General features: G+C 34.5%; 5 protein-coding genes across 5 annotated transcripts; 4 read left to right on the plus strand and 1 right to left on the minus strand.

The window, feature by feature from the left end:
- Positions 1–562: 562 nt before the first annotated feature.
- LOC143220361 (cadherin-99C-like) lies at positions 563–17,973 on the plus strand (the record flags this gene model as incomplete). The annotated part of the gene is given in 14 exon segments (XM_076446019.1): positions 563–880; positions 4,333–4,477; positions 4,632–4,915; positions 6,168–6,341; positions 7,241–7,450; positions 8,987–9,118; positions 9,903–10,019; positions 10,157–10,555; positions 11,175–11,550; positions 11,553–11,802; positions 13,852–14,082; positions 15,497–15,726; positions 17,476–17,726; positions 17,728–17,973. Coding segments are annotated over 14 exon segments (3,363 nt in total), but the record flags the coding sequence as incomplete, so codon positions are not given.
- Positions 17,974–23,165: 5,192 nt separating this feature from the next.
- LOC143220363 (tetraspanin-11-like) lies at positions 23,166–35,507 on the plus strand. Its single transcript, XM_076446022.1, has 8 exons — positions 23,166–23,213; positions 26,849–27,061; positions 27,139–27,324; positions 29,332–29,454; positions 30,811–30,864; positions 30,937–31,029; positions 34,118–34,201; positions 35,445–35,507. The coding sequence occupies exons 1-8, from the start codon at positions 23,166–23,168 to the stop codon at positions 35,505–35,507; spliced, it is 864 nt and encodes a 287-aa protein (XP_076302137.1).
- Positions 35,508–37,567: 2,060 nt separating this feature from the next.
- Positions 37,568–41,073, minus strand: LOC143220364 (carbonic anhydrase 1-like). Its single transcript, XM_076446023.1, has 5 exons — positions 41,016–41,073; positions 39,984–40,253; positions 39,005–39,261; positions 37,738–37,962; positions 37,568–37,669 (listed from the first exon to the last, which is right to left on the minus strand). The coding sequence occupies exons 1-5, from the start codon at positions 41,071–41,073 to the stop codon at positions 37,568–37,570; spliced, it is 912 nt and encodes a 303-aa protein (XP_076302138.1).
- A 397-nt stretch (positions 41,074–41,470) lies between these two features.
- Positions 41,471–43,617, plus strand: LOC143220365 (carbonic anhydrase 7-like). The gene is given in 5 exon segments (XM_076446024.1): positions 41,471–41,483; positions 41,563–41,700; positions 42,530–42,886; positions 43,377–43,403; positions 43,406–43,617. Coding segments are annotated over 5 exon segments (747 nt in total).
- A 752-nt stretch (positions 43,618–44,369) lies between these two features.
- LOC143220362 (carbonic anhydrase 2-like) lies at positions 44,370–56,083 on the plus strand. Its single transcript, XM_076446021.1, is given in 7 exon segments — positions 44,370–44,394; positions 44,461–44,631; positions 53,882–54,088; positions 54,091–54,209; positions 54,274–54,376; positions 55,754–55,890; positions 55,964–56,083. Coding segments are annotated over 7 exon segments (882 nt in total).
- The last annotated feature ends 1,238 nt before the right edge of the window (positions 56,084–57,321 follow it).

Consider the following 57,321-nt stretch of genomic DNA (forward strand, 5'->3'; position numbering starts at 1 on the left):
TCGAATATTAATAGATATAAACCTATTTTTGAAATTAAATTGATAAATATCCAGCTGCTAAAATAAATATATTTTTCTTAGTTTTCTTACTAACGTGTTAAACTCCTTTCATATATCAAAATTCCTATAGTTAAGTTGCTATAGAAAGTTACAGTGGTATACCAAATAATAAGATAAAAATAACTTCTTAGCGAAATGTAACAAACAAAAATTCTAAAGATTTACGTACTTGATTACTCGTAGTAATAATTTATAATAATACTTAATACATTAAATAAAAAATATATATACTCTAACTTTCCACTTTCACTTTATATTTATCGGTAAACGTATTTAAGCATCTGCTATAACAAAACTATCAAGTACTCGAAATTCAATCGCGAAAGACTGGTTTCTCCTCGTATGCACCTCTTATCGATCTCTATCATTCTCAATCATACCCTCGGGTATGATTTTTCTATCTCCCAACGCGAAGAAGAAAGAAATCAAAAAGTGAAATAAAAATCTCACGATTCTGCAATTTTCCGCGGGAAAAAATAAATGCAATCTGCCTTGATTCCAGGTGGAGGCAACGGACAACGACGAAGGAGAGAATGCCGAAATAACGTACAGCATTTATCACGTGTCGAATAACGGGCTGCATAAATTCAAGATCGACCCGAAGACCGGTGTAATCGAATCGGTGAGGAAGCTGAATGCCGGCGAGCAATTCAGCATCACCATCCAGGCAACCGACAAGGGTGGAAAATATTCGCATACGATCGTCGAGGTGAACGTGATTCCAGGGCCCAATACAAGGAGCCCGGTCTTCCAGCAACCGGTGTACGAGGTGCAAGTCAGCGAGGGAGCCTCGATTAATTCCACGGTTGCGACGATTACTGTAAGTGTTCGTAATTACCCTTAACGATCATCTTCGTTCCACGCTAACCCGTAAACGTTGTCAAAGGAGTGAGAGGCCGCTGAAAGCGAAGGGTAACTTTGACGGTGTAGCGAGGATTTTATTAACAAAAATGCTAAATAGGTTCGCTTATATGATTAGCAAGAAAGGCTAGGGTTATTTTCTTTCAAACACGTCGGTAAGTGGTAAAAGTCCGCGATTTTTCATTACGCTTAATCTCAAATTGAAATGGCTAAATAGCGCCTACTTGAAGTCGTTTTTCTCCTTGCTATGGCAGAATAAATTGGCTGCACGGGATTCTTGCCAGTCGACGTATACTTTGAAACTGTTCGTCTCACAGTGCTTTGGTCCGAGTGGAAACTAAATGTTCCATCGATGAAATAATATTGCGCTTTCGAGTTGAATATTCAGCGGACGACTCTGTTAAATGTCGTGTCAAGTCATCGGTTAAATTAATTTCTTTCTTCCTCTGAGTTTAGCATCGCGATGGTATTGATCGTTAGATACGGACTTGGTAGCTTTTAGATCTGGTCTTCTTTAAATATTCGAGAGTACTTTCGACGTGTTTCTGTGGCGTTAGAATCGTATTCGGAAGAAGCTTACATTTGTTTCTTTGTATTATTAATTATGTGTAATACTTAGGTATGTAATTTAATTTTTCTTAGTCCCATAGATTAATCAGTAATCGAAGAATTTACAATTTCTTTTATTTAGACGATTAATTATTTGCAAAATAGCAATATTTATTTCATACATTTACTGCAGATTTATATATTCCTATTCATCGACAAATAAATTATCATGCAATTTTAATAGTAGATATATTAAAATAGCATAATTCAATTTTACTGTTTGAACATAATTTTAATACACAAGATCATATATAATGTAACAGACTTTAATTACGTATTTAATTGATATATTTGAATGTTCTAATAATTTTGAAACGTATGGTACTTTTCGAAACACTATGTAAAATACAGTGTTATTATGATGGACTGCATTCGTTATTTTATAGTAAAGATTAATAAATCAACGCGATAAGTTTTCACAGGTTATATAAAAAAGTATGTCCAGAGTACGAATTAGTAGCAATTAGTACGAATTTCTAACGATAACATTACACGTTCCAGTAGATAGGATACATATTGAAAATTAAATGCATATCTATAATACATTAAAGGAACACTGTAGCTATTTTCGTTCCCTCTTTTACTTCAAAGTACACTACATCATCATTAATTTAACGTCGCATGTAGGCAGTCAGTACGCGTAATATGCTAGCTATATGACAGCATATGGTAAATACGTAGTCCGTAAGCTACAACAGTTTCTTCGAGGTGCTTTGTTGAAGTTGATTAATCGTAGTGAAGGGAATGTAAAAGTTGTCGGTGCAATTTTTCGAGGTAACGTAATGAGAGCGATGTCAGTGATCCACATTTCTTTTTTATATCGTCTAACAATTCGTTTAAAATTTCGTCATTCAGAAACGAAAATTTTAGCAAATTTTCAAATTATATTTTAGATAAGAATGCCGATTAAACGTATTATTTATGCGTAAAGAGTTTCTTTCTTTGGAACGTGTTTTTCCCCTAACTTAAGATATTTCCAAATAAGGCCATTGGTTTACGCGTAACTGGTTTACACGTAAATATCCATCTACGTGTACACTTGAAATCAAGTTTTCTTAAGAGCGTGCAGGGTTCGAGAGTTCGAAAGTTTCGGGTACGAGTATTATCCAGAGACTTAAAGATAGTTGCATACTGCATTAAATAGTAAATCAGTTTATTTAATATTGCTTGCGATAAGTTCCCTCAGTTTCTTCTATGACCTGAATTTCAAAAGTTTGCGATATTTTTAATTTTCTATCTCTTCAAAACACATTTTGCATTATTTGATTCGTAAAATCACTTTTCCTAACTTCAAAAATATCTTTAATAGCAAAAAAAAAAAAGAAATTATATATATAACACATAGCTGTAATTGTTTAAAATTTGTTACATATATTGAATTAATATGATATTTCTGAATTCGTCAGCCATGAGATTTATTTAAGAAAGATTTGAAAGATTATTTGGAATTTGTGCAAGAAGTATGCAAAGAAATTTCTGTTCCATTTTCACAACGTCACCTATTTGCTATGAAAATATATGTGTGCATAAATATTCATCTAATCTGTATGGTGATATTGTTCATTTCTAACTGGCATACTTTCTATTTAATATTCAAGTCTATTTCGTCCGAAATAAATACAAATCTACCATTGGCTCGATCAATATCGAATCTCACCTTATATCTTTATTTTAACTTGCTATATTTTCAGTGTATCCGATAAGTTATGCATTTATGCAAGAAATATGCACTCATGCGAATCAAATGCATTATGGAGTATATATAAAATAAAAAATTGTATTTTTAGAATTCTCCGATGACAAACCATATGAGAAGTTTAGATCTTGTTTGGGTTATTGGTCATGTTCATGTGCTATAAAAATATGCATTCGTATAAACATTCGATGCTTGATAAAAATCATAATTTTTAACTTGCAGGCTTGTCATAGCTTACTATTTAATATTCAAATCTGTTCTACCAAACATAAGTAAACAGTTGCCTCTGATCTATCCGATGTCAGTTCAATTTGATATTCCTATCTTTGTCTATATATATTATATAATATATTTATTATTATATATTATTATATTTAATATTATTATTATTGTTATTATTATTATTATATATAATATATATAATTATTATATATATTTAATTTGCCTGTGGCCAATACAACATCGACCCCAATTTGATATAATTATCTTTGTTTATACATATTTAATATATAATTTAATATTCATTAAAGAATAAATACACATTTGCCATTGACTTAATTAGTATAAACTCTAATTTGATATTTTTATCTTTGTTTACATATATTTAATAATTTAATACATAGTATATTTATGTCATTTAAATATATAACACGTGTTTAATATATTTAATATACTTAATAATTGAATACATAATATATCTATATTATTCTATTTTATAATATATATGTAACTATTTTATATATATTTAATTTGCATCTGACTTATACAATATCAACTCCAATTTGATAGTCTTATCTTTGTTTACATCTATCTAATAATTGAATGTATAATATATTTATTTTATTTAATTATACAATACGTGTTTAATATATTTAATACTCTTAATAATTCAATATATAATATATGTATACTACTCAATTGTACAATATATATAATTATCATATATATTCAATATATAATTAAATATTCATGGAAGATAAATTTGCCATTGGCGTAACCAATATCAGCTCCACCTTGATACCCCTGTCACTAATCGCACCGGGACTCTCTCTATAGTAATTACCTTCTTCGTCTGATAAACTTGTCAACTTAATTCTGTTCAACAGGCAGTTGATCCGGAAAACGATCCAGTGTCGTACTCGATCGTCTCAGGGAACGATCTACGTCAGTTCGCGATCGGTGACAAATCAGGCGTGATCACCGTTATAAGGAAGTTGGACCGGGAGGATCTGACTCGTTATCAGCTGGTGAGTTGATGCTCGCGAATGGTTTAAGTACCGCCACGAGCTACTTGCTGCAAGCGAACGAGATCCTCGTTTTGTCTCAGCTCTGGTGCATGCTATTTCACGGTCTTATCCGACCTCGTAGTCTTATCTGACCACGATCGTTCGTTCTGTCACGATAGCTGATAAAGGCCGAGACTCCGGCGGCCTGTTCAACACGGCAACGGTGAACATCAAAGTGACGGACATCAACGACAAGAATCCTGAATTCGTGGACCTGCCTTACGAGTTCTCCGTGAAGGAAGGAGAGGCGCGAAAATTGATTGGCCGGGTGCACGCCGAGGATGCTGATGAAGGGATCAACGCCGAGATAACCTATTTCGCGCCAGACGATATACCCTTCACGGTAGACCCTGAAACTGGAGACGTGTTGACGAAGATCGTTTTGGACTACGAGCAGAACGACGTAAGTATTTAACCCTCCCGTTATGAAAGCTGACTGTCATTACTCAACGTCCAATGCTCTTATACCGAAGCTAGCAGTCTAGCCTTCGCTATCTAGAGAAGGTAACTGTAATTGGTCCTGGAGATAGCAAGGTGAAACGAGTGCATAAGCGTGTCTTCTTCTATCGCGTGACTTTCTTATAAATGTTTGTTTATTTTCACTGATTTATCTCGTTGGATTAAGTGTAATCACTGTATGTGTGTTCTGTAGGCGACTATAGCTAGATTACAGTTATGTAGCTTTGGGGACTGATGGTGATTACAGTGGAGTAACTTGGAATTTTCCGAATTTGATTATGCATGTATTTATTTGTAGTTTATAGTATATTGATGTGAAATAATTTACAAATATAAGTCATATATTTTTATTTTGACTTTCACTCGATATCTTATATATATAAATATAAATTAATTATAAATTATACATAAATTAAGTACATATAAATTATATTTTGAAACCATTTTATATAACTTATATATATTTATAATGCATATATAAAGTATAATATATAAAATATGAAAAATATAAATCATATATATTTATTTTGACTTCCACTCGATATCTCATATATATATTAGATCAATGTATATCTGATACATATATCAATATATCAATCAGTACATATCGATTGAAAGTCAAAATAAATATATATGATATATATTTTCAAATTATTCTAGATCAATATACTATAAACTACAAATAAATTCATGCAGAATCAAATTTATAAAACCCCAAGGTACATGACTATAATTAAATTGATATCTAGTGTTAACACATATGCTTCTGATATATTATTTACCACGCCAATTTTTAATAAATATACGTATATTGTACATTTGTATATAAAGTATAATATATGTTATAGTTTTTAATAAATGCGCGTGATTTTCATTATGTATACAGAAATATTTCTCGTTTGCTCGAATTAATAACGATATACATACAATATATTAGCTAATAATAGGAGATATATACCTTCAATTATTCCTCGAAACATATTCATTATCGAACCAATGAACATTATAGGTTCAAATATCGAGATCAGTATGCACAAAATGTCACGTGATACTTAAAAGTATAATAATAATACGAATTTCTACCAACTAATATTTACGCAGAGTTAATTTCGTAAAATCTGCCGAGATTGAAATTTTAGTAGGAAATAAAAAAAAAAAGTGAATTGCCTGTAAATTGCAATCATCTCGTTTTCCAGGAATATAAATTTGTGGTAACCGCGCGAGATGGTGCTCCAGATTATCGTTTAGCCACAGCTACAGTGACAGTGAAAGTCATAGACGTTGAGGATGAGGTTCCTGTTTTCCATCAAAGTAGCTACGAGGCTCGAGTTAAAGAGAACATGCCAGATTACACGGTACTCCAAGTAACGGTATGTTGAATTTATGTAATATACTTTAATGTAATGTTATACAATATAATGTAATAGGTTGTGCCTAGTTACCCAACGATCGATACAAAATAGTTTCCAATTTGAATGCTACGTAGACCGGAACTGTTCAGAATGCGTAAAATAATCGAACACTTGGACTTTAAGTTGGGTAAAGCAGAATTTTTCAAAGCGAATTTAATACTCGATTAACCAAGTGATATTTTAAATCAGCCGAATAGCTTGGGGGAATTTGTTTCGTTTAAATAATTCTTTAGATAATAATTTTATGTTTCAGCTATTTGAATTTTTTAAAATTATTTAATGAACTTTGAGTTGTTTATAATGCTGATTTAATAATAGTAATTTATGTTTGACGAATACGTATTCCTTCTTAGAGCAACTAATATATTAAAAGAATAACTATTCCTTTTTAGAATAAATATATTAAAAATAACTGAAATAGCAAAATAATACGAAAATAAATCACGAGTATAATGAATCTCGCAATTTGATATAAATTGCAAGCAATTCATAATTTCTCAAATATCCCTGCAAGGTAATTTGAATCACTGTTATTGAATTTAAGTTTAATTAAATTCTGGATGTCGGTGAAGCCGTATAAAACTTCCGGAAGTATCAAATTTTTGCAAACTCTATGAACTAGAAATATCAGGAATACGTCGAATATTCGAGTTTCACGCGGTTTGGATGATTAAATTGAAATATTTCAATCAAATTAATCTCGATTTATTTTCTTCGAACTTTGTTAGCAATTTGAACGCAGCCAAATTATGTTTGCGTCTGCGTCGATGGTTCTCACGCTATTGTACTGGAAGAAACGAAAATTCTAAACGAACGGCCGTTCTTCTCGAGCCTAAAGCAAATTCTGTTAATTCCAGGCTGATGATCCGGATACAAAGAAGCAGATCACATACATGATCAAACAAGGGGATACCGAACTCTTCGCTATAGACCCGAAGACTGGAATTATAAAAACCATTCGTGGTTTGGATTATGAGAGAGAGAACCAGCACATTCTGATAATTGGCACTGTCGAAAACACCAGTGATTTGCCTGGTTCTACTACAAAGGTCGTGGTCAACGTTCAGGTATCGATCGCAAAATTTCTTCAATTAATTTTTAATTTATTATAATTTTCTAATTTAATTTTTCCAATCTCTTCTCTTGATAAGAACAAAACTAATTGGCATTTTCGTACCATTTTTATTACTGAATGATACTATTGAGCCAAAATATTCAAGTACATAGTTTCCCTTGGATTTTATGTAAAAATTAATAATTTATGACGCATGGAAGAACGACTTTATTTGTATGTCTTAATTCGAATAATTTAAAAATATTCTCCATGTCTGATGAAACAAATTATAAATGGACAGAAGTTAACTGAAACGGGGGACCAAATAAAAGCAATTTATCTCTGCCAAATAAAATATTACATCACGTTGCTTTACTGCATGTGAAAGTTTTAATTACATATATATATGTGAGTATGTTCAAAGAGACATTACGCATTTTGAGACTTTAATTGAGTCGAGACGCGAGTGGATAAAACGTATGAAACATGATCAATGTGAGAAAATATTTTAAACTAGTTCGTTATTTATATTTGATTTTGGCAGAATGTTTATAGATAATTTTATTCAGTGAAAAAAATATCACTGGTATTTCAAGATTGATAATTATAAAGTATTGTTTCGTTTAAAAAAATAATTGTAAAACATTTAATATACTCGTCTCTTTGAATAAACTATGCCTGTATTCTATGTGTAATATCATCCGTTTATACTGCGAGAGAAAATGAGAAATGAATTAATACTTTGCACATAAAAGCAAAGGTAATATAATATACATATATGTACATATTGTATAGAGAGGAGAAAGAGATTTATACAACATGTCTTTTCGCTTCAGTTTCTTGCACGAAACTTCTTAATACTTTTCAAGCACAGATTTCTTAAACCGGGAAACTTTTATCTCGCCATTCCACTTCAGTCATTCAGTTGTTCGAATTTCAGCAGTCACTTTGTCGGATATATTTGTAACTCTAAACTCTAAATTCTATATTATATCTTATCGAGTCGTAGCTTCGTCTTAATATTGCAGATTAATTAAAAATATTAATCCGAAAAGTTCGCGTTTATTCGTTTATTTATCATTTATTTATAATTTCGTGAAATTATTTTGATAATATTTTGCACGTAGATAATATTTTTATATTAACTATTAAAAGTAGATATTTCCAAACATCTTTTGTCCTAAATAATAGTTGTCAGATAATGTATTTTATTTTTATAATACATTATTTTCTTTTTTACTTTACATTACTTTATCTTTTTTTTTTTTGCATTATTTTAGTTTACATCATACATTTTATTTACATTATTTATGTATTTTGTAAATTAACTGGTATCGAGGAAAGAAGTATCTATGTATTTTCTAATTTTACATTACACGTTTTATTTATGTTATTTATTTATATTATTGTAAATAAATTGATATCGAGGAAATAGGAGTATCATTCGGTTAATCGATTAATAGAATTAACGAGATCGATCAGGAATATTAATTAGGAATAGTATTTTAGGAAGAATAATACTCAAAATTCCATTTTCCTTGTCCATCAGGACGTTAATGACATTCCACCAGTGTTTACGTCAGTTCCGCGTCCGATCACGTTAGACGACGACGTTCCCATTGGCACAACGGTCATCAATCTTATAGCAACGGATTCCGATGGTACTGCTCCCGGAAATCAAGTACGTATTCACGATTAGTTAATCCGCGAACAACGATCTACGGATGATGACTCGATCATTCCTTGTCCATATGAATATTTTTCCATTATGCTTCTTCGGTTATGTTTGCGTCATCATTCCGTTAGACCATGTATAAAATTTAATTTTTATTCCGTTATACTTTTTAGGCCATATTCACATTATTATTTTCTTGAACCATATATAAAATTTTACTTTTGGTTTTTCACTGTGTCCTTTAAACTACGTCTGCATTATTATTCTATTGCACTATAAATACAAATTTTTTAATATTATTTATTATATTACACTAAAATAATTTTGTAAAGTATTTACAGGTAGCTTTTCATTATAATATTACTATAAAAATGGAAATTTCATTTAATAATTATATTTATTTACCTACACCATTGAATTTTTTCATTCTTGAATGCTTTAACATTAAAAAGGAAGGAACATCACGAAGATTATTAGATTGCATAGTAAACTATATCGCTTAATGGAATAATATAAAAATTGTGAAAAAATTGCGAAAACTGCGCGAAATTCGTGGCTTTATAGCGCTTTCAAAATTTCCATGGATATTAAAAATCACACAATGAAACGCCAATATGTTTCCTCGTTCGAACGATAGAGCACGTTAATCGCTAAACGCATATTCCTTTGTTCCATCGAGAATTCAAATCGCTAACTAGATATAATCCGTGCCGAAATGTCAAAATAACCAAAGCAGGATCGTATTTAGATAAATAATTCCTACAAAATTCCTTTATCAATCGATTTCTAGGTGAGATACGAAATAATCGGTCGGGGAATATCAAACAAATACTTCGTGATCGATCCAGACACTGGCGTGCTTCGAATACGGGACGATCTGCGAAAGGAAACGGACACTGAGTATCAGGTACGCTGGAAACGTTTATTCATTCTCGTCGCATCCCGGCGTTTTTGATTTCCATCGGATTATTAATCGCGCGATGAAAATCTGGCGTAACGGTAAAGGTGCGTACGTCGGTGGAGACAAAGTTATTAATATTTCAGGTGGATGTACGCGCGTACGATATGGGAGAGCCGCAATTGTCGTCTGTCACGACGGTACCGGTTTACGTTCATCACGTGGCCACGGTGCCGCCGGAAATCGGTTTGGGTTTCGCGGAAAATTCCTACAACGTCGAGGTACCCGAAGATGCGGGCGACAATACGCTGATCAAGATAATCACGGTCATTAATAGCCACGCACACGACACCACGCCATTGAAATGCGAGATTTATAGCGGTAACGAGAACGAATTGTTCGAGGCGAATGTTACGGAGGAACGGAATTGCGCGCTTAGGCTGAAGAAAGGGGCTTTGGATTACGAAACGACGGAATCCTATCAAGTGAAGATCAAGTTGGAATCTTTGTCAGGTTTATTGAACTCTGGCAGGAACACGACAATGGTATGTATGTTCATATAGTGTTAACGCTCTTTGGTGTTCTCCCTTTGCTGCATGCCGCCTTGGAATTTATATGCGTATTAAAAATGGTCGAAGACAGTTTATCGATATGCGAAGAGTGTTATTCGATGTGTAATAAAATATTTTTAATCGAGACGTATTACGATTTGCATTTACAATATGATATAATTTATTTAATTATTTCAAATATGATATAACGCTGGAAAGTAAAACTACCATTTGCATTTAAAATATCGTATAATTTATTTAAGTATTTCAAAATATAATATAATATTGAAAATTGAAACATATTACTCTTTACATTTAAAATATGACATAATTTTTTTAATTATTTTAATTACTGTATAATATTTTTAATTAAAACATATATTTATATATTTATAATCAGTATATTGCTGTAAAATATTATCCATTCTCAATTGAAAACATTGGATGCTGGGGTTATTAAAATTTGTATTACTCTCTATAACCACCTATGGTGACTATAAATAAAATAAAGAGCTGTTTAATCAACTTGAAAATAAAGTAATGATAAGAATTTTGATAACATCAAGGTTGCAAGAATGACTAACAATCTCTTCCTTCCTAACTCGAATTACAGGTGAAGATTCAGGTGATCGACGTGAATGACAACAAACCCGAGTTCATTTTTCCGGACAGTAATCCAAAATTATCGAGAGGACGATACTTCGCCGCCATTCCACGATCGGCGCAATTTGCATCGACGGTGATACAAGTGAAAGCGCACGATAAAGACAACGGCAAGTACGGGAAACTCGAGTATAAGATACAAGGAGGCCGAGGATCTGACTACTTCGCCATGGATAGTTCTTCCGGGATAATTAGAACCACGGCAACGTTCGACAACGTGGACCTAGCGGATCTTCCGTTCAAGTTCGACGTCCGAGTTCGAGACAATCCCAATTCGACAGACAATTTCAAGTCGATCGTCGCGTCGGTCATAGTGAATCTGATCGAGAGGAAAATCTGATGATCCTAGTGGTTCAAGACGCGCCTCCTGACGCGTTGCAGAAGGAAGCCTCGAAGATCGCTGCTATCATCGAAGAGAAAAGCGATCTTCTAATTGGCATCGACAGGGTAGCTGTGAGGAAAAATTTGACGAGGAATGGAACCGTCGAAATGTATCCACAAGATTCTGACGTGTGGTTCTATGCGATTGACCCCGACACGGAAGCCATTTTAGACAGGAACAGCTCGCGCATACAAAGGTAAGACGTTCATATTTCGTTATAGTTATGATATCAACGCGAGAATCCCATAAATTTGGTTTTGAAAATATTTTCTGAACGTTAATGCTGAAAATTAGAGAAAAATATATGTTTGAAGAGTAAGTAGAAATATTTAACTTTGTTTAATAACAAGGGTATTAATATTATTGTTGACACAGAATGCTATGAATTGTTGTTAGACTATAAACAATTATGCAACAAACTGTTTATTTTTTTAATAGAAAATTAGTAATGAAATAGAATTTAGATAAACGATTGTTTTATATTTCATATATTTATATATCTTTCAAAACCATTTGTATAGGTATATTCAGTTTTGATACGTTTATTAAATATATATAAAAATACGTACATTTAACAAAAAAGAATTATATCGAAATGAAACATAAGCTTGAAGGAATATTTTAGGTTTGAAATTATATTATGAATCGACGAAGCTTTAAGAGATGAAGTTATCGAGTAGTCAATAGAAGTTGAGTAAATTTAAATCAGTCATGTCGAAGTATAAATCTTGATTATAAATTAGCTTAAATTAATTAAAATTTTATAATTAAAATTGATTTTATATAGTTTACTTTATAATCATTAAATCATAAAAGTTATAGTATTCCAATATTATAAATTACCTCATTATAGCAAATTTTCAATACAGTTACTGCTTATCCCATATATGTATATATGTATTAATATATTTTTGCGTATGATTATATATTATATTTTTATATCTCACATATTTTATTTGCATATTGAAATACAACTTATATATTTGTCGATAGTATAATTATAAGGTTTCCATTATTCTAATATTTTCTATATGCTTATTTTATATTGCATATAACTTTTATATATGTTGATATACTGTTATATATATTTATATATATGTTTCTACTTTTCAAAATTATTAAACATACGAATTAATTTCTTATACCATGAAAGAAATAAAATACTTTGCACGTTATTTTACACCTATATGAAACATGTAGATAAATTTTAATATATCTAGAAACTTTATAGTCACAAGTACTATCTAGATAAATTTTAATATATTAAAACACTTTCCAGTTATGTGAAATATTTAGGTGAATTTTAATATATTAAGGAAGGTTTGATTTTATTCTTAATAGCTTCCAGAAAATTCTATAAATTAATTTTTCCTAAAAAAACGTTCTAAAATTGCAACAGTTCCTATGCACTAAAATTCATATATTCAATAACAGATCACAATTCTTTTTATAAAATGAACGATATTTTTTAAAGTAGTAAATAAGAATTTTATATAAATTAATAGATAGAATTATTTTATTCCAATATTATTTGAAATTAAATATATTAGTTAATATGAATCTTTAAAGTTTTATAAAATGGTGACTGAAAGTAAGTCTCCTAAGTCAAGTAAGTCTCCTAAATGCGAATGGTTAATATTAGCTTCTTGCATTAGGATTTAATCATAATAAATATTTCAGTTTAGTTAACCAATGTAAATACTTACAAATAATCCACTCACAAAATTAAAATTAGGTAAAAATTTCCGAAATTCTTGAAATTTTCTGTCTGATAAAATACGTTGAACATAGTTATATTCGCGTGATAAATGTATCTCATAATCGTGAAATTTGACACGAATCGTTACTGCAGTGCAAAGGGTTACTCGCGTTGATGAAGAGTTACAAACTTCCTGTTTTTGTTATAAATTGACTCCCATTTTTCACAATGTTTTTACCTTCAAAAAAATCCATAAAAACTCTTTCGAAAAAATGTAAAAAAATAGATCCAGTGAATAACAGTACCATTTATCATTTACGAGTACTTCCATTTGTACTAGTCAATTTTCTATCGCAACTGCGAAACAATTACGAACACACGGAAATTTTATAGTCATCGTGGAGGAACGTAACAATTTTACGCCGCCACGCAATCCTGAATCAACAATTCGTGCACGACTTTGCCTCGAGACAATTGCTATTTTATTCAGTACACTCGAATTGGACAAGGAAAAAAGTGGTTCTAAGGTACGCGTTTCTGTTGCAGATCGATCATCGAAAAGGCAGCCATGTCGAATATCACTTTTGACGTTTCTACGCTGGTTCGCGCGAACGCGATAGACATTCACGCGCCAGTAATGCCACCTGAACCAGTTCGCACTCAAACCGCCATAGCTTTCAGCGGCGAGGTGTTTCCATACGCGCTGATAATCATCGCTTGTGTCATACTCATTCTGGGCATAGCTGGGATCATCTACATCTGCGTTTCCTGGTCCAGGTAATTAACTGATTATCTCATCGTCCCGTTGCATGTCGAATGCAACGAACGAGTAATTAAATTAACGAATTTCGACGCATGTTTGACTGAACTAATAGCGCAGGAACTTGTACTCAAAATTCAGTACACAAAACACAGAACTCAGAATGCTATATTCAGAATTGACAATTTTATACTCAGAAACAAAAATGTAGAACTCAGAATGCAGAATTCTAAACACCGGAACTCAGAACTCAGAATTCCATACTTAGAATTCAGAATGCAAAATTCAAATCACAGAGCTCGGAATACTATACATAAAACTCAGAATTCTATATTCAAAAGTCAGAATGTAAAACTCAGAACTCAGAATACAGAACTTATAATGTAGAATTCAAAACACGAGAACTCAAAACTTAGAATTCTATATATGTAGAATTCAGAACGCGAAATTCAAATCACAGAGCTCAGAACACTATACTTAGAACTCAAAATTCTATATACAGAAGTCAGAATGTAAAACTCAGAACTCAGAATACAGAACTTATAATGCAGAATTCAAAACACGAGAACTCAAAACACCATACTCAGATTTAAAAACTTCATATTCAGGACTCAGAACGCTATACTCAGAAATCAGAATGCAGAACTCAGAACTCTATAGTTAGAATTCAAAACAATACTCAGATTTCAGAACTGCAAACACTTTACTTAGAACTCAGAATTCTATACTCACAAGCCAAAACGTAGAACTCAGAACTCAAAACTCAGGACTCTATACTTAGAATTCAGAACATCGAATAACTAAGATCTAATAACAAATACCTTAAAACTCAGAACTAATAACTAACAACCCGTAACCAACAACCGATAACTCTTAACACACAACGAATACCTAATAAACTAATAACTAACATCTCAAAACTCTATACTCAGAATTTCAAAACACAGAAACTCCAAACATAACTCTTCTCTTAGCAAAGTGATCGAGGTTAAGATCCTCGTAACACGAGAACCACGCCTTAAATCGAAGCAAATGGACCCTGTGCAAGGAACCATCGCGTGTTCCAAATCGCAATTTAAAACTGCCATGAGTCATGCATTCCGGATTTGCTCCGAGAAGCCGAACAGTTTCGGTTGTTTACGCGATTCAATTTCCGCGCGCAATTGTTGCGTAAACAACGTTGCTAATGTCGTGTGAAAGAAGAGTTTCCAAGTGTCAGGATGAATATTCATTCGCCCGCGTGCCATGCAAATTCATCGTTTCCTTTATTACTTCCATTAGAATTAATTACGTTTTCCGGCCTGGTTGCCTCTTAAAACATTCAGCATCACCGCGATACGTCAGACACGGTATCGTTCGCTTCGGTTTTTGCGCCACTTCACGGGCCCTAATACCGCATTATCCTACATAGCTGTTCCGTCATGCACACAGATACAAAGCGTACAAGGAACGGATGCAGAGAATGTACGTCGTGCCCCGTTACGATCCTGTGTACGTGGAGCCTAATTTGAAGGAATACGAGACGCAGGTGCTTCAAATGAGCGTTCCCGTGGACGACAACGATAGCTACAATGATCTCCAGCTGGATTTCAGTAATAAGAATCACGCGTTCAGCCTGGACAATGTCAGTTATATTACCAAAGATCACGGAGAAAGTACTGGTAATTATCATATTTTGTTTTAGATTGCCAATTTTAAAAAGTATATTAACCTCTTGCGCTGGCAAAAAATTCATCGACGCTTGTCCAGTGTAACTCGCTGGGAGGCGTCACAAAGTGTTCGATGTCTCACTTTTGCTTTCCATTTTAGAATATGGGTTAAATATTGATGACTGTATACTATGCAGTGCAATGATGATCTGTGCTGTAGCAACAATCCAACATGACGTGCCACGCACGTCGTTTTTGTTTCTGTAACAATCGCATGACAATGTATATACTACGTCGTTGGCGATTCTGTGTCAAAAGCATTACGACGTACGTGGCACGTCTTTCCAGCGCAGGTGGTTAATATTATTCATTGTATAAAGGGTGTTCGCGAATCGTGATACAACCGGTAAGGAGATGATTCTTCCCATAAAACTGAAACGAAAATGTTGAATAAAGTTTTTTCATACGGGTCTCCATTCTTGAGAAAATCGAATTCGAAAATTCGTTGGGTGGGCGTGCACTTGATCACAGTTTACGACGTTTGCGCTGTTGCTTGCTTTTATAAAGGATATCAGTGAGAATATGGTATAATTTTTAGTGAATAGAGTTAGTTTAGTATTTTACAAATGATGAAAATGTCGACGAATTAATGAAACTGAACTGGACGCATTTCCATCGAATTTTGGAACCTGATTTTCTCGAAAATGAAGCCCTGTATGAAAAAATTTTATTCTATATTTTCGACTCAGTTTTATGCGAGAAATCATCCCTATGTTACTTGTATCACGATTTTCCTACAACAAACTAAAAAATTTTTAAACCGATGCGCTTTATAGGGTATTTAGATATTAGTTCTGAAATTAATGATCCTGCTACTATTATTATCATTATAATAAATAGAATATAGTCCGATAAACTCAATTAAAATCGAATCCTGTATAATTATTTTGTTATTCGGAAATTGAGTCAGGAATTAGATGGATATATTTCCGTTTAATTCATCAATTATCGCATCTAATTGTAGCAATAATATTCCAATTTAATTTCAATTCTAATACACAAGATTATAATTTATTAGATTCATAAAGAGCCTATAAATATCATTCTATTAGTTTCTATCAAGGTATTTGTATATTTATAATTTTTAGTTTGAGAAATTTGAAACTGAGATTCGACCAGTTGCTAAAATATTCAAGAAACGATATTATATGATGTAGAAAGAGTAAGAAAATAGTGAACTCTTGGTAAATGGGCAAAATATACTATCTTCAGACAACAGAATTTTTAAATAAACTTCAGAAAGATAAAGAATATTACACATATAAAAAAAAAAGAACGAGGTTAGAGATAAGAGCGCAGTAAAACATCATACAAGGTGATTATGTGCTTCGACAGCAGCAATATCTTGCGAAGGTCCGATATATTGCTCCTACGTATCGTTCACCCTTCATCACAACTACTCTTATAAATCTCTCGTATTCGAAACTCGTATAAATTTCACTGAACGGCGCAATATTGACACTTTCCTCGACAATAACCGAGAACTTGCTTCCTGGCATTATTCTCTCCGAATTACACCATCAATTTTGCCGATTCCCGATCGTGAAAACTTTCGAAAACTCTGGGAAATTTTGTTCCACCGAGAAGTGGTTCTCTGCTGTGGAAATATAACCCTTTAACACGCCATTAATTTCCGCGCGATAAGACGAGCCGCGAGGATAGAAGGAAAGAGTTTTACGAACGCGTTTATCATCTGTCCAGGTCAACAAAGTCCTGTAAGCTCCGAGGCTGCTACTACAGCGCGCGCTTCGAGCATAGTGGGAACTCACGGAGACACCAACATCCACTCTTTGCGACGATCTACGCTCGGCAGAAAGAATCACAACAACAGTAACGCGAACACGTTGAACAACCACGACGCGACGCCCGTTCTGAACCCGCTCTACAACCACGGCAACGATCTGCTTAGTCCTAGTCCGTCGAACGATAACGTGACGTTCAGAGAGAAAAAGGGATTACTCTCACCTCGGGTTCACGTACCTGGGCGAGCAAAGCCCGGTGGAGACGACCACGGAATGTAAACGAGGTTGCTGCACGGAATCACAGATGGTGTTCGAATATGCTCAAGCCCCGAAACTTTTGGTGGATTTCTCGCTGCGTGTTGTGTGCCGCGCGATAACGAGGACCTTTGTGCCCCATAGTGACCTAGTACTCTCACGGTATACCGAAGTAAAGAAGAAAATCGTCTTTGATCGGTAAAGAAGGAAAATCGTCGGTTTCTATAGATGGCAGCACATTTTCGAGATTAATACACGCGCAAAGGAATCACGATACCGACGAGAATTAACAGTTTGCTTCGAACCGAGAGGCAGATGCCGATGCATTTCTAAACAAGCGCAAGATTTGTTCCGCGCGACGGACTTTCAATCGAATTGTCGCGATGAATAGACCGCCACGTGTGCCGCGACGGAAACGAGGTCGCGAATTACTTTGTTGCGACTGGGAACAAAAACCGGCGTGCTTGAAAAAAACGCGTCGACGAGCTTCCATCGTTGCCCGCGTCGCGGCGCGGCACGGCGCGCGTAATCGTAATTCAGCAAAATCCGAGTCGATAACGCCACGCCGGAAACCATTATTTTCGCGGTTTTGTTCGGGCGCGGCCGAACGCGCGGTTTCCACGACTGTACAACGAAATTGCCATCGATTTTGCGACACAACGAGTTTAATGTGATTCAAGCCTTTTGTTCCCACGCAAGTGCCCGGCGACGCCGCGTTGTTTATCGCGTCGTTGAACGTAGTTGCAACGCGACGTCGAAAGATGGTGACACCTCTGATGTAAGTCTCGTGTCGAATCACTGCTGTGCAATAGTTTATCGTCCCCTGCGATCGACGTGGCCGAGAGGATCTCGTTTTTCGTGCAACGCGATCCGACGAGTCCCTCGTGTACGCGCGAGACGATGGGAATTTTTATCCGGAAAAATCTGCGGTAAAGGCATAGCAGTTATGAGTCAGCGTACCGTCCAATGTAGCAAATAAGGGTTAATAAAGTAATTGATTTATAAAAGGTGTGTCTCGAGCGAGTGATCGAACGTGTGTGCTCTGTATATGTGTGATCGGCCCATGAACTTAATATATGTATATGTATGAGAGACCCACGTAAGACCATTGTATAATAAGATCTTTCTATTTATAATCGCGCGTTTGCTCATATTATTTTATTATCTTTTAACGATATTCAACCAATGGTAAGCGTCGTTGTTACGTGCTGTTACGGAAGCATGATCGTCGATGTGAAATTTTTTCTTCAACCATTTTCACGTCTCATTTCTTTAATTCCTTGTTTCTTTATCGCGGTCGATATCGCCATCGGATTGTAAACGTCAATGTATCGAAAAAGAAAAGTGATTTTATGGATTATGTTATGCGCTAATTTTTTACACGGCGAATGTTGACTGGAACGTGCGTGCTCTTTTCAAATGCGAAACATTTTGCAGGTATTTGATAAATAGGGGTAATTATGTTATTAAGTGTAAAATACGTGGAATGCGTTTAAATATGGAGATACTGGCAATAATTAGTGGAGAAACGTCGTACTTAAAATGAAAATCGAATATACATTTATTTCGTCCCTTTTATATAAGAAGATACGTTAAATTGTTTACTCGCATGCAATGCGTTAAGAGAACAGTGTCCAATGGTGGAATTTCAATGTGAAAATTGTGAGACTTAATCGATTAAATCTCTAGTCGTATGGCGAACACCCCGACTGTATTATAATAAATCTATCTTCTGATTGATCGTACTCTCTTTAGGAAATAACGTTGAAAAATTATCTGTTTCGCCAACTCGTTGACTAGAGCGTTAACATCTCTTACTTATAGTTGTGTATTGTTTAAAACAAACGAAACATGAATCCTGTAAAAATTGTTAATACCTAAAATAAATCTATTATATTTACATAACGATGAAACCTAACTTCGCTACACTTGACATTCTTCTATAAAGTCCTCGTTAAAAGTTTCTAAAGCAACTTTTCACGATACATCCCTTAGGGTTACATAAAAAATTAAGAAATAGCTATTAATGAATAAAAAGACGTTATTAGCATTACCTAAACTTTCTTTTTGAATCGATATTAGCAAAAAGAATTAATAATAATAGAATTGAAACAAAATTTAAGCAATGAAAATCGTTTTTAAACGAATGAAAAATTTATGAAACAGAAGTTTTAACCCATTTGCATCATCGCTCTGAAAGGAGTCTTCCAAGACTTTCAATGAAATTAAGTGTAACAAACGAACTCTTACTTATATTTGATCCAGAAATTATACATACATTAAAACAACATCATTCTACATGATGCTACAGTATAAATATTTATTCTTTTACATAGTTGTGTGATACATAAATTTAAAATAGACAAGAAACAGATATTGAGTGCGGATTATTCCGCTTAATGATGCAAATAGGTTAATTATAAAATAGATTACTATTCTATATTAATTTCAAACTTTTATAAACGTAAATAAATAACAGCTAGAAAAGAAAAATGAAATCCATTATTTTTATAATTTTAAATTATAATTTATATAAATATAAATATATAAATTATAAAAATAATGGATTTCTTTTTCCCCAATCTAATATTAGTTTATCCCATAAGTTCGTTCCGCGGCGTTATTTACATTTTTCGTCGTATTTTATAAACTATCACAATGATTAACGTGTTTTCTAACGAAATAGGAAGAAATCGTAGAACAAAAGGGCGACTACATGTTTTCTTAACATTTAAAAGTTCATTCGACATATAATTTTAAATAGTAAAAGTAAAATCCGGCACGAACGTATGGAACAGCCTAATATAAATAAATATACATTAAAATTTCTTAAGTTACTTCTTTCATCACTACGTATCAAAACACGTAAGAATAGCATAAACGCTAACAGAGCATCTCAGATGTAGAAACTTCGATTCAAAACACGATTTCAAAATTCCTCGGAACAACGTACATAAAGAGCAAGAAATATCTCTCTCAAAAGAATCCTCGCGATATCCCACGATATCGAATCGAACAACATAAATCGAACAGCGCGAACGCGGCGAGGAAACACAAGCATCTCTCACCGACGCGAACATCGTGCGAGTGAGAACGAGTCTCCCTACCCCTTATCGACACCGATACCCTTTTAAACACGCGACACTATTGGCGCACATATCGGGAAGAGCACAAATTGCAGAAACAAGTTGGTAGTTCTAGAACAACAAAACGGCGGGATGTTTGCGGAGAGAGGGAGAGAGAGAAAGAAAGAGAAGGACACGAGACACGGGGAGCACGACGGAAGCCGGATGCAAGCATGGTTTTATCAAACTCACGAAACAGAGTCCCAGCGAAACTCGTGGCCCCGGTTAAAGCAGCTCGGTAATTGGCACTCGAACCCGTGAACCGGTGTAAAGGCTGGTCAATTGGCCACTGGTCGTAGGGTTTGGACGTCAGTCAGCGACGGGACGGAGGCTGGTCGAGTGGAGAAACGTCTGGACTAACGAGCGGAGGTCGATCAGAAGGACCAGAGGGCGTCGGCGCCGTTACAATGCGACGCAGTCGCATCTGGACCAACCACGGGCCGACGTAAGAGCGAGAGGAAAGCTGCGAGAGAGACGGAGCAAGTGTACCGCTCCCGAGTCAGATGACGTCGGGGCTGCCAGCATTTACCCTCGGCAGTAGCGTCGCGATCGTACGCGCCTGGATCCTCTATCGGTGTTTCGGGGCGAGATCCATCGGAGGAGAGTCGCGGAAACTCCGGGAGTTGGCACGTGAGATTGGCACATCGATTTTCCGCTTTCCCAGCCGTCTTTCCGACCAGTCGAAACTTCGTTACCCTCCGTGTGCACCATCTCGATCACTGTCTCCGATCCGAGGGGATCCCTGCGTGCTCGCGAATCAAATATCTCGGCCAGGGAAAGAGTGGAAGGGCGTGAGAGAGATAGAGAAAAAGAGAGGTTAAAGGACCGAAAGTGCCGAGGACCGTGAACCACCTGTGAATCGATGTACACGTAAGAATAGAGATACACGCTTGATCCGACTCCGGGTCTCTGGTTTTCATCTCGGGAGCGCTGCTCGCATTTTTGCGCTCGGTTTCCCGCCCTTCTTCTCGCTGAGTAGAGCGTCAACAGGGAGCAGGAGAATCAACAGGACCCAGCAACCGCCTATCCCTCTGGCACAGCCTGTTTACACTGCTGACACTGGTAATACGGCAAGTAACGTAATAGATGTCTAGTTCGTTATTCATAAGCTCGTTCCTTCACCACCAGCATGCGTGGTATCTAGATCGAAACGATAAATTTTTCCGTCGTCATCATGGCGAGGAAACGTGACAGAGAGCTTCGTGTGCGATTTCGGGATTTTAGTTTTCGTCGATTTTTTTTTTTTTCTCTCTTTCATGCGATCTATTTTCGAATCGCGCGACGGAATGTATGTGGTTGTTACGCTGCGTTACGTGTAATTACCGCGGATCGGGAACGATTTTAATTAATTTATTCGAGTTGACGAAATTAATTGTAATCCGTGATATCGATCGACTGGCCGTTCTCGCGAGACGGTATTATCGACCGGAGAATTTCGACGTGGCGTTTGATCTCGATCGGTAACGAGGTTCCAGCGCGGCTAATACATTAACCGAGATAGAGTCGACCGTCGAAACGGGCGGTTCAAACAGGTTTCAGTGCGTCAGGGGATATCTGCTTCGCAGTAATTTCCGTGTCCCCTTTCGGCGACGTCCATTGTCCGTCATCGAGTTATAATTGCATCCCCAGAGTGAAACGGAGATTTCTAAAGGCCCTTTCTTTGTCCGTCTTTCGACGGTTGATCTGACCTAAATAAGTCAATCTGTCCTTTGCCCTCGTAAACCCGCCCCGCGATTACAGCTTTTTATCTCTCGATCGTGTTACAACGTTGCGTCCCGGCGTCGTAGATTTCATCGATCGTTCGATTAAACGTCCGTTTCCCCCGCTGTTCCTTCGCTCCTTTGTCGCGTGATTCGGAACATCGCGAGATTGCCGCGTTTAACTGCATCGCGTCGGGCTCAGGCGCCACGGTATTTTCATCTTCGCGAGTGGCTCGAGGAGGGTGTGTGTGCATCTACATGGTTTTTAAAACTCGTTTCGTCGATACTGCCGCTTTTTAGAGAAGATTGTTGCCGCGCGCTCGGGACGAACGGAGGTGCCGATATTGGAAAAGTGGAACGGGTGGAAATGAAACAGCGCGGGCGTATTAATTAAAAGTAGCACGCTTGAGCGGCTCGCACGCTAGATGTCGCGCTGTTACCAAACGTTTTTTAGGTTATGTTTCGATGCCGCGAGATAAAATCGGACGGCCTTACGCTTCGAGATTATTCACAGGAGTGGCATTGTTTTTGCAGATTGATGACTATTTGATGTCTTGAAAACGATCGGCATGAAGTACTTGAAAGTCGTTCTATTCACGTTCAACTTATTGATATGGGTAAAGTATTAATCGTTTGGTTATTGGTTATATTCGAGGATACATCGAGACATATTTTCCGGTTGTTACGAGGATTTTCGCGTCAGACGCGAGTCGTGGATCCGAAAGTGTTTTTCTCGCGTAGAAAATAGGAACAACTCGGTAATTTATATAGAGCCTCGGCATTTTCTGATAAAGCGTAAACAAGGAATATTGCACACGGTGTGGCTAATAATAAACTACTCGTGTATCAATAAGGCCAATCACCTAGAAAGTTCAATAACAGTAAATAAACCAGTGTAATGTAAATTCTGACAAAAATTGAACGACTTGCAAGAGAAGTTAGTTTTAACGTATTTATTATTCGCTGTAATTATTAATAGATAGATAGAATATAAATAGGAATTGAATGTTCATAATAAAACGAAAGAGATGGTATTTACGTTGAAACTAGCATTAATTTTATATAGTGAGATTTTATGTATAATAAACTAAGTAGAATTTTTTATTTATATGGTACTATGCAAAAATTTCACGCCATTCATCGATAGAAATGCTTTATTGCTTCATAAATTATGTCAAGGATATTTTGGTACTAAATTAGAATATTAATTAATTACGAATTTATTAGAAATTGCGTGATCTCTTTGTTGTCGTTTTAACAGCAATAGTTAGTTCAAAAGTATTGTTAAATAATGTTTTACTGAACTTTTTTTAATAAACGAAAAATATTTATCTTTAATTTACTATTTATAGCGGTATTCTGTATTGGTGAAAAATTGCTATAGATTTTTATATAACACAGCTTCAACTTTTGACAGCCACCACACAACACGATAAAAAATTTAGTGATTGCGATATAAAATGATAGGAAATGATAATCCTTATATAACGCGCTATTAAGAATTGTAATGATTTTCCTTATAAAATAGATAAAAATTTTGGCAACCCTTATATATTAAAGTAAAAAAATTTTAACAATATTTCTAGAAGGCATTATGAAATTTTAGAAATTCCTTACGCATCGATAAAAAATAGTAATGATCTTCTCTACAAGATGATTAAAAATCGTGACGATCATTACATAATACAGTCAAAAATTTTGATAATATAATATAATGTTATATAATACAATACAATACAATAAAAAATTGCAATAACCCTCTCTAAAAACGTTTAAAAATTTTGTAAATTCTTATATGTCAGTCAAAAATTGTTGAGTTTCACGTACAATGCAATAAAAGATTACGATGACCTCACATAACAAATTTTGGCAAGCTTAGTATGACATAATAAAAGGACTCATAACGTTTAAAATTTATCATCATTTTTATATTCGACGTTGAAAAGCGAAACGTCACAATTTTTAATAATTCTAGCTTATTCGTTAATGAAAGTTACATATTTATTAAAAAATTTTTGAACAGTAATATCTCAAAATTGAAAACGTGTATATCTATTTCAACAATATTCACCATATGATACGAGACGCGAAATTCGACACTCGTATAATACTCTAAAAAATCCGTGATTTCCACAAACAGTATTATTAAACGCGATAATTAGATTTCAATAACAATATGCGCAAATTTCTTCGAATTTGAATAACACAATTAAATAACGAATATAATCATGATCTCTAACAGTTGTACCTTAAGTTGTACTTAATTCTACTTACTAGATACCGATGTAAGTGGCCGAAAAACTTTTGCACAGTTCCATACATAGACATAGGATCGTTGCATAAACAACTTTACAATTTTTCCTTGCATAGATGCTTTTATTTTTGAAACTTTTTCTAACATATGTGTCGTAATTCTAATCGGAACAATATAAATGTTATTTATATATCACAAGTAACCTTAATAGAAAGCAGCTTCACTTCTTGCAACGCGCATTAATTATTTAGAAACAATCGAGAAAATATTCAAAGTTATGGAAAATATTCGCCCTCGAGAGCTTTGTATACAGTACCTTGTGAATAGCAAATTAGAGGCCGTTTGCAAAGAAGACCTCGCGTGGATTATCAGATGCGAGAAAACAGTTGTAAATAACGTTCGTAAGCAGTACCGTTAAACTCCGTATAAGTAAGAACCCACTTGCTAAAGCTTTTCACAATTCTGCGACAATTAAACACCATTAGCTAGGTGCATTGTCATTAAAATATACAGGGTACTTCACGTAACTGGATCGAGATGCAACGTTGAATCGATGAAAGGAACAAAAGGGAAAAGGCCCGATGACGAACCGTTTTAAAACCTGTATCCCTTTCTTCTCGCACGAATATATCCGCTACACGTGCACGTGGTCGTGAGTTATAGTCGCTGCTTTCGTCAAACTACCCTCTCGTATAGTAACTCGCGAAAGAAGCAGTAAATTATAAGTTGCAAGTTTAATGGGCGCTTATGCCATAACTTGGTTCGGTAATGGATTCAACGGTTAAGTTGAAAAGTGTTTCATGCTCGAGTACATTAATCAATTTAACTCTCAACTTCAGCAAACTTTGAATAACGCTGCAATACTCTTAACCAACAATCTTCAATCACGCGTACGCGTGTACATTTTCCTTGAACATCTCTCAGAAGACAAGAAATAAATTATTTCTAAGATTCGATGAGAAGAAAACACCGAGAAAATGTTGATTTTTCTCATCGAGAAGTTTAATTTCAAACGGTTACCACTATTTTCACGGTACTGACGTCACATTGACGTCGGTGTCAAATTGACTTCGTATCGTTACTACTGACATGACGTCATTTTGACGTATATTTAGATTTTAGATTTTGAAGTACTTTAGAGTGGGTGATTGATAGGGGTGATGGTTATTTATTAAATAAATTGTAAGAGTTACGAGGATACGATTGACTTCAACTAACTCTCCATAAACTTTCAATTAACTGACAATGCAGTGTTTATCTTTTTACATTTTTTTTTCCACCATGCACACGCTTTCCAACGTTTCTGACCTATCGCCAAGGGTTTTCCAATTGACCTGGGTCTTCGTACGGCCACGTGTACACGATGGAAAATGTGCGACACTACTGTATAGTAGGATTGTGTAACAAAGTAAAGAACTTTATAACAAAAATAAATAGTTTCATTAGTTAAAAGAAATACACGCGGTTGTCGCGATGAGGTCCAGCAATGAATTAAAAAACCGAAGAGAAAACAAGAGAAAAAAGAAAAGAAACGACGGTGATGGCCTCGCCCCATAACCCGAACCATAATATACATTATATCGACGTTGCACTTCTACAAGTATACTACTAAGTAGATACTCAGATCTTTATCGATACGGAGTCAATTTAACATCAATACATCATTATCTATAAAGAGTCAATTTGATATGTTTACATACGTCATCGCTTTGAGGTTAAACGAAATCTTCAAAAAAAGATTCCAATTTCCACTTGCAACTTAATTACACGAATTGCTCGATTGAAAGTAGCATCGTTCAGTTTTAATGAAAATCTAATCAGCCTTTCTAATAGAACACGCGAACCTAACCACGCATTGTCAAATATAAAATTCCAATAATTGTGAATAATCGAACACGGTTTAATCCTCGGATCAATGTAGCGTCTCTTTGCCAAGTTACATAAAGAACCTTGTATAGTGCTCGTGTTGGAGCTACATAAAAAGAACTTACTCAATAGTTGGCCGGGGGTACAGTACTGCTGATAGGAGTATGCTTGCTGTTGGAATCGAGCAAAGGACACCTGTTAAATCTTTTCATGCCCGACGCGGCGCCGCACGAAACCATTAACCTGATAGCTTACAGCCTGCTTGGCCTCGGTTTCGCGGTGTTGTCGGTTGGTTTCTTCGGGTGTCGAGCTGCTGTTCACGGGAATCAATGCATACTGGCCGCTGTAAGTTCGTCGGAACCGTTTAATCCAGAATCCGAGATAATCGGAGCCAAAGATTCACTCTGCGTTTCTATCCGCAGTATATGAGCATGCTCGTGGCACTGATCGTCACAGAGCTCGTGACAGCAGCTGTCGGTGGGCTAATGACATTCCGGATACTTTCCGGGTTAGAGGAGCGACTATTCAGCAAGCTGGCCGATGACTATGGCGATGAACCGACCAGTGACATCCCCTTCAGCCATAGTCTCGACTTTGCGCAGTACAAGGTACAACTGTCCGCTTAATAACTGCGATCGATTGTTGAATCTCGGAGTTGGATTACCGTACGTGGTCATCGGGTAAATAGACGACGTCCAGCGAATGTACGATTGTACGATTAATCCGTGATTATGGCTGTAACTGCTGTCTAATTGCTCCGTGACAATGTCCGCGATTCTAACAGAGCCTTTATTGTACATGCATGTATTCGATCTGTGTACTAGATGTTGCTAAACGAGTTGTGCAAGTCGAGAAGATGCGAATCTACGCGAAAAAGCTAAATGGAGAATGTAGAGTGACATTTATTCGTGTAGATCCCTTTTCGACTTGTAACAACGGTTGGATAACACCCTGTACAATGGTTCGTACAAGGCACAGTTTCCTTTTGTCTGTGCTTCTCTATCGCTTTCATCTTATGCAAATGTTTCGGAGATACATTCAGAGATACGTCTACTCAAAGCTATGAGCTATAGTCTTACATCCCTGTCCATGTTATTATCTTCAGCATTCGATCCAAACTATGGATCTAACACGCGATGTCTACTTGCGAGCAGAGTAAGAGATGGAAAACTGGTTTTCAACCATCTTGGTATGCTAACGTCGAGTGTTTTAAGTTATATTACCGTATGGTTTCAATGATTGGTATGAAAGAATAAAGGATGTTGTTTGATTCTCAAATACGTATATTTATTACGAGCTAAAATGAGGTTAGGACTAAAGTACAACGAGAAATTAAGCTAACAACCAATCTTCTGATTCCGGATTCAAACTAATCTTTTTTCATCACTGATCATTCGTTTTATATTACTTCTTATATTCACGCCTTATATTCCTTACATTACTTTTGATAATAATGATAGTAATATGAAATAAGAAGTACAGGAAGTGATAGTCATAGGTCCACAATCCAATAAATATATTTCATCATAGATCATAGTCAATATTAACCCTTCACACTCGAGAGGCACTCCTTAGTCACTATTTAATAAAATATTGAAGATTATTAATTAATATATCAAATTTCAGTTAATTATTGTACGATTCCTTATTTACTGTTCAAGAAAATATCGTCAACAGAAAATCTTTAAATTTCTAATTTTCTCTAGCCAAAAAATCGTCGAGTGTATAGGGTTAATCATTCTATAACAAACCAAACAGCAAGTAAATTACCCTACAATTAAATTTGTAAATTAATTATAAATACTTCAACAGTGTTTTAAATTTATAAAATTGAATATCATAATAACGATAGATATCCAAAAGTACCTACAAAAACCAATAAAATAATCAGCAAGTCTTTCTTTAAACAAAGCACACCGATGTTAGTACTTTAATTGACCGACAGAGCGCGCAACTATGTTAGTATACCAAGATGGATGACTTTCTTTCATTTTCCACTATAGAATCTTCTGCTCTACATCTACGATCCAAATATTCTTCCTCTATACCTATACCAAATATTCTTCGACCAATCACACGCTATTGGTATTATGGCTTTGTAATTGTGAAATAATTATGACCTATATACTCTCTTTTAAATCATTTATTACTCGAGGAAGGTATATATTTCTTTAAGTGCCTCAATTGACGCAGTTCACGTAAACTCCTAATTCTAATGTTATATAAACAATACTTCTCGAAATTTAGATCTTAAAAACCTATAAATCCTTATATCCTTATATCCTTATATCCAGGATCGATTTTTCGAGATTACGAGACTTATCTATTCGACAGGCACCTTTCATTGGCTTCACGTGAATATAATCCCCCATTTATCTCCACACGATCGCCGCGATGTTTCGCGAATTTGATCGATCACTTCGACTCGATTTCCCGCGGAAATTTCAAAGTCCATTTCCGCGGCCGTCTTTCGTATCTTCCTGAACGGAAGGAGATCGGAAAACTGCACAATGCAAATTTTATTTCGCGCCTGAGGGACGCCTAATGCCCGACATGGTATATCCATCGAGGCATATTACGATGGTCCAAAGAGCATACGAGTGATTCCATTGCAGTTTAATTGCTGCGGAATACATGGATACGAGGACTACAATGGCACAGCCTGGTGGAGGGACAAGCAGATTTCGGGGAGCAGGAAGCAGGTCCCTCTCACGTGCTGCATTTTAAGAAACACAGAGGTACTGGAAACCGATTTATTTTGAGAATATAATTGCACCTCCCCTTTGTATTTCGCTTCTCGCCGTTTCGCATCTCGTCAAACGTTGAAAGTGTACTTCGGAAACGCATTTAAAACGAATGTCTTTCCCATTCGTGTTTTGATTTGTACGTTTTCAACATCCATACTGACGTTGTTCGATATCCAGGAAACCTATATAATTGATAGAAAATTCTTTATCCTGTCTGACTTACGTTACACGTAGCACGAGTTCGATCCCAATCTTTTTGGACACTGTATGTTATTAGCTTAATCAGAAGACGATGATCCTGGCATTCAAATCCATGGTAACGAGATTTTGTCGTCAAAATGTTATCGAATTTGATGGTGAATCTGGTTACCATGTTATGTTAACGTCAAAATCAATAGACACACCGAGGCTTGTACCAATATTTGGAATGATAGTTTATGGCACCAAAGCTTGGTCCACTTCTGGTGTAAATTTGGTATCAAAATATAGACTGTAGGACTTGATACCAAAATCAATCTAGAGCAGCGACAGATGAAAATGATTCGAGCCAAATTTATATTAAGTTAAAGGCTTATGAGCTATTTATTAGAATAAATTTCTTTGAATTTACCATTAAATAATATTTATGACACTGTCAGTGATGATTATTATTTTTAAAAGATTAGATTCGACCTTTTTATTGCTGAGTGTGAATATTTGGATGACACTGTGTGAGTTTGGTATGTTGACAGGAAGGAGAATACAGAAGCAAAAGTAATACCGTGTTCTCTTTGATCATCTTCGATGCTCTTGAAATCCATACTTTTGACAGCATAGTCTGACGTGCTTAAATAGTTATTATTGATCTCGTGCACATGCCAGTGTTTTGTTGCTCTGTTTCATTTGATCCCCACGTTTCCTGTTCACTCTCATTGTTAAATGGTACAATAGAATGCTATTTGCAGATGTGACACTTCCAGCTAATAACGAGAATTTGTGTACGGTATTTTTATCATTGTGTTCCGGAAAATAGAGCTATTACACTATGATTAGACTCAAATTCCTTTCAAATGCAAACTCACCAGGCTCATACAACATTTGATTAAAAATTCACTCGTTAGATTCATATTCATTTTCTCATGCTGACAAGTTACATATATCTTGAACAGAAAACGTGTCAAATAACGATTTGACACATAATTCTTATTTCAAAAATAATACATTTTAATTGTGAATGATACAAGGATTAAACGGAAGTGTAAATATAAGATTTATCGTTGGCAAATATTATTTCAGACTTCATGTTTGTTGTAAATAATCGTGGAAAAATAATCAGCCGAGATACGTAACGTTTGTTTTGCTTCGCAGGCAACGGATACAGGAAGTCCAATGAGCGTCGTGTCAAGAGTGTTTCACAAATATGTAAGTAATTAGATTCACGTGCAATTTTGTTCACGTTAACGTTAATTAAACGTTTGTTTCGTCGTGAAAAAGACCGAGAAACCGTGGTTAAATCCGAAGCCAAAAGACGAAGCAGCATGTCAGATTGAAGATAAAGAAGGACACGATGGATATCGGCATAAAGAGGTACAGTTATATTCAATTTATGATCGAATTATTTTACAATAGATAGATTGCTCGATATAACGAAACGTAAAGGAATTATTTTCTCGCATATCATAATCTGTAATCAATTTTACTTTCAGCTTTTACGTTTAAATTGTATTATTTATTTCATGTGTAATCGCAATAAATCATATAATTACAACCTGAGAAACAGAAGTATTTTTGTTTATTTTTTTTCGTGATTTTCTATCTTGACTACTGTAATTATAATATGGCATCGTAATTCATATTTCGCATGCAACTTAGCGTAAGAAATTAACGTGACACATTTAAACATGGCTACATAAACTGCGCATGCTCGAAAGTGTAATATAATTCGCAACAAAATAGGCACTTTTCATAACGGAGCAGAATCTGGGGCAAAGTGAAACGTTTAAGACTTAGCGAGACAAAAAATCGTAAAAATAATAAAAGCTTGGGTAGTTTTTGCGATTTTATTTTCGAAAATCCATTGTACGATAGTCTTGCCACTTTTGAATTTCGCGGAATACTTCTCTAAAACGTTTTTACGATCTTTTCATTTTACCCCATTAGCAGATTGCGAGAGTCAGTTAGATAATGAATAAGTCAGAGAAGATTGAATGTTTTACTGAATATGAATTAAAACAAGAAAAAAAAGATTTTAACAGAAGGCTTTAGTTTCCAAATACGTGGAATTAAAGAGGAGCTAAAACGCGCATAAAACAAGAAGAAATATAACGTTGAAAACTAAAGATAATCATGACAAAGAAGTATGAAGCTATTTGCTAATTACGTTCGTATCAAATTTTACTTTGTTCCTCACACTTTGCCTCCTTCATCTCCCTCATCGCCCTCAAGAAATCAATAAATTTTGTAAATAATTTATAGGTTAGAGTGATCACTGTTAACATGCTAAGGTATAAGTAATTTAACCTTCTATAACCAGAATTTTCGTCACTGATCAGTCAAAAATATTACAGTTACTTAAGCCTTTACTTTAGTTTAATTATTATTATTTTATATTTTACTATTATTTTACTATTTTAAGTAGAAGAAGTATATACTTTCAAGTAAACGTACTTTCATATAACCTAAACGGTAAGCTTAAAACACTATCATCTACACAAATGAAACGTTACTTACTTGACTTCTTAAAGAACAATTTCGTTGTCACGATTTTAAATTAAAAATTTTTAACGGCTTTAGACTACCAGTATCTAGTTGTACAAATGGTGGTATTTACTACTTGGATTCCTTCTGTAAGGTTCTTAACTATCACAGAAGCCACTAGATGCCACTAGCGCTCAAAGGTTAGACTATCTCTGTTGAGAGCTATGTAAAGGGTAGACAGGATCATATTTCTCACTTACATTTTAATTCGTTTCTTATCTCAGACGTAAAGAAACATTTCACAATTATCATTTTATAAAAGTACTCTCTTACGATACAATTCTTTCTTTGAGATATCAGAATCTTTCTCCTATAAATATCTTATATTATTCGTCATTATTAATGTCATGTATAAAACAATATTTCATTTTGACATATTCTTTTCGTTTTCTTTTTAGTCTCCATAACTTAGATGCAATGACCTCTTAAATTTATTGGAATAAAATAATAATTTGAAAAATTAATGAATCGAATATATCTACTAGATTTTTGTTTTTAAATTTTCCAGTATACATGACAATTATGAAATTATCGTAATATATTAGAATAAAATAATAATTTGCAAAATTAATTAATCAAATATATGACACAATAGTTATTTTCTTTTTTTTTAATTCTTCTTCATTCGTGGCAATTATATAACTATCGTAAGATATTGGAATTAAATAGCAATTTGTAAAGTTAATTAATAGAATATATCTAATAATACTTATCTCTTTATTTTCCTGCATTCACGGCAATTACGTAACTATCGAAATATCTCGAATATAGGTACAATGAACTATATTGAGACTGTATAGTACGTTTCCAGTGTTGTTACGTTCGAAAGTAACGTTCATCGATCTTACCTGATACGAAGAGGTCGTTGACAACTGGTGAATGCTTGCTTCTTACGTTTTGCATATTTATGAGGTTCTTACATGCATAGGGCGGGAGAAGGATGAATTTATTGAATTGGTAAATCGAGGTTTGAACTGGGACACTCCACTTGCCAAATGAATCACTTTTAATTAATTAAATAATCGAAATCGCTGACGACTCTATAGCCCCGATCCAAAATGGCTATCGATTTTCATCCAATTAGCTGAATAAAAGCTGAGCGTACAAAAAAATACAAAAAAGCACAGGCGTAATTTGACTTGATAAAATTTCGAGGGAAACGAAGTTATCCTCGTCAATTTATGTCTGCGTTCTTTAACGCTGTTTTGATCAATGATTTTATCCATAACGTTAATAAACATTTAAATTCAAATATTTAACATTTCATTTCATCTTTTGAAATACTTAGAAGTATTTTCTTTCTTTCTTTTTCTTGTTGCTTATTCCTCTGTGATTTCGAATTCATATGACCATGTATGAGTGTTTAAAAGAATTGATTTCAGTTATTATATTTTTCTAACTTATCACTATATTAGTATAAAGATACCAGACAATCATCCATCTTTAACAATTCTGATTTATGAAAGATGAAATATTGTCTAATATTTATATATAAAAATAAAAAATATAAAAATATAAATATAAGTATAAAAACATTTTAAAATATAAATGTAATATATAAATGTACATATGGTATAAATATGATACAAATTGCATTAAAAATAATTTGATTGAAATTTTAATACACCTCCATTATGGGACTGGAAAAAAGTTAGTAGCAATCATTGATTTTTAATTTGCCAAACTGAAAATATTTTAACCACTCTTAATTTATTTTTCTTATAAACAAAGAAATCTCTGGTTGTAGATGGTATTAAAAATCGTAAGCAATTATAGATTTTTAATTTGCCAAACTGAAAATATTTTAACCATTCATAAATTAATTTTCTTATAAACAAAGAAATCTCTGGTTATAGATGGTATTAAAAATCGTTTCTATTTTTTAATTTCCTCAGCTTATATCGTAAAATGTTTGTAGGGCTGTCTCGGTAAAATTACAAGTTGGTTGCAGTACGAGAGCTTCACCTTAGTATTCCTGGGTATGACAATGGCTGGTATACAAGTACGTTTCCAGTAGAGATTATGACTTTGAACGTGTATTGAAGACACGTGTGTCGCGTGTAATTAATATATCCGTATTTTACTCGGTTACACGTGCACCCGTGATTGCATTCACGTGTATTAATCTGTCCGTATTTTATTTCACGTAATATCCTAAACACACTAACTCAAGTAATTCGTATAATAAATATACGACTTTCTAAATTGCAAGTAACAATAAAATTTTCTTAAACGAACAAATTTCCATCAACGATAACAATAGACCACTTATATACTACTGCACTTTATAAAATTCAGGTTTCATTACACATAAAAACAATTTCAACAAAAATGATATTAAAAATATGATTATTTCCTAATAAAAACCAGATTAATGATAGAAATAATACACATAAGTAGTATTATCTAATCTAAACAAGTCATCTGGTATTCAAAATTATTTACATAAGTGTAAAAAGATGGAAATTCAAAGTCGATTTTCTCGTCAACGAAGCTTCGAATAAAAAAATTTTACTCTTTATTTTCGATTTGTTCCTTCATGTAGTACCACCCCGTCCTCGATTCTACCATACCCATATATCGATCGTCTATACATATAAATCATAAATAACAATAAATACACGCGCACTCGGTAAATATTTAATCTCAATTTTTTCGAAACCGAAGCTTCGAATGAAAAAATGTTATTCTTTCTTTATCGATTTGTTCTTTCATATAGAATCATCCCCTCCTCGATTGTACCATTAATACTCATCTATCTATAAAACTGTATTTAAGTGCACTGGCACTCGGTGAATATTCAATTAATTTTCTTGGAAATGAAACTTCGAATGATAAAATTTTATTTTATATTTTCGATTTGTACTTTCATGTAGAATTATCCCTCCCTTTTTGTTCTCGTATCGATGGTCTATTCATATAAGCCATAGCTAAGTGCACGCGCACTCGATGAATATTGAAAGTCGATTTTATCAGAAAAATTTTATATTTTTCTTTTTATTCGTTTCTGCATGTAAAATCATTGTCCGTTTATACTACTATTGCTGGAACACCCTGTACACCAAAAATCATACGAAATACAATATGGATATGTCAATACGCGCATATATACTTGCGTATGTATCGAGAAATAGCCGGATATAACATCCACACACGTGCACACGCGTGTCTGGTATACACGTGAAACGGAGTTTCTAGTTTCCGTAGAAGAACTGCGGAATCTGATCAGGCATTGTATGTTTCAGACATTCGGTATAATAACCTCGGCTTTCCTTTGTCGAACGATAAGGGACATGCAAATGGATTGAGTCGTGGATGCCAGATGCACAAAGCGGAAGAAAAAGCAAGTTCCAGTTCACGTTCGGTTCGCGCGGAAGTCAGACCGTTGTTTCGATGTTTCAACCGTACACAACCGACGATTCCTGCGATGAAGGCGGCGATTGCACAGTGGCTGTAACCGGACATCGCGAGGAAAATTGTAAAGGAAATTCTCGTCAAGGGGCTTGAATCATCACCGAGTCATCTGGCCAAGGGATCCTCCTCATTTCTCAAGAACGCTCGATGGTTGCAAAACTTATCGTAGGATAGAAAAGCTGTGCTTGCTCGAAACCTTCCAAGCCATACCCGTCCCTTATGTGTGTTTCGTCGTAGGTTTATCTCGAGAGAGAGAAGAGAGAGGTCTATAAGATTGTGTAAATAAAGCGTTACCCTCTTCTACCGTCTGCGAGTAGCACTTCCGGTACGACTCGTCGCGTTCTGGCTAATATACTTGCCACGTCGCGGTGGTATATGTCTGATTACGGGTGGATCTGTAAATATGGATCTATAAATACGCGTAACAACCACGAGGAGACTCGTAGGATGTCTTCTTGCGAGAAGTTACGCGATTTACGTATGTAAGTACTTACATTGGCAAGCGGGTACCTTCGAAGCTACCTTGCGATCTTTTTACCGGGAGTACACTGTCGATGTGTAAACGCATGCGGCGTCGATGTATATGTGTGTGTGATAGGAGTTCGTAGCCCGCGTAATAGCAGCTTAAGAAAAATCGACTCGTGTCCAGATACAAAGGTAACGAACAAATGATGTATGTATCCTCCGCCATAGCGACCGCAACGTCGATAGGGAAGTAATATCTTTTTATCTTCTGTTTATGTTCGCGAACAACGTTCAGGGGAAGGCAGAAAGAACGGGTATATTTGTTACAATAATTCGTGCCAAATAGATGATGTACCGACAAGCGGATTTTGACTTTGTTACACTTTTATTTCCCGGTGGAATTCGTTGACAAATGTTTGGTGCGTTCGTAAGATAAGTATAGTAGGGAAATAATAAAGATCATTGTTCTCTGTACGTGGTATATTTATTTCACGCTCACTGCGCAGTTTTGGATGTAAGGAATAATAAAACGTGTGTCGGGTGTAATGATACACAGGGTGTATCATTATTTTATCATTTGAAGTCTCGCATTTAAGGATTTTATAAACTATAGTTTCTTTCGAGAAATGTTTATGATGGAAGTTTCTAGTCCTATAAGAAATATAAGGTAGGAAATATATTAAATTTGGAACATAGCTGTTTGATTGGTATCGTATACCAAAAATTATTCTTTTGGAAATGATAGCAAATTACCAAGTCTCACCACGTAGAGGTGCCTACATGTCGAGACTTGGACATGCGCCCTTAATGGCATAATTCTACTGGAGATGTTCGTTTCAAAGATAATAATAAATCTAATCTAACTTGGAATGAAAGAAGTTAAAGAGACTCTACTGATGGTTTATTAGATTTCGTGTCCTACAAAAAGGTCTTTGATCCGGTATACCAAAACTTATTACTCTACTGTCGCAACGCTAAAAACCTGAGACGAAGATATATAACCCTGAAATGAAACGGATTAGTAAGAGGAAAGAAAATAAAGGCAAAACCAATTATAAACTACAGAGATAAGTCAAACAAAATGAACAACCTCACGATGAAACAAAAATAATTCAAAGTCGATATATTCCAAAAAATGGAAATAAAAAAAGAAAAATAATTAGAACCTAAAAATAAAAAAAAAAAGGAATTAAAACCCGAAAGAAATTAAATTAGGATTTTTTCGGAAACTGAAGATAATAGATCAGAGAAGAAAATAAAATTTGTTTGACAATGTTATTAATTTAAGAAGAATAATATTCTCTTTCCAAAAATTTAGCAATTTTTATTTCAGATGATAGAATAATAAAATAAAAAATCTCGTTACATTGTAATTAATTCTAACAACAGATATTTTATATACATGTATATGTTACAATTAGAAATTTTACACGAGATAATTGACTATTCATAAGGTTATAGTTTGACACGAATAATTCCATGATGTATTTTATGCATAAAAATACACGGTACGTTCGTTGACTTGTTGGACAGGCCTACAATTAAACAAAATAGGGCCATCTGGTGAGCAGAGTTTTCGAAATTGCGCGACCTGTAATGAAAATTTATGCTGGCAATTACACGAGAATTGTAAATAAGCATTATGAAATATCAGTTTACCTGAGAAGGTGATATAGCGATCGGTTCAGGATGCAAGATCCATGTAACGATTTCACTGCAAGGTGGTTGAGTGAACGAACCGCTATATGTATAATAGTCCTTCTGGAAAGTCGGGAAAATCCATAGCAATGGAAAAGGGGGAACGTATACTTTTGATCCTGGTTGAACAATTCGCCATAAATTTGTCACTATGTGATCCAAATAAGGATTGTCTGCGTTTGTAATCTATAAGTGTTAAAAATTGGTCAAAAATTGAACTTGAATATGATTTAAAATTAATTTAAACAGTTTGAAACAGTATGCTGTGAAGTGCATCCAAGACAAAATTAATAAAACTACTTGGAATAATTAATTAAAAATTTTAGTCATAAAAATAGTTTCAGTAATAAAAATTTTCATAAATATTATATAAAATATTTAAAAAATTTTCGAAATTTTATAATTTTGGTTTAATCCAATTTTAAACGGATTCTATTCGAGCGAAGTAAAAATATTGATTAGGATATAAGATTCAGTAATATAAGTAAGTAATACGGCGCTCGAACGTCAGTAGTATAAGTAAGTAATAAAGTCCTTATCGTCAGTAGCGTAGGTAAATAATAAAACTCACGGTTAATGTACTTATATCGAGAAGCATTAAAGTTTTCCCATTAAATATTTCATATTTTTTAAAAATAATACTTTATAGTTATTAAATTTTACTATGAATTGAATATTTGTAACTTTAGCTTTATGTAGTAAGATATTACTTACAGATTTTTATTTTTGAGTTGGTTTACAAACTTTTTGATAACGAACGTGTACTTTTAAATAATGTGCAAGATGCATTATGTTTTGCAAAAAAGTCGTGTATTACTAAAAATAAATAAATAAAAAATCTATCTAATTTTGGCTCTCAAATATTTTTTCTATTTCTCATTAATGTCATTTATTCTTATATTATAATACCAAGCGTAATATCACCATTAATATCAATTATTAATTTATAACGTCAATTATTAATATTATTAGTATCTACATAAAGTTATATATTTGTATATATTTTATATATAACTTATTTTATATATTTTACTTATTACTTATTTTATATATTTTATTTTATCACTTTCTTTTTTCATATTTCATTTATATATTTATATTTCCTGCATTTTACATTTTTCTTCACTAAATGAAATTTAAATAACTAATTAATACAACTAATAAGATGTATATATACACTTTTATTCCTTATTTTTTAAGCTCGTAAAAAATTTCGAAGAAACTTTACCTGAAAAAAGAACGAGACGATCAATATGCCGTCGTTCTCTTTAGCTTCGATTGCTTCCAATAGTGAGTTAAAACCTCGTTTTATGTGCCACACTTGCAGTTCCATAGGGTATCGAACATAATCTAAAGTATGCTCGCTGCCTTCCTCGTGCGACTGGCCCCAATGAAACACCATCGAGCAGAGGTCGTAAATGTTAGTCAAACATCCACCTTGAATATATGGCCGATTCAAATTGCTCCACACTGTATTTATCACCACTGGAAGATAAATCAACGTTATCGAAAGCACGCATAATTACGATGAACATTTAATTAGTAATTATTTAAAAATTTCTAATGAAAAATATAATTTCAATAGTAGAAAATTTTTACAGAGCTTCTAAGTATAATTAACAGGACGTAATATAAAGTAACATCGTTAGCGCGGGAAATTTTTAAAAAATTTTGAAGAATTTAAAGAGAAAACGCGGGTTTTTAATGACAGGAAAATTTCATGAAATTTGAAGAGTGTTAACGAGATGTAATTATAAACTCTGCTATGCTAATATTGTTGACGAGAATTTGAAAAATTCTTCGCATAAAGATAATCTGGAAGTAAAGTTACGGTTAGTAAAGTAATAAGAAGAGATTTTAATTAAAAGTTTTCCAAAAATTAATAGGATAAAATTTGTAAGAAAGAATAACACATGGTGATAAAACATTCTTATGAAACTGCAAAAAATAATTATATAATATCCTTGAGATGGGAAATTTAAATTCCCTGTAAGGATTAAGTTACTATTATTAATAATGTAAATAAATTCCATGATCGATGCTCTTTAAAAATTCGTAAAAAGAAGTGTAATTGAAACGAGAATGAAACAAGTTTTAATTAAAAATAATTTTTACAAAGCTTCGTTGACGATTTATAGTAATACGAGTTGACGAGAGAAATGTAACGAATGACCATTTTGTTCATTGAACCAGTGAAAAAATTGCACCGTTATTTTCGTTATTCATTATAGTCATCGATAATGGTCCTTTATCATAGCCAATCCATTCAAGAGGTTCAGATGGTTGCACCACAACGGCGAGCTGCGTTGTAATGTTGATTGGCGACTGATTGCTGCCATTACTGTCAGGATACTGCAGTTTCCAAGTGTGAGGTCCATTGCGGTCCGCATAACCGAATGTGAACGAAGGAAAATGGCATTCGTTCTCAACCCAAGGAAATAATTGGGTCCAATCGAGAACTTCGGTCAGTAACAAAACTGTAACGAGTAGTTACACGTGTAGAATAATAAAATAAAGTAGAAAATTTTAACAAATTATCAAACACCACCATATTCGATTTAAATCCTCAAAAATTGCAATATGAAAGTTTATAAAATTTTGGTGAACAATTTTTTAATACAATTTTCTATGTCATACACAGAAAATTTGACAAAGTGTATAATTGAATTCTCATGTTTTAATAAACAACAACAGTTTAATAAAACTGTTATCTTAACATTTGCATAAATAAGCAATTATCTAATTATAAAATTCAGGTAACTAAAATTAGATTCTACTATTGGAATAAAAAAGAAAAGACAAAGTTTGGAACACATTTTTAAAAAAATGAAGCTTTTCATTTTTTATCTTTGCTATATAAGTGTTTGCGAAAAATTGATTACATGGCGTCATGATAAGGTTGTTAAAGTTCACATATATAACCAATTTTTTTAGTTGCAATTTCGATTAATATTCAATTAAAAACTGAGAAACCTTTTGGGACCATTTTTAGTCTCACGTCAATTAACCTGCTACAATTAAGTTACAAAGTTATAATCCACTAAACCAATAAAAATGACCACTTTCAGACTTTTCATTGTTGGGATTATTGACAACGCGTGATTGTTTCGCATTTATTTATTTATATTAAATTAGCCTCGACCTGTATTTACATAAACTATTCCTTATAATTATGATCTTATAATATCATATATATTAATCGATATTACATCCACGTTAAACATAAATAATCAACTTACAAATGAGGAGTACACTGCTGCATATGATCATGAACTCAGACACTGAGACGTTTATCATTTTCATCAATCCTTACACGATTAATTTTCAACACGATGTATCCCGCGTGAGACTCGCGATCGCATACGATTTTACACATATAGACATACATATACACAAGGATTTCACTTGTAGATTTGAAAACGTTCATCAAACTAACCTTCTGACTAGTCAGGAGAGATTAATAACCAACGGGATATTGGCTCGATCGTTCTAGACCGAACTTCACGCGGAAGCCGTAGTTTAATTGTTCCAAACTCGATACGTACCGATCGATGCTGTCTTATTTCTCATTGACAGTTTGCAAAATTACATCGTGACGTGCACCGGAAACGTGCACGAGATTCCGCGACATAAGCTGGGTCGTGGAACAGCGACTCTGGAACGTTGCATAAGGACGATGATGATTTGAAAGAAAATGGAGTGTGCAGGTGAGAATTTTTATTCCCGCGAATTTTTCTTCGTTTCTTTTTTTCTGCCAAAGTCGCTGATTGGTGTTATTGTCGAAAGGGGATGGTCGAAAATGGGGTCAGTCCCCAGTCGATATCGATGAAAGCAGTGCAGTCTGGGTAAAGTTTCCTGCGCTTATTATGAGTGGCCACTGGAGTCAAGATGGCGACGCTAAAATGCGGAATATTGGCAGCACAGGTGACTATAGGAAACGTTTATATCGTTTAACAATTTATCGTTTATCGATTTTATTTTATTTCACGGAATTACGGCTGTAGGGTTGTATCCACCTTGTGGATATATTGGCAATAAAAATTTAACTGCTCCTTAAAGTTACTGCCTCGGTGCTAGGGCCACGAATCTGCAACGTGTATTTAAGCGTGCTATCGTTAGATAAAAGTAATTGCGGTCGTGTGACGGAAATAATTAGATATCGTTGAATTATATTTCTAGCTTAACGAAACTCGATATTTTAGTTATTCCGAACTTATATATTTTATTAACATTGATAATTTTATATATTTTTATATTTTATTAATTCTGATATTATTATTAGACTTATACTCAGCATATATTAAATATTACAATATATTATATATTATACACGTTACATAACAGTAATTGTGGTCGTGTGACAAAAATAATTAGATATCGTTTAATTATATTAATAATTAAATAATTTAATTATATTTTATATATTACATATTACAATATAACCTGTATATATATTTTATATGTAATATATATGATATATTTACAGTCGAAAAATATTCCGCATTTTATTAGAAATATCTACACGTTTGCAATAAATAAAAAATAAAAAGAAACAACTAATTTATACTGATTTCGTAGTTCTTGCATTAATAAAATAACGTTACCAATTACCAGGTGCTTTTACAAATCGAAAATAATTCTTTTCTTTCAAATATTCTGATATTACAAAATGCATTAAATCGAAATAATAACCGAAAGGGTTGTTACTTTTAAAAACTCGAAGTGATATTGAAATTAACTCGATCTTGGCTAGTTAAAATAACACTGGAAGGCACTAGGAGTCCAGCAATGATCCGTGGTGGCCCTCTGGCAGATGACGTGTACGAACTTGATAGCGTGGTGTTTCGATGGGGTTCGTCGAATTGCAAAGGCGCGGAGCACACACTGAACGGCACGTGGTTCACGATGGAAGCGCAAGCTATACATTTCAACAAAAGATACGAAGACATTAACAATTGCTGGGACAAACACGATGGACTGGCCATATGTTCGTATTTTCTGCAGGCTTATCAAGTTCCTGCTTGGGACGAGCATCCGTTGTTTTCCAAAATTACCGATGACTTGCACAGAATTATACAGCCTGACTCGTTCATCAATTATCTCCAAGTACGTTCGATATCTTTTCATTCGAATGGTTTAATCGATTATTAGTTAATTATTTCTTTTAATATATTTTAATTATAATATCGTTACTAGAATTTTTGATATCTTTCATAACTTTTCTAACACAGTGTATAAGTCATCTTTATATAATCTTCGTGCAATTGATTTTTCTGACACGTGATTTATATATTGTATCTATTGCAAATATATTTTACTTATTGCGTTTAAATATATTCGTACATATAGAGTAAATCTTTTACAAATCTTCAGCCTTTCTACAAAATATTTGAAAAGAAATCGTTGTTTATTGATATATGTAAGTGTAAAAATGTTAATTTTAATGTAAAATATTAAATTTAATATTTTTAGAAGATAAAGTATATATTAATTCGCAATTTTATTATTATGTTTCTTAATAAGTGAAAATAATATATATATAAGTAACCTGGCATTATGACCATTAATTATCCATTTTAATGTGAGTAATTTTATTTCAGATTGCTTGTGTTGGATGAGACAAGCTTGCAAACACCTGGTTATTATTCGTATTTAGGCTCGACAACAACCTATCCGTTTAACGAATGCGCAACGTGGATCGTTTTCCCAGAGCCAGTTAGGATTTCCGAAAATCAGGCACAAATGTTTCGAATGTTACGTAACAAACAAGGCATGTGTATAACGGATAATCATCGAGAAGTACAAAAATTAAACGGTCGTGTAATTTATTATGTCAATTAAGTATCGTGGATTATGATTAGAAAAAATGAAAATGTAAAAATAATCGATGGTATCGAGTGGTCTTTAATATGGTATCTTGTTAAAATATTAGTACATGGTATATATACAATATATATTTAAGAAAAATCTAATGTATAATCTACAATTATTGAAAAGATATAAGATATAATGATCGTATTTATTTCATATTGTATATCTGATATTGTATATCTGATTGTATTTATTTCATTTATTTTATATTGATTAATTTTTCAATTATATCATTTATTAAGAATAAAAAGATTGAATTGGAAATTCTATATAATATTATTTACGTTTCCTGTAATATTAAAATATTAGTTTTATATATCGTTAAATATTTAATTTTACGTAATATTAAATTATTATACAATTCTATTTATATATGTAGTACCAAGTTATTATTCAGTTCTATGTATTATTAATTAGTCATATTATAATTTCATACATTATCAAGTTACTAGTTCATCCTACACATGATTGGAATATTATTAGTAATTGTTATATTCGCAAATTAATGTATTATACAATTTATTATTATTTTCGTTAATTATATTAAACGTACATTAACTATACGATCTGCAACAATCTTCATTGCAAAGTCTGAAGCATGTGGTTAATAACATAATTAACCTGTATTTTGGTGAAATCCTTACATCACTTTTCGGTTACGTGAAATACAAATTTTTAGTCCCATTTTATCGAAGATTCGTCTAAAGTTGCACATGAAAAGAATGTTGACCAAAAAGAAGCAAGTACGTATAAATAATCGCACCGTTCAAATATGACTTACATCCGTTCAATCGACCTTTAAACTCTTTCAAGTACACAAGCCTATCATTATATCAACGTCATCGTCGGGATTACCTAAATGGCGACAATCGCCGGTTGATCTCTGCAAAACGGCCACGTGGAGCCAAAAATTCCCACCACTTTATTTAACCAATTACTGGTCACATGAAGGTACTGCTATGATGACGAATACAGGCAGAACAGGTAATATTTATACAACGTAATTATATTTATTCTACCTTTGTACTTAAATTTAATTTTAATTTTAATTAGTTGATTCTTAAATGTAACAGTGCTTTAATAAATTTCAATTTGATTATTAATCCTTTAACACGTTGACGCCGGCATGACCCACCGGTGGCCCATGCTATATCGTTCCATGGGGCGGCATGACCCACCGATGGGCCACGTTTGTATATCACGTTGACGTCGGCGCTGATATTCAGAGTTTTCTCTGTGATGCGGCACCCGAATTCTCGGTCTGCTGCCTGGGGTGACGCAGCGTTAGATTGCGCTGTTCAACGCAATTTTTGAGCGATAATACTCACTAGGTGATATTTATAAATCTCGACGAGATAAAACTGAATATGAAATCACTTTGTCTCTATCACCTATAGTTTTAGAACGTAGTGTAAGTTTTAGGCATAAATTGTGTTGAGTGCGAGCGGCAATTTCGTCGAACATTATTTGTGGTACAGTAAAAATTAAAAAAAAATTTTGCCGGCTGCAGGCCAAACGGAAATGGCTTTTCCATCCATGGAAAATGCTTTTGCCGTCATTTGAACAATACCATTCCTGTTCTGGACAATACTTTAGCCTACATTCGCATAATACTTTTCCTGCCTCGATCAATTGTTTTGCAATCAAAGGACAATATTTCTCCAGCCTTTGGCAATACTTTTCCCATTATTAGACAATACTTTTCCCGTTATTGGACAATACTTTTCCCGTCTTTGGACAATACCTTTCCCGTCCCTGGACAATACTTTTCCCGCTATTGGACAATACTTTTCCCGTCCCTGGACAATACTTTTCCCGCTATTGGACAATAATTTTCCCGCTATTGGGCAATACTTTTCTCGCTATTGGACAATAATTTTCCCGCTTTTGGACAATACTTTTCCCGCCACTTGACAATACTTTTCCCGCTGTTGGACAATATTTATCCCGCTATTGGACAATACTTTTCCCGTCTTTGGACAATACTTTTGCCGCCTCTGGACAATATTTTTCCCGCTGTTGGACAATATTTTTCCCGCTATTGGACAATACTTTTGCCGCCTCTGGACAATACTTTCCAGTTATAGGACAATATTTCCCCGCTATTGGACAATACTTTTGCCGCTGTTGGACAATACTTTTCCTGCCACTGGTCAATTCTTTAGCCTACATTTGCATAATACTTTTCGTTCCTCGATCAATTGTTTTGCATTCAAAGGACAATATTTCCCCAGCCTTTGACAATACTTTTCTCGCTGTTGGACAATTTTTTCCCGCCATTGGACAATATATTTGCCGCCTTTGGACAATACTTTTCCCGCTATTGGATAATAATTTTCCCGCTATTGGACAATACTTTTCCTGTCACTGGACAATTCTTTAGCCTACATTTGCATAAAACTTTCCTGCCTCGATCAATTGTTTTGCTTTCAGTGGACAATATTTCTCCACCCTTTGACAATACTTGCCGCGACTGGACAATTATTTTCCCGTTATTGGACAATACTTTTCCCGCTATTGGACAATACTTTTCCGCTATTGGACAATACTTCTCCCGCTATTGGACAATACTTTTCCCGCCTTTGGACAATACCTTTCCCACCACTGGACAATACTTTTCCCGCTATTGGACAATACTTTTGCCGCCTCTGGACAATTCTTTTCCGTCACTGGACAATACTTTTCCCGTCACTGGACAATACTTTTCCCGCTATTGGACAATACTTTTGCCGCCTTTGGACAATACTTTTGCCGCCTCTGGACAATATTTCCCCGCTATTGAACAATACTTTTCCTGTCACTGGACAATTCGTTAGCCTACATTTGCATAAAACTTTTCCTGCCTCGAGCAATTGTTTTGCATTGAAAGGACAACATTTCCCCAGCCTTTGACAATACTTTTCCCGTCACTGCACAATACTTTTCTCGCTGTTGGACAATTTTTCCCGCCATTGGACAATATATTTGCCGCCTTTGGACAATACTTTTCCCGCTATTGGTCAATAATTTTCCCCGCTATTGGACAATACTTTTCCTGTCACTGGACAATTCTTTAGCCTACATTTGCATAAAACTTTTCCTGCCTCGATCAATTGTTTTGCTTTCAGTGGACAATATTTCTCCACCCTTTGACAATACTTGCCCGCTACTGGACAATTATTTTCCCGTTATTGGACAATACTTTTCCCGCTATTGGACAATACTTTTCCCGCCTTTGGACAATATTTTTCCCGCTATTGGACAATACTTTTGCCGCCTCTGGACAATACTTTTCCAGTTATAGGACAATATTTCCACGCTATTGGACAATACTTTTGCCGCTGTTGGACAATACTTTTCCTGCCACTGGTCAATTCTTTAGCCTACATTTGCATAATACTTTTCGTTCCTCGATCAATTGTTTTGCATTCAAAGGACAATATTTCCCCAGCCTTTGACAATACTTTTCTCGCCTTTGGACAATACTTTTCTCGTCTTCGGACAATACCTTTCCCACCACTGGACAATACTTTTCCCGCTATTGGACAATACTTTTCCCGTCCCTGGACAATACTTTTCCCGCTATTGGACAATAATTTTCCCGCTATTGGGCAATACTTTTCTCGCTATTGGACAATAATTTTCCCGCTTTTGGACAATACTTTTCCCGCCACTTGACAATACTTTTCCCGCTGTTGGACAATATTTATCCCGCTATTGGACAATACTTTTGCCGTCTCTGGACAATATTTTTCCCGCTATTCGACAATACTTTCCCCGCCTTTGGACAATACTTTTCCCGTTATAGGACAATATTTTCCCGCTATTGGACAATACTTTTGCCGCTGTTGGACAATACTTTTCCTGTCACTGTACAATTCTTTAGCCTACATTTGCATAAAACTTTTCCAGCCTCGATCAACTGTTTTGCTTTCAGTGTACAATATTTCTCCACCCTTTGACAATACTTGCCCGCCACTGGACAATACTTTTCCCGCCACTTGACAATACTTTTCCCGCTGTTGGACAATATTTATCCCGTCTTTGGACAATACTTTTGCCGTCTCTGGACAATATTTTTCCCGCTATTCGACAATACTTTCCCGCCTTTGGACAATACTTTTCCCGTTATAGGACAATATTTTCCCGCTATTGGACAATACTTTTGCCGCTGTTGGACAATACTTTTCCTGTCACTGTACAATTCTTTAGCCTACATTTGCATAAAACTTTTCCAGCCTCGATCAACTGTTTTGCTTTCAGTGTACAATATTTCTCCACCCTTTGACAATACTTGCCCGCCACTGGACAATACTTTTCCCGCTGTTGGACAATATTTATCCCGCTATTGGACAATACTTTTCCCGTCTTTGGACAATACTTTTGCCGTCTCTGGACATTATTTTTCCCGCTATTCGACAATACTTTCCCGCCTTTGGACAATACTTTTCCCGTTATAGGACAATATTTTCCGCTATTGGACAATACTTTTGCCGCTGTTGGACAATAATTTTCCTGTCACTGTACAATTCTTTAGCCTACATTTGCATAAAACTTTTCCAGCCTCGATCAATTGTTTTGCTTTCAGTGTACAATATTTCTCCACCCTTTGACAATACTTGCCCGCCACTGGACAATTATTTTCCCGTTATTGGACAATACTTTTCCCGCTATTGGACAATACTTTTCCCGCTATTGGACAATATTTTGCCGCCTCTGGACAATACTTTTCCCGTCACTGGACAATACTTTTCCCGTCACTGGACAATACTTTTCCCGCTATTGGACAATACTTTTCCCGCCTTTGGACAATGCTTTTGCCGCCTCTGGACAATTCCTTTCCGGCTATTGGACAATACTTTTGCCGCCTCAGGACAATTCTTTTCCTGTCACTGGTCAATTTTTTAGCCTACATTTGCATAATTCTTTTCGTTCCTCGATCAATTGTTTTGCATTCAAAGGACAATGTTTCCCCAGCCTTTGACAATACTTTTTCCGTCACTGCACAATACTTTTCTCGCTATTGGACAATACTTTTCCCGCTATTGGACAATACTATTCCCGCATTTGGACAATACTTTTCCAGCGTTGGACAATTATTTTCCCGTTATTGGACGGAAAATTATTTGCGTCTTGGGCAATAATTTGCCCAGTAATTCTCATCAACATCAACATCAACATCAACATCAACATCAACATCAACATCAACATCAACATCAACATCAACATCAACATCAACATCAACATCAACATCAACATCAACATCAACATCAACATCAACATCAACATCAACATCAACATCAACATCAACATCAACATCAACATCAACATCAACATCAACATCAACATCAACATCAACATCAACCGCCACCTGACTCGCGACCGCAACCGCAGCCGCCACCTGAACCGCGACCGCGACCGCGACCGCAACCGCAACCGCAACCGCAACCGCAACCGCAACCGCAACCGCAACCGCAACCGCAACCGCAACCGCAACCGCAACCGCAACCGCAACCGCAACCGCAACCGCAACCGCAACCGCAACCGCAACCGCAACCGCAACCGCAACCGCAGCCGCAGCCGCAGCCGCAACATCAATCGCAATCGCAACCGCCGCCTCAACCGCAACATCAACGGCAACCTCAACCGCAGCCGCCTCCTCAACCGCAACTGGAACCGCAACCGCAGCCGCAGCCGCCCCCTCAATCGCCACCTCAACCGCATCATCAACCGCAACCCGCAACCGCAGCCGCAGCCGCAGCCGCAACATCAATCGCAATCGCAACCGCCGCCTCAACCGCAACATCAACGGCAACCTCAACCGCAGCCGCCTCCTCAACCGCAACTGGAACCGCAACCGCAGCCGCAGCCGCCCCCCTCAATCGCCACCTCAACCGCATCATCAACCGCATCATCAACCGCAATCGTAATCGTAACCGCAACATTAACCGCAACCGCAACCTAAATAAAAATCCTAACAAAAAAAGAATCAAATCTGCCAACCTAACAAAAAAAATAATAACTTTACAAAAAAATCGGGGCTGAAATCCCTACAAAAAAAAATTAGGGCCGCCAAGCTAACAAAAAAAATCAATGCTGCCAAACTTACAAAAAAAAATCGGGGCTGAAATCCTAACAAAAAAAAAAATCAGTGCTGCCAACCTTAAAAAAAAAATCGGGGCTGAAATTCTAACCAAAAAAAAAAGTGCTGCCAACCTTGAAAAAAATCGGGGCTGAAATCGTAACAAAAAAAATCGGGACTGAAATCCAAACAAAAAAAAAATCAGTTTGCGAACCGTGCAAAAAAAATCGGGGCTGAAATTCTAAAAAAAATCAGGACTGAAATCCCTACAAAAAAAAGTCATGGCTGCCAAACCAACAAAAAAAATCAGTGCTGCCATCCTTGCAAAAAAAAATCGGCGCTGAAATCCTAAGAAAAAAAAAATCAGAGCTGAAATCCGTACAAAAAAAAATCGTGCTGAAATCCTGACAAAAAAATCAGTGCTGCCAACCTTACAAAAAAAAATCGGTGCTGAAATTCTAACAAAAAAAAATCAGTGCTGCCAGCCTTGCAAAAAAAAATCGGGCTGACATTGTAACAAAAAAAATCGGGCTGAAATACAAACAAAAAAAAAATCAGTTTTTGGAACCTTGCAAAAAAAAATCGAGGCTGAAATCCTAAAAAAAAATCGGGGCTGCCAAGCTAACAAAAAGAATCAGTGCTGGCATCCTTGCAAAAAAAAATTGGCGCTGAAATCCTAACAAAAAGAAATCAGGGCTGCCAAACTAACAAAAAAAATCGGGGCTGAAATCCTAACAAAACAAAAAATCAGTGCTGCCAACCTTACAAAAAAAAATCGTGGCTGAAATTCTAACAAAGAAATCAGTTGTGCCAACCTTGCAAAAAAAAATCGGGGCTGAAATCCAAACAAAACAAAAAATCAGATTTGCGAACCTTGCAAAAAAAATCGGGGCTGAAATCCTAAAAAAAATCAGGGCTGAAATCACTACAAAAAAAAATTAGGGCTGCCAAACTAACAAAAAAAATCAGTGCTGCCATCCTTGCAAAAAAAATCGGAGCTGATATCCAAACAAAAAGAAATCAGTGCAGTCAACTTTACAAAAAAAAATCAGGGCCGAAATCCTAACAAAAAACATCAGGGCTGAAATCCCTACAGAAAAAAATCAGGGCGGCCTAACTAACATAAATAATCAATGCTGTGAACCTTGCAAAAAAAATCGGGGCTGAAATCCTAAAAAAAAGTCAGGGCTGAAATAGCTCCAAAAAAAATCGGTGCTGAAATCCTAACGAAGAAAATCAGTGCTGCCAACCTAGCAAAAAAAAAATCGGGGCTGAAATACTAACAAAAAAAAATCAGGGCTGCCAGACTAACAAAAAGAAAATACTCGGAGCTGCCAAACTAACAAAAAAGAAAATAATCATGGCTGAAAACCTAGCGAAAAAAATCAGGGCCACCAACCTAAAAAAAATATCTAGGCTGCCAAGCTATCAAAGGATAAAAGAATCAGAGCTGCCAACCGAACCAAGAAGGAAATCGGGGCTGAAACTTAACAAAAAGGCAGGGTTGCCAACTTTACAAAAAAAATCAAGGCTGAAATCCCTACAAAAAAAATCAGGGCTGCCAAACTAACAAAGTAAATCAATGCTGCCATTCTTGCAAAAAAAAATCGGGGCTGAAATCCTAACAATAAACAAAATCAGTGCTGCCAACCTTACAAAAAAAATCGGGGCTGAAATCGTAACAAAAAAAATCGGGGCTGAAATCCAAACCAAAAAAAAATCAGTTTGCGAACCTGGCAAAAAAATCGGGGCTGAAATCCTAAAAAAAAATCAGGACTGAAATCCCTACAAAAAAAAATCAAGGCTGCCCAACTAACAAAAAAAATCAGTGCTGCCATCCTTGCAAAAAAAAATCGGCGCTGAAATCCTAACAAAAAAAAAATCAGAGCTGAAATCCGTACAAAAAAAATCGGTGCTGAAATCCTGACAAAAAAATCAGTGCTGCCAACCTTACAAAAAAAAATCGGTGCTGAAATTCTAACAAAAAAAAAATCAGTGCTGCCAGCCTTGCAAAAAAAAATCGGGGCTGACATTGTAACAAAAAAAATCGGGGCTGAAATACAAACAAAAAAAAAATCAGTTTTGGGAACCTTGCAAAAAAAATCGGTGCTGAAATCCTGACAAAAAAGTCAGTGCTGCCAACCTTACAAAAAAAAAATCGGTGCTGAAATTCTAACAAAAAAAAATCAGGGCTGACAACCTAAAAAAAAAATCTGGGCTGCCAAACTAACAAAGGAAAAGAGAATCAGGGCTGCCAACCGAACCAAGAAGGAAATCTGGGCTGAGAACTTAACAAAAAGTCAGGTCTTTCAACCAAACAAAAAAAATCTGGGCTTCCATACTAACAAAAAAAAAAGAAAATCTGGGCTGCCAAACTAACGAAAAACAAATCGGGGCTGAAAACTAAAAAAAAAGAATCAGGTCTGCCAACCAAACAAAAAAAATCAGGGCTGCCAACCTACGAAAAAAATTAGGGCTGCCAACCTAACAAAGAAAAATATCGGGGCTGAAATCCTAACAAAAAAAATCGGGGCTGAAATCCTAACAAAAGAAATCAGAGCTGCCAACCTAACAAAAAAATCAAGGCTGCCAAACTAACGAAAAAAAAATCACGGCTGCCAACCTAACAAAAAACAAATCGGGGCTGAAAACTTAAAAAAAAGAATCAGTGCTGCCAACCTACAAAAAATTAATTAGTGTTGCCAACTTAAGAATATAACGCCTCTCCGATTTTGTAAACACATAAAGCCACCCCGTTGCTCTTTCCATTTTGCCTGCAGCCGGAGATATTTTTTATTAATTTTTCTTTACCACAAATAAATGTTCGACGAAATTACCGCACGCACTCAACATAATTTACGCCTAAAGCTTACACTACTTTCTAAAACTATTTTCGATGTGCATTTTTTTTTTCCTGTTCGGAATTGAATAATTTATTGATTCGCGAAACGATGATCGCTGAACGTTTTTTATGGAAGAATGTTCACAGAATTGCGTGTGATGCTGAGAATTCGCGTCAAACCTCTACTGTTTGAGAAAAGTGGAATAAAGTATTCGAAAATTAGGGCAAAATTGGTCCCGTCAGGTTTACTTAACATTTACAGGTATATGCAAATTGATATTGGGAAGCTATAGTATATCAATGTATTAGTTGAAGTCCACGGAATTTACTGAATTCAACGGGAATCCTATCGCTTTAGTAGTTTCGTTATAAATGGAGGTCAAAGTGGCAAAATTGTCATTTTTTTGCAAAATCGATTTCCTTAAAAACTGAGGGTGATAGACAAAAAGTGATTTCATATTCAGTTTTATCTCGTCGAGATCTATAAATATCACCTAGTGGGTATTATCGCTCAAAAATTGCGTTGAACAGCGTAATCTAACGCTGCGCCATCCCAGGGAGCAGACCGTGAATTCGGGCGCCGCCTCACAGAGAAAACTCTGAATATCGGCGCCGACGTCAACGTGTTAAGAAAGAATATCATAATATACATAGAATATTTTTTATTTTTTAAAGAGAAAGCTACTTGGAATATAACGTTTGCATTGTCATTAATGTTGTACATATTTTTTAATTCAGAAAATTTCCATTGATTTGTTATTTTTAATTGCATAATATGTACTCTATGTATCGTTATCTACGTTATCCCAAAGAGTTAAATTATACGGTGTTTTAATAAAATTTAATTGTATTTATTAAATGTGAATAGTATTTTAACAGAAATGAACTTAAATCATTAAATTTTACTTGTGTAAAGATTCACTCTTGTAACTTAATATTCCTCTTTGATAAATATAATAATTTCTTCAATATTTTATTATAAATCACTCTAATATCACTCTCTTCTTTATCTTATCACTATGATTGAGAACTCCGATTAAGAATCATAGTGTACAAAGCGAAATACGATTTATATTACATCTCAATACTCTACTTTGGTAAGTAGAATAATTTATATAATCCTTCGTTATAAATAATAATGATCACACTATTATCATACTGCTTGAAAGTAATCGGTATTCATCGAGACGTGACCAAAGAAATCTGAAATTTTTTTCAACAACTCCTGCAATCTTAATGATCGAATAGTATTATTATAGAATAGTAATTAATTTAAAATATACAACATATCCTGTTCTACGTGCAAAGAACCAACAAAGCTTCGTTTCCAGTCAGCATAGAATTTTCCGATAGACAGCTCCCATTTCTACGAGGTGGTCCTTTGAGCAAGGACGAGTTCCAATTCATGAATGTGCAATTCCGTTGGGGACCGGAAAACTCTTTCGGCGCTGAGCATTCCATAAACGGGATTTGGTTAGGGGATATCTCTTTAAAATCGTTGATACTCGCGAATCCTGAGGTTACCCACATTCCAAGTAACCTGTCCAATCTAGGTACTCCATGGAGGCACAGATAATGCATTGGAACACTCGTTATGGATCGATGGAGAAGTGCTTCGACAAACCCGATGGAATCGTGATACTCTCCGCTCTCATGCAGGTACGGATACTTGCGATTAATTCGATTGATTTTCCGTGTAACACGTGGGTGTTTAAATAAGTAGGTGATTGGCTGCCCCGGGATGCCTGACAATCCTGCTTTGACAGCGATTACCGATAATTTGCCGCAGATCAAGAAAATGGGTAGCAGTACCAAGATTTCTCCTGGTAATTAAAGTTCCTGGAAATTTTTGTGATTATTTCTCGGGAAAAATTTTAATCAGTTTTCATCGTCATTAGTATCGATGAATCGAATATTAGGATTAGGATTAGATGCCTAGGTGATCGTACATAATTACGTATGAAATTAGATTATGTAATATCTTGTGGGGATTTAATATAAACTGATATAAATAAGAAAATAAGTAATACGATATATATTAATATTAATAATATAAATAAAATAATGTGAATTGATATAAATAATATAATATAAAAGATTTATATATTTTTTTTTAAAGTATCAGTTATTTCAAATTGATAAATTTTTTTGAAGATTCCACTATCTCAATTTCCGTAACAAAACTTCCAAATTGAGAAATCCGTATGAATATGTTAATAAATATAATAATCGATAGAGGTGAAATTCAGAAAATAAACAGATCGTGGTAAAACTTTACACTTTGATTCGATTGGTTTCCATCTAGAGTTTCCGATAGCGTAGAACGTGTGCTACTTTTCATATTGAAGGAACTTTATATTGGATTACTGGTTTAATTAAATATGTATGAAATTATGGTTTCATTAAATATATGTAAAAATATTTTCTGCTAAATAATTATTATATTCGAATGTATCATTTTAGAAACAGATATTTCAATGATCTCTTGACATTCGGTACTGTATTCCTAAAATATTTATTAATATATTGCAAAATTTGATTGACTTAATAATATTATAATATCGAATGTTTTCAATAATTATCTCTAAAGAAAAATAATTATTTTTCAATCTTCTTTTAAGACTGCTTCTGTAATTAATTATACTTCGTTTCGTCTTAGTGCAACTATCATATTCAATTTTTTTATTTAAAGAAATTTTATTTTTACCGTAGAAAATACGAAAATATAGAACATTAATGTTAAATACAACGAAGAGAAGGAACGTAGAATCGAAATTACTCGACGTTTGACTAAAATTTGCAGTAGAAGTCACGTGTTTGTGACAGCCTTGCGTTGTTTCAATATTGAAACAGCACCAGAGTTAAATTAAATTCCATTATACGCTAAAATTCGAAATAAACAATTCCTGTATCTTGTATTTTGACGTACAAATAGCATTTAATAAACAACATTTATTAATTCCCTTTAAAATGTCTCTTAATAATTTATTTAAAAAGATAAGTGTACCATACTTATAATCGAAATTTTCAATTCCTTAAAAACAAACTTTCCATAATATAAGTTATAAATATAATTCAATTCGAATGAATATAAACTAATACGAAGTTACGAAACATTATACGCCTTATTAATTTTTCAGCTGATTCTGTCGATAATTTCTATCCTTTCTTTAAATAAAATTTGCAAAACTTTTCGTTAACAGATTGCTTACTATGGATGTTAGAAGTGTGCAACGCAAATGGTTATTATACTTACCCAGGATCTCTTACCACTCCACCATACTACGAATGTGTCATTTGGATTATCTCCTCGGTTATCACGAAAATATCCGCTCGTCAGGTATTTCTATCTAAACGGTTACATAGTATACTCAACGTATATGGCATCGACTTATCTCTCGTTTCCACGATAGCTAGATGCATTTAGAAACCTTTATGATGGAAAATGGAAGAACATATTGGAGAACAATCGAGAGCAGCAACCTCTTCGCAGGAGAAGAATTTTATTTGCTACAGATGATGCTGTAGGATGAGGAAACGGATTCTTTTGCTATTATCAGTTTGTCTATCTTTATGTAAATATAGTTCATATAAAAAGTATAAGTATTTATAAAGTATAAAGTATTTGTACATTTCCTTCAAACGATCGATAAAAATATAATTTCGCACATATTATACGATTTATCCTACAATAAAAATACTTTTAAACAATTTGTATTAGTGTAGATTTTTTAAATAAGATACAAATCGATATTGTTATAGATAAATTATAAATTTCATAAATACGAAATAGGAGAAAAAAGGGAAGATCAAATTTGTAACAGGAAAAATATAAAGCTTTTAAAATATCACTAAACACTTGAATAAAGTACTTGAAGACAAGTAATCTGTCTTATAAAATTATTATAACATATTAGAAACGAACAAACCAAGTACAAATTCGTAACAAAATTTGTAATAAAAAAAATGTGAATTTTATAAATGTAAAGTTTTTAGAATCGAAATAAATAATTTAAAATGTATGACATAGTCTGTAATAACATTTCAATATAAATTTAACATAAAATAAAATTTCACGATAGACATCATTTCAGAAATATAAAGTTTGCAAAATGCGAATAAATGTCTGGAAATATTCAAGCTTCAGAGCTTGAAGTTTGAATTTTTCAATTTTAGTTTACTTGTTTCCCAACATGTCACACAAGAATATTCCCTACAACACACGCAATACCCTTTTCGCCATGTCGCCCCTAAAGCAAAAGTAAACTTTCAGATATGTTTGAAACTAAAATATTATAACTTCTGCCAAGTTTCGATTTACCTTGCTACGATGTCCGAATATACCGGTTTAATTGGTACGAAGCTATGCTTTGAGCTAGGTTATGTATTAATGATAAATATAACACGAAAATTTATGTTTACAAATTTCTATCTGCCTTTCTAGGTTTACCAACGACTGGTCAATCTCCAATTAATCTGGACGACACCATAGTACGGAAACGCAAATATACTCCACTTGTTTTAAATGGTCACTGGTTAAACGACGGAGAAGCCCATTTATGCAATACGGGTTTTACTGGTAATTAACGAAATGTTGCAATTTCCTTATCCACCGAATCGAGTAATCATCAACCGAAATTTTAACGAGAAGTCAAATTATCCAGTAACAAGAATTTATCATCAATTTTCTTTTTCAAATAAATTTATTTCAACTTATTAACAAAAATAACCTTTTAATTTATCGTAGCAATCTACGTGCTTCAATTTATTC

Source organism: Lasioglossum baleicum, unplaced genomic scaffold (genome assembly GCF_051020765.1).
Source record: "Lasioglossum baleicum unplaced genomic scaffold, iyLasBale1 scaffold0803, whole genome shotgun sequence".
NCBI classification, from domain to species: Eukaryota; Metazoa; Arthropoda; class Insecta; order Hymenoptera; family Halictidae; genus Lasioglossum; species Lasioglossum baleicum.

Coding starts and splice junctions, on each gene's coding strand:
- LOC143220363 (XM_076446022.1), top strand. CDS start 23,166: ATGAAGTACTTGAAAGTCGTTCTATTCACGTTCAACTTATTGATATGG. Junction 27,325..29,331: donor TCGACTTTGCGCAGTACAAG/GTACAACTGTCC, acceptor ATTCCATTGCAG/TTTAATTGCTGCGGAATACA. Junction 31,030..34,117: donor ATGGATATCGGCATAAAGAG/GTACAGTTATAT, acceptor AAATGTTTGTAG/GGCTGTCTCGGTAAAATTAC.
- LOC143220364 (XM_076446023.1), bottom strand. CDS start 41,073: ATGATAAACGTCTCAGTGTCTGAGTTCATGATCATATGCAGCAGTGTA. Junction 40,254..41,015: donor CAGCAGTGTACTCCTCATTT/GTAAGTTGATTA, acceptor TACTCGTTACAG/TTTTGTTACTGACCGAAGTT. Junction 39,262..39,983: donor AATGAATAACGAAAATAACG/GTGCAATTTTTT, acceptor TTTATCTTCCAG/TGGTGATAAATACAGTGTGG.